This window comes from Palaemon carinicauda, chromosome 39, assembly GCF_036898095.1.
Source record: "Palaemon carinicauda isolate YSFRI2023 chromosome 39, ASM3689809v2, whole genome shotgun sequence".
Taxonomy (NCBI): domain Eukaryota; kingdom Metazoa; phylum Arthropoda; class Malacostraca; order Decapoda; family Palaemonidae; genus Palaemon; species Palaemon carinicauda.
The window spans coordinates 10998942-11071030 of record NC_090763.1 but is presented as its reverse complement, the minus strand read 5'-3'; the positions used below and the strand labels follow the sequence as shown (position 1 = coordinate 11071030).

At 41.5% G+C, this 72089-nt stretch overlaps 2 long non-coding RNA genes across 9 annotated transcripts in view; one reads left to right on the top strand and one right to left on the bottom strand.

Moving 5' to 3' along the window:
• Positions 1 to 13772: 13772 nt before the first annotated feature.
• Positions 13773 to 47268, top strand: LOC137631000 (uncharacterized). 3 transcript variants are annotated; one of them, XR_011041833.1, is made up of 4 exons: positions 13773 to 14013; positions 42563 to 42637; positions 44586 to 44889; positions 46091 to 47268. It is a non-coding gene; the product is annotated as an uncharacterized lncRNA (long non-coding RNA). The 3 variants fall into 3 exon arrangements; XR_011041834.1 differs by lacking the exon at positions 46091 to 47268 and having other exon boundaries at positions 13773 to 14001; positions 44586 to 45369; XR_011041835.1 differs by lacking the exons at positions 13773 to 14013; positions 46091 to 47268 and adding an exon at positions 30267 to 30381 and having other exon boundaries at positions 44586 to 45369.
• Positions 47269 to 49948: 2680 nt separating this feature from the next.
• LOC137631495 (uncharacterized) overlaps positions 49949 to 72089 on the bottom strand; it is a 150829-nt gene continuing 128688 nt past the window's right edge. For all 6 annotated transcript variants that reach the window (XR_011041898.1, XR_011041899.1, XR_011041900.1 and 3 more), the window contains 2 exons: positions 51022 to 51123; positions 49949 to 50675 (listed from right to left, as the gene is read on the bottom strand). This is a non-coding gene — a long non-coding RNA (uncharacterized lncRNA). The remainder of the gene's footprint in view (positions 50676 to 51021; positions 51124 to 72089) is intronic.

The window sequence follows — 72089 nt, the reverse complement described above, 5'->3', positions numbered from 1 at the left end:
TTATAACCAATTTATCATTATTAGTAAGCTATAAAGTTAGTTGGATAAGCAAATGCCATAAGGCCAAGGGCTCCAACGGGGGAAAATGGCCCAGTGAGGAACGGATACAAGAAAATAAGATGTAAGTAATGAAAAATTAATGAAATCTTAAAAACATTAACATTAAAACATCTCAAACTATAAAAAGACGATGTCAGCCTGTTCAACATAGTTGCTTCAAGTTTGATTTACTGAAGTTCTACTAATTCAACTACCCTATTAAAGTCATTCGCATTCAGTCTTAATTTTGGCAATGAGGAATGTTTAGTTTTCCTATAAATCTGCTTCAATGAGATTTAATTGCATTCGCCGGATTTTGATACTTGTATTAGGGTAAATTTATATTTGATTAAAAAACCAATCGACTGAATTTCATTAAATTTTGACGATTGGTCGTGTCAATATTAGATGATAATGGGAGTGGTTTGGGCGAAAGTCAAGGCAACGAATAGGTAAAAACAGAAAAAAGAAAAAAAAACACTTTGGCTATATCAAGGCTATTTTTCAATTCACTTGCATGAAACTAATGGAAAATGTACTCAATTCCATTGCTTATCTTATGTAGAACATTTTGCTATATCGTTGTTAATTATCAAATTTTCATGAAACTATTAAAAAAATTAGCAAGGCAGATTTTCAGACAAGCGAGGGTTCCATTTTCGGAAAAGTTTCCTAATAGCTGATTGGTCGGAAGAATTTTTGTCCGGCTGTAGTTTTCAAATTTATTAAATGATGACTCAAAATTTATTAAATGATGACTCAAAATTTATTAAATGATGACTCAAAATTTATTAAATGATGACTCAAAATTTATTAAATGATGACTCAAAATTTGTCCCTCGGATATAGGTATTGTCAATATTGTAAATTAATAAATATTGTGATGGAAAATCTAGATTTAATAGCAGCTTGTTTTCTAATGAAAGTTACATTTTGTAAATTTTCACATTTTAACAAATTTGGATAAGTTACACCAACCTTAAGTAAAATATATTGTAATTGAATACCAAAACCTACTAAAAACTTGGAAATATTTAATCTCTTGGTGAAATTCTTGTGTACACTTTTTTTTTTAACCCCAAAATAATTTCCACGAAATATTTTGTCAATCATACGTCAATGTATTTAAATACTTTGTGTGATCTTAACTATTGCCTAAAACTAAAGATGATGTATTTTTATACTTTGGATAGGAATATTTTTAGTTAACTGACATGTGGTAACACTTTTTGAAACTTATCAAATTTGTCAGTGCACATACATATATATGACTAATTAGACTGGATAATCTTATGGGCATTAAAGAATTCCTGCTTTATTGAACGAATTTGTGCAAATCCTTTTATATAAATACTTTATATTTTGAAAATATCCTTCAAGTTATCCACACCATGAGGCTAACGTGGTTAGATTTGCCGTCATATGGAACATTTTTATGAACAGCTTTAAAATATATTTTGTCCTAATGCTGCAATTTGGTAGGCACCAGATGCCTAGTTTTCACTAGTAGGTAGTAGGTTGGCCAGGGCACCAGCCACCCGTTGAGAAACTACCACTGGAGAGTTGTGGGGTTTGATTGGCCAAACAGTACTACACTGGATAGTTTTCTCTGGTTACAGTTCATTTTCCCTTTGCCCCCACAAACTCCGAATACTGGCTTATTCTTTGTCTATCCTGTCTTCATATACTTGACAACATAGATTATCAAAAATTCTTCACCCAAGGGGTTACAGCATTGTTCAGTGGCCACTTTCCTCTGGGCAAGGGTAGAAGACACTTTAGTTATGATAAGCAGCTCATCTAGGACGACACTCCAAAATCAAACCATTTTTTAGGCTTGGGTCGTGTCATAGCCTCTGTACCATGGTCTTCCAGTCTTGGGTTAGTTCTCTTGCTTGAGGGTACACTCGAGCACACTAATTCTCTTGTTTGTCTTCCTATTTTTTGTTTTTATAGTTTATATAGGAGATAATTTTGTTAGTTCTTAAAATATTTTTCCTCATTTCCTTTCCTCACTGGGCTACTTTTTCTGGAGCCCCAGGGCTTATACGCATCCTTCTTTTCCAACAACGGTTGTAGCTTAGCAATTAATTATAATAGTAAACAATTAGCTTTAGGAGATTTAAGTTTGTTTACTATGAAGATTACTACCCGGTGTCTTAGAGAAGCCCTAAACGTTTTGTGAAAGTTAGATACAAGTTTTTCAACGTTAAGAATGTGAAACTAGACATTCATCATTATTAGCCAAGCTGCATTCTTTGTTGGAGAAGTAGGATGTTCTAAACCCAAGGGCTTTAAGAAGTTTTATTAAATGTAATATTGCTCAATTTAATACTAAACTTGTTTGTCACTTTATGGTCAAATGGCTGTCTTGAGTCCTCGATAGATGTTGGTCAACTAGAAGCCAGTTAATGGAAAACCATTGAAAATAGGTGATTGGGGGTTGACTACCTTAGGCTAATTACACTGAACTTGAGAGCCTTTCGAATACCCTTTTCTTATGTAGAGTTATCTATAATTCTAAAGTTAGTAAGCTGCTGTTTAAAATGGCAGACATGCGCATGTAGCTAGTGACCAATATGTAGCAGTTTTATAATTTAGATATGTAGAAACTGTCCCAAAGCAAGATCACATTTAGTTCTCAACTAGTTCAGAAGTAGCATACTCTTAATTTAGGATCTTAGCAAACTGTTATGACGTAAATGTAACTTTGTTTTAGCCTTAACTCTTCAATTACCACAGTTGCCTTCTTTTGAAGGACTTTGCTTTGGGTTATACCGTAGTCCCAAATGGCTGCCCTAGCTGAAATCGCTTAGACACTGGTAGCGTATGTTTGTTGTACCAGTCACCAGCGTCCTTCCTCCCATCAGTGAGGAGTCCTAGCGCGGTTAGGTCGTCAGAGACGTTTGCGGTGTCATGTGAATGTGTTTTAGGTGTTGGGGTGACTTGTGAGTCTGCTTTAAGCAAACCTGTCAGTTTCTCTCATACATAATTGAGGTGTCTACACGATAGCAAAGTGTGCTCCTCTTGACTAAATCTCGCTGTCTAGATTATTATAGAAGGGGTGCTGACGTACATTGAACATACTCTCTCAATTATCAGATTTTTTTTTATTCCGGTTTTACAAATGAGTAGCTTTTAGTTATTACAATTTTATTGAAATTGGTATTCGTATAATTTTTTTAAATTTTCTTTATTGTATTTTCGAATTGTTGGAGCGTGTTGATTGTATCTTGCTGAACCACTGAAAAAAAAAAAAATTTGAAAAGCCTCAATTATACCGGTTGACTTTAAAGACTAGGAGCATTTTAAATTTGGTAGAAATTTAAGTTCTTAAGTTTTAATTTGAATGTTTAACCCTATAATTGTACCTTCAAGTCATGCAATTCAGCCCTTAACTGTCAGAAATTCTTATAACGCGCTTTGCGACAATAGGCGTAGGTTGAGATGATGAATTAAAATACTTAAGACTTGCTCTTGAAGGGTTGTTGAAACTGGGTCATTAGAGACTTGAACGCTGTGTCACTGTGTGAGGAGGCTTATTGCATTGTCTTCACGCAATCCTGTCATAACTTCGCCTATAGTAAGATTGTAAAAGATTTCTGTATGAATCAAGTAAAATTTATTTAAAATCTAGGAATTAGTATAACTGGTTGCATTAGGATTAGTTAGTTCAGCTAATTTGGATGTGTAATCACTACCAGACTCTGCTACCTTGAATTATCAAATGCGTAATTGGCGTAAATACAAAAGATTTTAATCGTGGGTGTGGATGACATTAAGTTTACAGTGCACTACATAAATTAATGGCTATATCTGAGGTGTAATGCTGATCAGTGTGATTTTAGTACAGTTTTAAACCCAAATAGAAAAGTTTGCATGGACAAATTTCCCTTAGGCATTCCCATACTTTATATGTGTTACTTGCTGAGCTACCTTAGTTGAAAAAAAGTGGGATGCTATAACCCGAAGGGCTCCAAGGAAAAATAGCTCAATGAGTAAAGGAAAGAAAATAAACTACTATAGAAGTAATGAACAATATAAAGTATTTCAAGTGACATCGAATATACAGTAATTTCATGTAAAACTATAAAAGCTTGAAAGAAAAGAGGAATGAGAAATTAAAAATTTGCCTGTACCCTCAAGCAAGAGAACAATAACTCAAGACAGTTAAAGACCATGGTACAAAGGCTATGGCACTACCAAAGACGAGAGAATAATAGTTTCATTTTGGTGTCCTTCAGACTCCTCCTCCTAGAAGAGCTGCCTACCTTAACTAAAGAGGAGAGAACCCACTGAAAAAATTGTGCTGTAGTTAACCTCTTGAGTGATAAGTATTGTTTGGTAAGGTTGTCAAGTGTATGAAGGCAGGAGAATATGGAAATATTATACTATTCAGTGTATGTCTAGGCAAAGGAAAAATTGGCTGCCACAAGAGATGGATCCAATGTGGTACTGTACTGTCTGGCCAGTCAAAGGACCCAATAACTAGCGATAGTATGTTAACGGGTGATAGGTGCCGTAGCCAACCTACTACCTTAAAACTACCATAGATATTGCTGTTCACACTTTTTGATCATCTTTTTTCAAGGTTCTGTTCGGCAACAACAATCTGTATTACCAAGTGTTTTATTACAAAATGAGAAAATAGATAAATACTGCATCAGTCACTAAAAAATCATATGGCCAACTGCTAGAATACACCATTGGCTGTGTTTGCACGTTTGTACAGAAGTTGCCAGTGATCAGCTGATCACGTAAACAAAAACAAATATCTTGCCCTCATTAATTGAAACTCTATAAAGATAAATTTTTATTACATAAGTGATAATTGTTATTTTATATTTTTTTCTGGTGAGTGCCAGTGCTTGTATGTCATTACTCTTGTGTTGCAATTGGGGTGTCAAAGCCCCCTATACAACTTTCATCTTTGTTTAGATGCAGGGCAATTTTGGGGGGCATTTTTTTTTTCAGGGAAAAAAGTGACTTGTAACATGGGGAATAGCACTATCATTAATTTTTCCAGGCCATGCGCTGTGCCAAGACTGTTACTTGGGTAGGGGAAGTAGTCATACTTTGGTGAGAGGGGTTGTTAGGAAAAGGGGAGGGTGAATTTGTATGTATATCTAAATATTTAGCAGTCATTTTTGATGGGTCACATGAACTATAAATTAAATAATTGGCTATAGCTTTAGATATAATAAAGCAGACAGAATGAACTTTTCTGTATCAAGCATTTGAAATTTGAAATATTTTATATTAATATCATAGTTGATATGGTAACAGTTGATATGGTTGCCCTTTTTCCAGTTTGCATGTCTTGGGCAGTAATTTTTGGAATGAGACTGGTAGGATTAATCCGTAGGGAAAGGGATTAGTGATTAACAGTCCCTCACCTTTTTTAGCAAGGAGGAGGCATTTGTTGCATAAGGGACCCAGTCACGGTGTAGCCCCAGGATTGGTAGATGTGATTTTGTAGTAAGTATAGACACTTAAAAAAAATAGCTTTTTTTTTTTTGACTGGTTCCAGGGTGATCCAATTTTGAAAATATCAACTTGGGACATCTGAACTGGAGAGGTGGTTGCTAAGTATAGTCGCACACAACTTGGGTGAAGTTACACACTGACACAGCCTTAAGTCGTCCTCAGCTGGGTCCAAATTGTCCAGGACCACCTTCATTTACTTTAGTTTTAAAGTGCATTCATTGTAATTTTGTTACACTTGTTCATTACCCGTCTTAAAGCATTACAATACTGTATTGCAATAAAGAATGTTTTGTGGCTTAAAAGGAGATTACAGTATACTGTACTAGCAACTTCAGTGACTTGCCTTAATACAGTATATTTAACAAATTGCACATTATATATGAAAGTCTTCCCATAATCCTTATAAAAATTTTTGTTTTTCAAATATTAAAAATATGGGACAAAAGGCATCCTGCGAAGGTCAGTATGGACACGGGACAAGTGTCAAGTGTGGGTTCTGGTCACCCTGTGCAGAAGGGATAAGTTTTCCTTTTAATATATTTTTAATATTTTATTTTATGCTTTTACCCTGCCTATTGCCTAAGATTAATACTAATTTAACCATATATTTTTTGAAAACTGCAGAAAAAATTTCTAGGTTTTGTTTTCAAATAGAATTTTTTATTCAAAATTCATGGAAATTTAATGCAATTAGAAAATTAATTTAGAATTCCGTAAAGATTTCGTTTGTACGATTTTACACATCATAATGGGGTCATACGTGTTTACTAGACTAAATCTTATGAAAGTTGTTTGAGACTGTTCCAGAGAGGTTTGCCATTATAGTTCACAAGTTTATAAGTCCTATTATCTTCAGATGTAGGCCTAAAGTTCACCATTGCAAAATTTTTAAGTTTGATATAGAAAAACTTTTGTAAGTATATAAAATAAACTTAATCTCTTGGTCTGTCCTATTTAGTTGTTAGTTTCAGTAGATTTTCTATGACTTTTGTTATAACAATACAGTATCCTAAATATAATTTTCCTTTGCAGATGTACTTGTTGCTGCATTTTCTTAAAATGGGTCTGTGGAATAGCTCAAAAAGCCTTCGCCAGCATTTTAGATTGGCCCTAGTGTTCAAGGAAGCTATTTAAATTAAGAAACCTTCATCGGAACATTACCTAAAGATAAGTGGATTTGTGTTATTGATAGTTATTTGATGCACTTGTTAAACTGTATCTCCCTAATGAAGCCCCACTTATGTACTGAGGCTTGGCTTTTATTAGGAATTGCAAAATCAAATTGCCTAAATAAAAGGGGTGGGGGGAGAACTAGTAAGATATATGTACTGTGTGTCCTTTAAAAAGTCACCAGGAGCAATTGTAATATGGGATTTTTACCATTCTTGCCACCTTTAACTATAATATTCTTGTTTGAGTTTTTGTTCATTGTTATTTGTACCATTTAAAGGAAAACGGGCCTATTGGCTTAACCTACATTTTGTCAATATAATTAGGCAAATGAAGATAGTAGAGATAATTTTTTTAATAAACCAGTATAGATCACATGTTTCAGCATAGTGAAGGTGGAGGCATTTTGAACGTAGAGCTTAGGTTAAGCAAATAACATTACTATGGCAGTTTAAACAGTTTTAATTTCTTATCTGCTTGTTTCATTTAAATCTGATCTCCCTAAGTAACCTAGATTTTCTGGGAAAATTAATCTCATCACTAATTCTTTATATAAGTAACAATATTTTAAATATAAAACTTACCCGCTGGTTATATAAGAATGGCCAAAGTCCTTAGACGCCCGGCAGAAAATTCAAAATCTCGCGGCTATTGCAGATATGCCAGGTGTACACTAGCGCCCTTGCGGTATTAAGGTAGAACTATACCAAACCCTTCAGATCTTCTCTGCCGCCATTGCTGGCTGGAACTATTGGAAATTATCTCGTTAACTTACTCTGTTTTGGACGGTTATTTGGATTTGTACTCCGTTTTTTTAGTTTGGGCTTTCGCTTAATTGATTTCCTTTTCATTTACTCTTGAAATCTTTGTTTGGGGTTATCTTAAATAATTTAACCTTTGTTTTATGTTTTCGGTATGGCCGACCCCTCTCCTGTAATTCGGAAGTGTTAAAGGTTGTCGTACTAGACTTCCTAAGGCTTCTGTGGACCCTCATAGTATTTGTATTAAATGTAGGGGAAAGTCTTGTTCTTTCGGGGATCGGTGTGATGAATACATTTTAACCGATAGAGAGTTGGTAACGTATGAACGTTACATTAAAAGATTAGAGGGGGACAGGGTTAGGCGCAGTTCATCTCGTTTTGTTGATTTGTCTTTACCTAATGTCATTGATCTTATTCCTTCCCTCGAAGTGGTAGATCAACAACCGAAGGAACCTTCTATGAAGGTTATGTTAACAGTGATTCAGGCTCTCTGTGAAAGAGTTGTCTTTAGCGGCGGACAAAAATCAGATTTTGTCCGAAATCATTGTGCTGAAAAAACAACCAAATGTGAAGTGTTTAAAATGTGTTTAGTGTTGTGGAGGGTGCGTCTGCACGATCCTGTCGTTCGCCCAGCCTACGACCTCTTTCAAGCTCCCGAACCCGTGGGAGAAGTAATGTCGAATGGCAAAAGGGAACGAGAGGCTTCATCACTTGAACAGACGTCCCCTCGAGCGTTTCTGCTGTCGTAACACAGGTCGCGCACCCTCATCAATGAAAAGATGAGGTTGGTGCGTTATCACCTTCATCGGATGAAGGTTCGTTTAGCGAGACCTTGCGTCACTCTTCTAGACCGCTCAAAAGGAAGTCTCACGCGATCGTTCAGCGTCACAAATCGCCTCCGCGTCAACCAGGCTGTAGTACCTGGGATACGCCTGAGCGTTTTCATTCTCCTGACGGTTGCACGCCTGCAAAACTCTTAACAGAGGTCTTGTTGTAGATGTCGATGTGTTCTCTGAACTTATGCCGGTTTCTGAAGTGACTGTTCATGCACTGCTGCTTCCGTCAGACTGGCTTTCGTCGCCGGAAAGTGGGAGGCGATTTGACAGCGAAGTAGAAGGCGATCTCCCATTAGAAAAGGAGTAATGTATCGCATAGCAGCGACCCTAAATGGTCTATGCTTTTGGGTATGAAACAGCAGCTCTCGTCGTTGATGCGGTCTTTTCAACCTGAACGTTTTTCGGCCAAAAGCGTTGACGTTCATCTTGGACAGGATGGTAACGAACATGATGCGGAACGGCGGCGGCGGCAAGTGGACGCAACGCGTCACCGTGATGGCTCTTGGCAGTCTCCTTATGATGCGACGGAGCGTCGGCGTCAACAGCAAGCGGACGCTAGGCGTCCATGCGATGGCTCACACCAGTTGACTCATGACGGCATAATGTGTCGGCGTCAACAGCAAGCGGACGCTAGGCGTCCACGCGACGGCTCACGTCAGTTGACCCGTGACGCCGAGCGTCGGTCCATTCATGGCGTCACACATCAGTCAACCTCGACCTCTCCACTTCAGTTGGATGCTGTTTCCCAGATTGAATGCGATTTTAAACGAAAGACTATTGATCGCCCAATAGAAGGAGATGTTGAACATCGCAAACGTTCCCATTTCGACTCTGACCCTTCAGTTCAGGCTGCAGCAACAGCTGCACTGCCAGAAGATGAACCGGAGGAGGTATCTGACCTGGACGACCGTTGGAAGCTGTTTTGGAAGAGGAGGAGAAACATTATCAACATTCAGTGGATCTTAAAAAATTGTTAATTTTCACAGAACACTTTCCAGACCACTTTTCTCCCCCATCTGAATTTACCTCGGGGAAGGCTACTAAAGTGCCATATTTTCACTAAGATGGTGCTCTGATGCTCTAATAAAAAAGCCTTAAAACTGATGGGAGCTTGGATGGAATCAGAGGCGACTCTTGGCAAAACGGGCTTTGCCTTTCCACCCGCAAGATTGGCTTATCCAGCATTTGGTATGAGACGGGAAGTTCTTGGCTTGGGAGTTCCTACCTCTGCCCAGTGAGATTTCTCGAGCCTTGTGGACTCCTCTCGTCGTCTGGCCTTGAGGAAAACGAAAGTGTGGTGGTCTATGACTGTTTGATCATTTACTTAAAGGCTTGTTCAGGGCCTTTGAAGTTTTTAACTATTTAAAATGGTCTTTGGGAGCCCTAGGGGAAAAGGTCTGAAATGAAAGGCGCAGACACTAGCAGTCTTATCCATTTGATGTCCTGTATGGACAAGGGAGTTGGGGATGGCTCTAACGAGTTGGCTGCTCTTTTCACAGCTGGAGTGATTAAGAAGAGGGCCACTTTGTTCCTTTCTCTGTGGTAGTTTCCCCTTACCAGAGATCGAAATTGCTATTCTCTCCACTGTCCTCTATTCTATTCCCTCAAGAGTTGGTAGGGGAAGCTACCACTGCTCTAACCCAAAAGGCTACGTATTATCTAGTGACCAATATGGCCAGGAAAGTTCTACCTTCTTTTCCGTCCCGTAAACCAAAAGAAGGTACTTCTGGGGTACGACCCTCTCAGCCCTTTCATGGTAAACCTACCGGAAGGGGTTTCTTCAGGTCTGACGGGAGGGAACCTAAGAAGAGAGGATCCAAGACTGGCCGAGGTAGTCTTTTGACTGTCCTATCCTTCAGACAGTAGGGGCCAGGCTGAATTACTTCTGGAAGGCCTGGGAGAAGAATGGGGCGGACCCTTGGTCCGTCCTAGTGTTGGAGGGATACAAAATGCCATTTTTATCAAATCTTCCGCTAGTCACAGATCCAGTGGATCTTTCGCCCAGATACAGGGAGGGGCCAAAGACGCAGGCCATGCGGCTTCAGATGTCTGTTACTGGAGAAGCGAGCAATAGAGAGGGTACAGGATTTAACATCTCCGTGGTTTTACAACCGGCTATTCTTAGTACCCAAGAGTTCAGGAGAATGGAGACCAGTTCTGGACGTAAGTGTTCTAAATGGCTATGTCCAGAACACGAAGTTTACCATGGAAACGCAGGTGGTGGTTCTGGCAGCAGTAAGGAAGGGCGATTGGATGGTCTCATTAGATCTTCAAGATGCCTACTTCCATATTCCAATACACCCCAGCTGCAAGCGTTATCTGAGGTTTATGTATGGAAACAGTCATCCAATTCAGATTCTTATGTTTCGGTCTCAGCACAGCTCCCCTATAGTTTACCAAGATCATGCTGAATGTTGCAAGCATGCTGCATTCAAGGAGAATCAGGGCCTCCCTGTATCTGGACGATTGGCTTATTAAGAGCCACCTCAGCCGATTGCTGTTTGAAGGACCTGAGAATGACATTGGAATTGACCAAGGAACTGGGACTCCTGGTGAGTACGAAGAAATCACAGCTGACTCCATCCCAGGAGATTATTTATTTGGGGATAGAGATTCAGACAGTGTTTTCAGGCTTTTCCGTCGCCTGTAAGGATCCAAGCAGCACTCCTAAAACTTCTAGCTTTTATAGAGAAGGACGTCAATTCAGTGAGGGAATGGATGAGTCTTCTGGGGGGGGACTCATCATTGGAGAAGTTGGTGTCTCTGGGGAGGTTACATTTACGCCCCTTTCAGTTTCACCTCAATTGGCATTGGAAGAAAGGGGACAGTCTCGACAGGGAAAGCATTCCCATCACGACTTCCATAAAGACGCATCTTCAGTGGTGGAACAACGAACACAGAAGGAAGGACTGTCGTTGGATCAGAAGAGCCCAGACCTAGTATTGTTTTCCAACGCCTCAAACTCGGGGTGGGGAGAAACATTAGGGAAGGAGGAGCTCTCGGGTCTGTGGACGATAGAGCAAAAGACACTCCACATAAACCAAAAGGAGCTTTTGGCAGTGCATCTGGCCCTCAAAGGCTTCGAGGAGCAGATCCTGGACAAAGTGGTCCAAATCAATGCGGACAGCACCACAGCTCTATCCTATATAACGAAACTAAGGCGGGACCCATTCATGGTCTCTGTAAGAAATAGCGAGACCTCTTCTCGTATGGGCAGAGCAAAGGAAAGTGACATTATTGACTTGTTTTATTCAGGAGGTCAAGAATGTAAGTGCACACACTCAGCAGGAGAGATCAGGTTCTCCCCACGGAATGGATGTTGCACCCAGAGGTCTGCAAGAGTCTGTGGCAGTTATAGGGTCGTCCTCGTGGATCTTTTTGCAACCGCAAAGTCAGAGACAGGAGTGCTACTGTTCACCGGTACCGGATCCCGAGGCCATGCACATAGACGCTTTCCTAACGAATTGGTCACACATGGAGGTGTATGCATTCCCACCGTTCAAGATTCTATACAAGGTGATGCAGTAGTTCATGTCGCACGAAGGAACCAGGATATGACTAATAGCTCCGTTCTGGCCATCAAGAAGCTGGTTTCCAGAGGTACTGGAATGGATGGTAGATGTTCCAAGAAGCCTTCCCTTAAGACTAGATCTTCTCAGACAATCTCACTTGGCACGAAACCACCTAAACCTCCGAGCTTTACGTCTGACTGCCTTCAGACTACCGAAAAACTCGCTAGATCTAGAGGCTTCTCAAAGAAGGCAGCAAGGCTATTGCGGGAGCAAGGTGGTCTTCTACCATCAAGGTGCATCAGTCCAAGTGGGAGTTGTTCAGAGAATGGTGTAGAGCTAATTCGGGTTTTTCATATAGTACCTCTATAACTCAGATGGCAGATTTCTTCCTAGACCTCAGAAATAAGCATAACTTCTCGTCCTCTACAATCAAAGGTTACAGAAGTATGATGACTACGGTCTTTAGACACAGGAACTTGGACCTTTCCAGCAATAAGGACTTGCAGGATCTGTTTAAGTCTTTTGATACCTCAAAGAAAAGACAACCAGAATCGCTTGCCTGGAACCTTGATGTGGTTCTTAAATATCTCATGAGTGACAGATTTGAGCCTTAACACACTGCCTCTTTTTAGGATCTGACCTTAAAAACTGTTTCTGGTTAGTTTAGCCACTGCTAAAAGGGTTAGTGAAGTTCACGCCTTAAGCAGGAACATTGGGTTCCGAGATGGGAAGCCATATGCTCCTTGCAGTTGGGATTTTTGGCCAAGAATGAAAAGCCTTCCCGTCTATGGCCGAAGTCTTTTGAGATCCCTAACCTTTATGATGTGGTGGAAGATGATTTGGAGAAAGTGCTCTGCCCTGTAAGAGCATTAAGGTTCTATTTGGACAGAACTCAGAGTTTGAGAGATGACTCAGATGCTCTGTGGTGTGCAGTTAGAAAACCTTCACTGCCCATGTCAAAGAACACCTTATCCTTTTTCATAAGGCTCTTAATTAAGAGGGGCTCACGCCCAGTGTGATGAGGCAGACCAGAGGCTTCTCAAGGTGAAGACGCATGAAGTCAGAGCGGTAGCGACTTCAGTGGCTTTTAAACAGAACAGTTCTCTGCAAAGTTTGATGGATACAACTTTCTGGAGAAGTCTGTATTTGCATCCCATTATTTAAAGCATGTTCAGACTCTCTGAGGACTGTTATACGTTGAGCCATTCGTTGCGGTGAATGCGATAGGTGAATGATCTACCACTACGCTCCCTTTTTCCCAATACCCTTTTCTCTCTCTTGGAACTTGTAAAGTTATGGTTGTATGTGGAGATCGGTCGTCAGTCTTCTGCAATCTGTTGTTTGGTCAGGTGGTCAATTTGTTCCTAGAGTGCGCTCGGAACAAAGGTATTAGTGGAGGTCCTGTCATGTTATAGGTGGTTGTACCGTTTGACAGCTCCTAGAGATAATCACCCCCCTGGGTGGACCGCTGGATCTCCTAAGGATAGCAGACAAAATGAGGCAGATAATCATTGCAGTCAGCTTCCTTAACAGGTGAGAACCTCTCAAGTTGTTTATGTAACTCTTTAAGTGAATTTCCTATCCTGTTGCTATCTCTGACCCACCACCAAGGGTGTCAATCAGCCATTCTTATATAACCAGCGGGTAAGTTTTATATTTAAAAATATTTTCATAATAAAAATTTTTTGAATACTGTATACTTACCCGCTGGTTATATAAGTTAAGAACCCACCCTCCTCCCCTTTAGAGACCATGGGGCATGGAAGATCTGAAGGGTTTGTTATAGTTCTACCTGAATACCGCGAGGGCGCTAGTGTACACCTGACATATCTGCGATAGCCGCGAGATTTTGAATTTTCTGCCGGGCGTCTAGGGACTTTAGCCATTCTTATATCACCAGCGGGCAAGTATATTCAAAAATTTATTTTATGAAAATATCATTTTTACTGGATTTAAATTTTTGCAGGAAAGGAAGAATCACAAACTGAGTAAAGGCAGTTGTGCTGAAATGGCATTTAAATTCATTGAAGAGGAAGTTAATAATAGGTAACGGGGCGAGCGTGGTTCAGTTGTCCCTGCGTTTTGTCACTCTTCAGTTTGGCTGCAACTTGTAGTCCTACTGATGTACATACTTTATCGACCTATCCAGAGGCTTTGAACTTTGATTGTTGGCTTTATGAAATGGATGTGAAAAAGGTTTGTAACAAGGTAGGTTCTGCTGTAGATCACAATTGAGGCTTTCTTGTAGGGGAACATGATTGCTCAAGATATCCCAGTCATGGCTTCTGTTCAGTGGTAGGCTTTTTGAAGAAAAGAAATTTGTACTCAACCCATAGATAATAGCATTTGATCACTTCAGAGTTTACCTAACAATGAGCTAGGTGTATGCCCCTGCTTTGTGTGAATTTTCTCAATATATTACAATCACTGGTTAATTAAATAGATTAAATTATCAATCTAGCTTTTTAAGGTATTAATCATAAGTTCAGGAATTTTACACTAATTTAATGTGTTTTCTTAGTGTAGAGCAGATTTAAACAAAAGCAGAAATGTTCTTAATTTTCAGTGCCTTTCAGTACTGCTAATGCTAAGATACTGTAACTCTAAATGATAAATTTCATGAATAGAAAAACTTGAGTTAGTATGGTATCAGTCCAAAGCATGTTATCTAACAAAGATCAAACTATTAAACATTTACGACTAGAGGTCTAGTATTGATATTTTAAAAAACTGTACTAAAATGCTTTGATATGAGTATCATACAATAGTTTGGTGACTAATATAATTTTTGAGTAATTAGACTTTCTTCAATCTTAATGTTTATTTGACAAACTTGCAATATGCCTGTATGTTGAATACCTTGGAATGTAAATGATACTAGTCTTGTAGGATCTATAGGTTAGGGAACAGGGTTCTCCTGTGCAGTAGGACCAGGCAAACAGCTATAAATTAAGGAGCTTTGTCTAAAGCTTTTTTCTGGGGCGAAAGTCCTTCTTTGTATCTTTTCTAATATAAATCTTCCAAATATACTAGAGAAAGATAAAAGCATGGAATGCAGAGGTTACAACCCTCGCTCGAACACCTTGTAGGTGTCGTGTATTTAACAAAGGCGTGCGAAAACCACTATAAACAGGCTGTCTTCCATTTAGATAATCCCTTCATCAATGGGGAGGGCCGTGACAGGCCCTAGAGAACACAGTTGGACTACCCCACCGACACCTACCACGCGCTCTCTAGGACATCCTTCTGTTTTGGACTTGCCCGCAAAGTTGATAATTTTTTTGCCCAGTGTTTTTCGAAGAGATTGTCGTTAATTCAACATGACTGACGTTGCTACTTCACCTTTACCAATGTTAAGTACCATAGTTTGTTTTGACAGTTTATTGCAGTACCGGGCATTTGTTCTGTTTCCAGTACAGTGGAACCTCTACATCCGATCGTATCTACATCCGAATTTTCCAACATCCGAAGTAAAATTCGAGCAAATTTTTGACTCTACACCCGAATTTTATTTCGACACGAAGCAGCAATTTTCGTCGTACCGGTTGTATCCGAATTTTTCGACACGCGAAGTACAATTCGAACACGTTCCGACTCTACACCCGAATGTTTTTTTCGACACCCGAAGTAAACAATACTCGTACGCGTAGTCGGTGCTCATAGCGCCTGAAGTGTTTTTTATTTCCGCCGATAGAAGGCAGCACATCGACCTCGGAGGGACGCTCAATTAGCGCGGCTTGGGTCAGTCCTCTGTTCTCGTCGGCTTCTTGCGGTTGTGCTCTTTGCGTTGTGATATTAACTGTGAATTAATCGTGATTTTTTACGTGCATCCATTAACGATAATTTACGTAAATCATGGGTCCAAAAAGGCTTAGTTTTGGTAGTGGTAGTGGTGAGAAAAGGAAGAAGGAAATGCTTTCTATAGAAATTAAGCAGGAAATTCTTGAAAAACATGAGCGTGGCATCCGCGTGAGTGAACTTGCTAAACAGTATGGCCGTAATGTCGACGATCTCGACAATCCTTAAACAGAAGGAAGCTATTAAAGCAGTGAAACCTTCTAAGGGGATCACTATAATTTCCAAACGCCGTACCCCTATCATAGAAGAGATGGAACGACTTCTACTAGTGTGGATTAAGGATAGAGAGATCGTTGGCGACACCATCACCGAAACCGTTATCTGCGAGAAGGCGCACGCCATATTTACGGACTTGAAGGAGGAGAGCTCTGTGGGTGATGCTGGGGAGAGTTCAACCGAGCCTTCCTCAGATGATTTCAAGGCATCTCGTGGCTGGTTCGAGAAATTTAAGAAACGGTCCGGGATTCATTCAGTTGTTCGCCACGGAGAGGCTGCTAGTGCGGACACAAAGGCTGCAACTGACTTTGTTAAGAAATTCGAAAATATCGTAAAGGAAGAAGGCTACGTAGAGCAGCAGGTGTTCAATTGTGATGAAACCGGGCTGTTTTGGAAGAAGATGCCGAGTCGAACCTACATCACTGCTGAAGAGAAGAAATTGCCTGGGCATAAGCCAATGAAGGATCGGTTGACTCTTGCTCTGTGCCAACGCTAGCGGGGACTTTAAAGTCAAGCCCTTGCTTGTTTACCATTCGGAGAACCCTAGGGCCTTTAAAGCACACAACGTCGATAAGGATCAGCTTCATGTTTTCTGGCGATCCAACTCGAAGGCCTGGGTCACTAGGCAATTCTTTGTGCAATGGGTAAACCAAGTTTTCGGTCCTTCTGTGAAGAAGTATCTTCATGAGCAGAAATTGCCTTTAAAGTGCCTGCTATGCCTTGACAATGCACCCGCTCACCCCCCCGGACTTGAAGATGATATCTTCGATGAATTCAAGTTCATAAAGGTGCTGTATCTTCCACCAAATACCACCTCTATCCTCCAGCCCATGGACCAGCAAGTCATCTCTAATTTTAAGAAGCTGTACACCAAGCACTTATTCAAGCAGTGCTTTAATGTCACGCAAAGCACCAACTTAACTTTGCGTGAATTTTGGAGGGGCCACTTCAATATCGTGCACTGCTTAAAGATCATTGATCAGGCTTGGGTGGGATTAACTCGACGGACCCTCAATTCTGCATGGAAGAAGCTGTGGCCTGATGCAGTTTCTCCCCGAGATTTCGAGGGTTTTGACCCCGAACCTGATCCCGTGGTCGGTGCAGCGGAAGCCGTAGAGGAAATAGTCTCCCTTGGCAAGTCCATGGGTCTGGAGGTCAACGCAGATGACGTTACGGAACTCGTCGCCGAACATCACGACGAACTGACGACGGATGAGCTCAAGGAACTCCATGCTATGTCGGAGCACATGAGTGATGACGAGGAAGAGAGCGAGGAGGTAGAACATGTGTTAGGTTCAGCGCAAATAAAAGAGGTGTTAGGAAAATATCAAGACGTGGTCGACTTCATCGACAAATACCATCCAAAGAAATTGCAGGTTTGTCGTGTAGTTTCTCAATTCGATGATGTTTGCCTAACGCACTTTCGAAACATTCTGAAAAGCCGTACGAAGCAATTATCTATCGATGCTTTCTTTAAAAAAACTGCGAAGCGAACTCGCGATGAAGAGGATGTAAGTGAACCGAAGAAAACGGCAAAGAGTGAAGAGGAAGAAAGTGAAACACAGAAAACGGAAAAGAGTGAAGCAAAAGAAATTCAGTCAATTTTAAATGTAAGTGATAGTGATTAAAATTACGTAATCATCAAAAAGAAAAAAAGAAAATGTAAAAAAAAATATAAAATATAAAAAAAAAAAAAAAAATAAAAATAAGCTAAGTTATGTTAAAGTTCACTTAGTGTAAGTTAGAATAAGTTACGGTAGTGTTACGTTTATCGTAGTTAACCTCTCTACCTCCTCGCCGTCCGTCCGTCTCCTCTCTCCTCTCTGCGTAGCGAAGACGAACAACACCTGCGCTGGAGTTTCTAAGGTAAAGTGACGCTAAAAACCCGTTTCTTATTTATAATTTTTTGCTAATTCTTCTTATTTACATGTCTATTCTTCTTATTTACATGTCTATTATCTAATTTAGTGTTCATTATTCTCATGGGAAAGTTGTGTAGTAGTTTATTAAGAAGTTATCATAGGTTTTTGGGCTCAACCACGGATTAATCCTATTTCAATGTATTCTTATGGGAAAATTCGTTTCGACATCCGATCAATTTCTACATCCGAAGTTGGTTCTGGAACGGATTAAATTCGTATGTAGAGGTTCCACTGTATTGTGGATTTTAGTTTTGGAAGCGATTGGCCTGCCTCGGTATTGGCAGCCATTTTGGGCTTTGTTCGCTTCGGTAAATTTTCAAGTTGTTATTGCTCTTCTGGTACTCTGTCATCTAGGTTATATCACTTACGTTTTATGACCAATTTTATTATCATTATTTATTATTAGTTTTTACTATGGTATTTATTTGCTAGCAAGTCCAATTTGGACCTACGAAGAATAGCGATTTAGTCTTTGTTATAGTTTTGTACTCGCCTCAGGTGGGTGCTCGTTTTAGACTACAGTGAACCCTCGTTTATCGCGGTAGATAGGTTCCAGACCCGGCCGCAATAGGTGAAATTCCGCGAAGTATTGACATCATATTTACCTATTTATTTAACATGTATATTCGGACTTTTAAAACCTTCCCTTGTACGTAGTACTGTTAACAAACTACCCTTTAATGTACAGAACACTTAATGCATGTACTACAGCACCCTAAACTAAAACAGGCACAAATATTAAAGGCGATTTTATATCATGCGTTTCCTAAACACCTAAAAAGCACGATAAAAAATGGCAACCAATGTTTTGTTTACGTTCATCTCTGATCATAATGAAGAAACAAACTCATTTAGTGTACACATATATGTATAGGTTAGTTTTTGCATCGATTATATTGATTATACAGTATGTTGATTTTTTTATTACCAATGTTTTACTTTATTTTTCTTAGGACTTCCAAATGAAATTTTTTTTGTTTGACGCCGCCTGAAACGACGGCGTCATAAAGTACTGTACACTCGGTAAACAATCATGCTCAGAACAAAGAAGGCATTTAACGCGCATGATGAAAGTGATAAATAATGATATTTACAGTAAAAGCATTTACAAAATGTTATTAGTACAAATATAATTTACCGTATCTATATAAAATCATACAGTACATACTGTACGTAGCAAAGCAGGAAAACAATTTACGAGAGAGAGATTGATTGATTGATTGATTGATTGATTGATTGATTGATTGATTGATTGATTGATTGATTGATTGATTGATTGATTGATTGATTGATTGATTTACGTAAATGTAAATTTTAAACAAAAAAAATGATAGGTTACAACATGTAGACTTTTAAAACCTTCCCTTTAACTTAATGCATACAGTACAGTACTAAACTATAAAGCAGGCACAAATACAGTATTAGAATGTGAGAATATTAAAGTAAAAAATGAAGATTGTTACTGTACTCACCACGAAAGAAGTTAAAGAAAAACTTGAATGATGATGGCGATGAATTTGCTGCACAGTAGAAATGATGATGATGAAGCTGATGATGTGTTCTACTGTGCAGCCAGGTAGTATTTTAAGTCTCTTCAGACGGAGGTGTCTTTTCCCGGGACACCTCTTCAACTTCTTCAATTTCTTCCGAAGGCGTAGTAGCAGGAGGAACTGGCTCTTTTGTGCGAGGCTGGAAGAACATTGTGATCGTTAGTTGTTGCCGCTGCTTCTTTTTTCGATCTAAGAGCATCTTGTAGGGAGTCATTATGTCATCAACCTTGTTGCAGAATTGCATCGACCGAACCATATCCTTGTCCCACTCTTGCAACATTTCTTTCACCTCCTTTATATGGTTGCAGACCATGGCAAGCCGTTCTAGTGTTAAGCCCGTTTCTTCGACATTTTCTTGGGTCTCTTCCTGGGTTTCACTCTCTTCTTCGCTTGCCGATTTCGTCAGGTCTTCGAGGTCTGCGTCAGTTAGGGGCTGGGAATGGCAGCCCAACAACTCGTCGACGTCTTCAGTCGTCATGTCACCAAACCCGTCGCCTCCAATTATGGCAGCCAACTGCACAGATTTGCGTACTGCAGAGTGTTGGATTTCAGCAGGTGTAAATCCCTCGTCGTCGTAAACAATCTCGGGCCACAACTTCTTCCAGCTCGCATTCACAGTTGCAGGTTTCATCTCTTGAAGTGCCTTCTGAATATTCTTCAGGCACGTGGCTATGGTGTACTGCCACCAGTACGCCTTCAAGTTACAATCTTCATCCTCATCATCTTGGGCAGCATCCACACACGCAACGAGGTCCGCCAAGGTATTCTTCGTGTAGAGGGCCTTGAACGCCCTGATAACCCCCTGGTCCATCGGTTGAATTAATGACGTGGTGTTGGGTGGCAGGAACTCAACCTGAACGCCCTCACGCGACAGGTCAGTTGCGTGTCCACCAGCGTTATCCATAAGGAGAAGGATCTTGAATGGCAAGCCCTTCTCTAAGAGATATTCATTGACTTGCGGGATGAAACACTGGTGGAACCAGTTGGAGGTCAGCATCTTTGTAATCCATGCTTTTGAATTATGCATCCAGTACACGGGAAGGAGATTCTTATTCTTATTTTTCAAAGCGCGAGGATTTTTCGACTTATAAATAAGCCCCGGCTTTAGCAAAAATCCAGCAGCATTGCCACACATCACGAGGGTAACGCGATCCTTGAATGCTTTAAAGCCAGAGGCTTTGGCTTCCTCTTTGAGCAGGAAAGTTCGCGACAGCATTCTCTTCCAAAACAAGCCGGTCTCATCCATATTAAAGACTTGTTCCGGCTTGTATCCACCTTCGGCGATAATATTCTTGAACGTCTGGTTCACGTAAGTTTCAGCAGCGGCAGTGTCAGCCGAAGCAGCCTCGCCATGCAGGGAAACGCTTTTCAGGGCGAAGCGTTTCTGAAACTAAGCGAACCATCCATTGCTGGCGGAAAAACGTTGTTTCTGAGGCTGGGAATCAGTGGATGTCCCTGGTTGAGGATCATCTGCATCATCATCATCAGCATGGTTGCCATCGTCGTCTTGAGGTTCCTTTGCAGCAAAATTCTGATAAAAGCTCAAAGCCTTTGTTCGGATGGTGTTTGTATCCAAGGCTATGTTCTTCTTCCGGCAGTCTGCAATCCACACAGCTAAAGCACTTCCATGCGTACGATAGTTTTATTACGCGTTGTAACGACTCGCTTCGCTGATCTGCTAAAGGTGATTGCAGCCGTCTTTCTAATGTTCGCCTCGTCCTTCTTGATATAGCGAACAGTAGATTCGTTGATCCCAAAATGGCGCGCCGCGGACGCGTAATTTCTACAGTCTTTTTAACATCGAGAAGCGTAACCTTCTCGGCAATCGTCATCATCCTTCGGTGGCGTTTAGGCTCACTACCAGCCTTAGTAGAAGCAGAACGCTTGGGAGGCATTGTACAGTAGGATTTGACAAAAAGTTCAACTTAAAAAGGTCGCACACAGCACAGATTAAACTTCACAAACTTAAGAACGTCTACTCAGCGATACGCGGTAACAGAAAGTGGACGACCTGGGCCCGCGAGAACCTAGATGCTGGAAGCTGGAGATGCGGGCAAAACACAAATCACAGGCTAGATAACAAAACTTGAGTTCTGATTCATCTATCAGCGCTTGAACCAATCACAACCCGACTTACAGTATATGATGTGTAGGTTACCAACTCATACAAGATACCCCGCGCATACCGTACGTACAGTATTAATAATAATAATAAATAATGATAATACAGTACAGTACTGTAATAATAATAATAATAATGATAATAATAATAACAATCATAATTTTATTAACAACAACAATAATAATAATAACAATAATAATAATAACAATAATAATAGCTTTACGTATGCTATTTTATTCTTTTGTAGGATGTGTCTCTCTCTCTCTCTCTCTCTCTCTCTCTCTCTCTCTCTCTCTCTCGTACGCTTATTCGAAATGTGATTTTTGCAACAAAGAATATTATTGGATGCAGTACTACGTACATATACATACAAAAGATTCATGGAAAAGAAGCACATCCATTACATTTGTAGTATAGTAGTAGCCATCAGCAGCCTTACACCATTCTAATATTGTATGACTGCATCTGATTTGCGTTTCATGTTCGATTTAATTTTACTATGTACTGTATACAGTACTGAATTATCGTATGATAATAATACAGTAATAATAATAATAATAATGATAATAATAATAGTAATTTTATTAACAACAATAATAATAATAACAATAATAATACACGTAATAGCTTTACGTATGCTATTTTATTCTTTTGTAGGATCTCTCTCTCTCTCTCTCTCTCTCTCTCTCTCTCTCTCTCTCTCTCTCTCTCTCTCTCTCTCTCTCTCTCTCTCTCTCTCTCGTACGCTTATTCGAAATGTGATTTTTGCAACAAAGAATATTATTGGATGCAGTACAGTACTACGTACGTATACATACAAAAGAATCATGGAAAAGATGCACATCCATTACATTTGTAGTATAGTAGCCATCAGCAGCCTTACACCATTCTAATATGGTATGACTGCTTCTGATTTGCGTTTCATGTTCGATTTAATTTTACTACGTACTGTATACAGTACTGTATTATCGTATGATCACATTCTCTTTTCGTGTTTTATTTCTTTCTGTGCTGAATTATATATCATATGTAATGCAATGAACAATCAGTAAGAGCAGATATTACTAATTACAGTATTAATGGAATTACAGGTAACAAAATATCGTATTTGGGGGTCTTCAGATTGCGCGGTATTTTCGAAATTTCCGGAAAATCCGCGATATGTATATATATATGGGTTATGGAAAAAACCCGCGAAGTGGTCGAACCGCGAAGTAGCGAGGGTTCACTGTATATCTTTGTTTATTTGTTACGTTGTCGTTATTCTTCGTTCTTGGTTATTACAATTACTAAGAAAAAAGCAATCAATTTTATTTTTCTTATCATATTATTGTGTGATGTTGGTTTTTGTTATGTAACCTTGAGAGCGCGAGCATAGAGTGCTAGTTTTCTGTTCTACAGATAAGAGTTACCCCTTCTCTCGTTTTCTTTATTAGCTCGAGTAAGAGAGGTGGATTTCCCGTTTTCCGTTTTTTTTACGATCACGAGTTATTCCTGCCTCCCCTTATTCTCTGAGTTGATGATATTACGTTTAATGATATACAAGTTTTATTGATGTGGTTACTGTTAATATAGCTAGCACTATTAATAGGTTAGGTTAGTGTAAGAGTCATTAATTGGGGTCGCTTTATGCCGACACCCTTAGCTCCGCCTTGAGTTATACTCTGCTATAATGGATACTCATTGGGTGAGAACTAGTCAGATATTTGGAGTGCAACGGTGAAATCCGGCACTCAGACTCCGGCTGAGGCCTTTTGCACACGAACCTTTGTCATGTTTGATCACAATTACACTATTACGGCCCCTTTTTTCATCGAATCTCCGGCTTCACTGGAGATATCACACATTCAGAATTGAGGTTAATGTTATCGTACCGCTGACGGTCACGATATCACGATGACGGGCCTTTGTCACTGGATCTCCGGTACAAACTGAGATCAATCGGACGATCAGAACCGGAGTTAACAATGTGATACCGATGAAGTTTATAGTTTCATGTTACGTGGTTACTGGTTATTAATATAATTTCTTAATATATTAAGTTGTTAGCTAATACCGTACTCACACATAATCAAAATTTAATTGTTTTCTGTGGATTCATATGTCACTGACCAGAATCTCAAGGAACATCCAGACTTTGTCTTCTTTCTGTTACAGAAAGTCCGCTGCGCTGCCTTTACTGATCCCATGGGCCATGATCTGTGCCGGTCCCATGCACATTGCGCCATATCCTTCTCTCGGGAACCGGGACAAGCCCCCTACATGGTATGGTTCCCGGAGTCATGCATGCTCTGCTATGAGCTGTCATCCCTACTCCTGAGCGAGGAAGTAAGTTGGTTCTAGTTTGTTCCTGTTAATATCCTTTGCGAGGAATTAATTGGTCTTTATATATTTACATCGATTTTTGCTTCATCATTAATCCCCCCTCTTTCAGGCTGATGATGAATCTCTCCGGGAGGCAAGAGCTACTCTCCGTCCTTGGGTGTCAGGTTTTGGGAGGAATGCGCCGTCTGGCGCACCCTATCTCCTTCCTTGATGAAGACATGGCTTCTCGCCTATTCCCAGGCTCTACTACTGCAGCAGTTCCACCGGAGACAGCGGCCCCGTTAATTGAGGCGGTTAGAGCAACCATTCTAACGGAGGAAGAGGTTTTATTGACGGAGGACGCACCCTTTCTAGATCTGGACGACGAACCCATGGATGAGCAGGTAGGTGGTGATGAGTTGGTGGACCCCCTTTCACCCCACACTCCTTCCTCTACTGCTTCCTTTCACGGCTTTGATAAACCTACGGCTTCTCCTAGAGGTCCCTCCGTTCCTGTACGACCCAAGGTGAAGCCACTACGTACCTTTAAGCCTTCAGCTTTGCCATTATCAGTGTCACCGGTCCCGGGACCCTCAAAGGATCCTGATGTTCATATTACTGTACCTAAAACCATGACTCCTAAAAAGTCGAAGTCCGGCAAGTCCAGGGCTTCGTTGGCGGATCGGGCTCGGGAGCCCGCTTTATCCGCCACCATGGTCAGGGATATTGTGAAAGAGCAGATACATCATCATCTACAACAACAGTCTAGGACAGACCAAGGAGCTATGACGGAGCTCAAAGATATGGTGGCAAGTCTGATCAGTTCTGGAACTCGGATGCCTCGAAGCTACCCCCCTTCGATAAAAACAACCCTTGGAGGTTTCTTACATGCTCCATATATAGATGGTGCCATAACGCTGGAGGGCATAGGCACCCGCCCTCTAGAGGACCTAGAATTTTACCCTCCGGAACTAGAATTCCCATTCAACGGCTTCATCCGATTGAAAGAACATGCCTTGGTTAGGTTAGACAAGGTACCGAAGGAAACGGTAATATTTCCTAAAGAGCAGGCCCAAGCTCTCTGGGCCAGGACGTTGTCGGACTGGGGGTGCACTAATTCCAAGCTCACCCCACACAAAGGAGCCTACACCATATTTACATCTTCTCCAGATATTACCTTGCCTATTACAGATAAAATGGCAGTTCTTACTTTTCAAGCTATCAAAGAAGGTTCTGCCATACCGGCTCTTAAAGAGACGGACCCCACCTCCATGCTCATCCCGAGCTGGGATGATGCCCCCTCTACTTTCACAGTAGGGAAGTTAGACCCAGACTGCGCCTCTAATCTGTTTTCCGAGAAGCTTCCCAAATTACCAGAAAATCTTCTCAAGACTGAGTTTGAAGCACGGAATAGGTTAGCTAGGTCTCTCCACTCCATTACCTCCGTGGAGTCTCTAGCCTCGCTTTATCCGACTGAGACCTTGTTCCGGGTATTCACAAAGAACCTTTCTCAGTCCTTCCAAATAGACTTACACGAGTTTTGTTCGGCTCGGGTTAGTTGCAGGAAACACGTTCTGTCTGAGGCCTCGATCAGGCATGAACCGAACAGACTGATAGCTTCCCCCTGCTGGGGTAAGAAACTTTTTCCTCAGGTGGTGGTGAACAAGGTTCTACAAGACTCTGCGAGAGCAAACCAAAATTTGCAAGCGAGGTGGGGCCTCACTGCCAAAAGGAGGGTTGAAGTTCAAAAGCAAACCACCTTCAGGAAGAAACAGAGGTTTGCCCCTTACAAGACGAGCCGAGGTCACTACCATCAATCGTCTGTTACCCACTCGTCTTCAGTCTCCCGCTGCTTCGTCGACTCTACAACCGAAGCACCCTCAACAGGTGGTCTACCTCACCGCTCCCCCAGGTACCCAACCCAACCCCGTTTGGATGCCCTCACCCGCATACAACCCTAGCTACGAACCCTCAGGTCCCTTTCGTGGACACCAGAGGGGTAGCTACAGGGGTAGAGGACAGTTCCGTCAACAAGGCGGACCTAGGACTAGGGGTTCTCGAGGAGGGAAGGGACCTAGATTCACTCCCTCGCAATGATATAGTCCCGGTAGGGGGAAGACTTTACCACTTTCGAGACCATTGGACCTTCAGTCCGTGGGCTCACAGCATAGTCTCCAAAGGCTTGGGGTGGAAATGGTCACAAGGTTCTCCTCCACCAGTGGCCTTCTTCCAGAAACCCACTACCATTCTGAGAGAGTACACCACTGAGTTACTAAAGAAAAAAGCAATCAAACGGGTTCGATCGCTGAAGTTCCAAGGCCACCTGTTCACAGTTCCGAAGAAAGGCTCGTCGGCATTGAGAGTGGTCCTGGACTTGTCAAAGCTAAATTCTTACATCCTCTGCGACAGGTTCCGGATGCTGACCATCTCTCAGGTACGGACCCTGCTTCCCCGTGGGGCCGTCGCCACCTCTCTCGATCTTGCCGACGCCTGTTATCACGTACCAATAGCTCGAAACTTCTCTCCTTACCTAGGTTTCAGTCTAGGCAGGAAAGACTTTGCGTTCAAAGTCATGCCCTTCGGCCTCAACATTGCACCCAGGATATTCACGAAACTGGGAGAGACAGTGTTAGAACAACTCAGGAACCAAGGGATTCAGATCGTTGCTTATCTGGACGATTGGCTCATTTGGGCTCGGTCGGCCCTGGAATGCAACAGAGCTACGAAGAAAGTACTTCGCTTTCTCGCCAACCTGGGATTTCGGGTCAATCTCCAAAAATCCCGCCTACTACCATCAGACCGCTTCGAATGGTTAGGCATACAGTGGGACCTTGCACGGCACAAGCTCTCTACCTCCCAAAAAGGCAAGATAAATAGCTTCCAAAATCAAGAATTTTCTCAAGCACAAACAGGTGTCCAGAAGAGCCTTAGAAAGAATCCTCGGCCTTCTTCAATTCGCTTCAGTAACAGATCGACTATTGAAAGCCAAACTCAAGACATCAATAGAGTTTGGAGAAAGAGAGCCACAGTACCTTTGAGACAAGGTCTCGAAGATCCCGTCTTGAAAATGACACTACAGCCATGGTCCGAACCGCAGAACCTCTCCAAATCGGTTCTCTTCAATTCCCACCCCCACAAGTGACAATTCATACAGACGCATCTGAGTGGATGGGGGGGTTACTACGAACATCAGATGTTTCAGGGCTCTTGGTCACCCGCCATGAAACACTTCCATATCAATGTTCTCGAAGCCATGGCAGTGTTCTTGACCCTGAAGAGACACTCTCCTCTGAGGTCGACCCACATCAGAGTAGTGTCAGACAGCACAGCCGTAGTACACTGCATCCAAGTCGCCCAACCTGAATCAGATCCTGGTCACTATCTTCGCCTTGGCAACAGAAAAGAACTGGTTCCTGTCAGCAACCCACCTAGCGGGAATCCAGAATGTGATAGCGGACTCACTATCCAGGACGAAACCACTGGAATCAGAATGGTCTCTGGACATAATTTCATTCCGGTGGATACTCAGGCTGGTTCCGGGCCTTCAGGTAGATCTATTCGCAACTCAGATGAATCTCTAACTTCCGTGTTATGTGACACCAAACATGGACCCTCAGGCTTATGCCATAGACGCATTAACCCTGGATTGGAACCATTGGAGGAAGATTTACCTACTGTATTTCCACCAGTGAATCTTCTAATGAAAGTATTGCACAAACTACGCTCCTTCCGGGGGGCAGTGGCCTTAGTAGCACCTCACTGGCCAAAGAGCAGTTGGTTTCCTCTCCTCCTCGAGTTGAAACTCAGACCGTTCCGGATTCCATTCCCCAAACTTACCCAAGTAATCCAAACACAGACTGTGTCAGATTCCTCAAGGATAGCCAAAACCCTAACTTTGTGGACTTCATGAAGTTTGCAGCTCATAAAGACTCAAACATTGACCCGGAAAACGTTCTCTTCATCGAAGCGGACAAAAGGGACTCGACAATTCGTCATATGATTCGGCTGTTAAGAAATTAGCAAGTTTCCTAAAGAATTCAGACCATACTCGTATGACTCCGAATTTAGCCATCTCGTTTTTTAGGTTCCTATTTGACAAGGGCCTGGCAGCTAGCACTATAACTACCATCAAGTCAGCTTTGAAGAAGATCTTCCTTGTTGGGTTTAACATTAACCTGGCGGATTCCTATTTCTCATCTATTCCAAAAGCATGTGCTAGGCTTCGGCCTTTGGATCGGCCACAAAAAGTCTCTTGGTCTCTGAACAATGTCCTCAAACTTGCGTCAGACACGGACAATGAGACCTGCTCTTATATCATTCTGCTTAGGAAGACTCTATTTCTAACAGCTATGGCCTCAGGTGCTAGAATCAAAGAACTAGCAGCTCTCACGTAACCCGGAAAACATAGATTTCCTCCCTACAGGCGAAGTACTGCTTTCTCCAGACAGCTTTCCTAGCTAAAAATGAGGACCCGCAAAATAGGTGGTCCCCTTGGAAGATTATCTCTTCCCCAGGATCCTTCGCTGTGTCCAGTCACTACTCTCAGGACCTTTTTAGCTAGATCTGCCACCCGCTCGTCTGGCCCCTTATTTATCAGAGAACAAGGGGGTACTATGACCATTCAAGGTATCAGACAAATCCTCTACTTCATTAAACATGCTAACCCGGAATCATTTCCCCATGCTCATGATATACGGTCAATAGCTACCTCCATCAATTACTTCCAGAACATGGACTTTGATGACCTTAAAAAATATACGGGTTGGAAATTTCCTATGGTTTTCAAACGCCACTATCTAAAGAACTTACAGGCCCTTAAATACCCTACGGTTGCAGCGGGGAGTCTTATCTCTCCCCATTAAACTCTGATTATTTCTTTATTCCATCTCTTCTCTCCTCCCTCCTAACCACCTCTCGCACCACGTCGCCACTCTCCTAACCACCTCTCGCACCACTCTCCAAGGTGGTTCGTTAGCCCTAAGTTATTTACCATGTTTAATTGCTATGATTTAACTGTTATTATAATTACCATTCCTTTAATGTTTAGATATGCTCAGTCATGTAAGATTGATACCTTTTGTGACTGGACACTCGGGTGATTCCTTGTCTTCATATTATTTTAGCCTTACGTCCCCTATGTCTTTGGCTGGTTTGTGATTTTATGTTTACTTACAGTATTATATTATTGGCTTACATTTTGTTTTTCTCCTTATGTTATTATTGTATTGGGCTTGGAAGGCATTCTCTGGTACATTTTCACAGGCCGCCCCAGAAAAGGGATTTTGACGAAGGAAAAATCTATTTCTGGGAAGAGGCCTGTGACGCCCGGTGAAACCCTTCCCGGTTGTTTGCTACGGACCCACCCCCTTTTTTCCTTGCCAAGCCATATATATGTTCTTGCAGAAGGATGTCCTAGAGAGTGCGCGTGGTAGGTGTCGGTGGGGTAGTCCAACTGTGTTCTCTAGGGCCTGTCACGGCCCTCCCCATTGATGAAGGGATTATCTAAATGGAAGACAGCCTGTGAATAGTGGTTTTCGCACGCCTTTGTTAAATACACGACACCTACAAGGTGTTCGCGCGAGGGTTGTAACCTCTGCATTCCATGCTTTTATCTTTCTCTAGTATATTTGGAAGATTTATATTAGAAAAGGTACAAAGAAGGACTTTTCACCGGGCGTCACAGGCCTCTTCCCAGAAATAGATTTTTCCTTCGTCAAAATCCCTTAAGACAATTACATTGGTATAAATTAGGTTTTCTTTCAATTAAGTGGGAGGCTTTATGGTTTTAATTACAGGATTGGCAAACCTATACATCTGGTCATAATTTAAACCTATAATAGAATTGCATAGCTCATTATGCTATTTTTTCCATTATAAAACTAGCCTGCTTTGGATAATTTATAATACTGTTTCTGGGGTAAGGTTAGGTAGTTTAAAATAAAGGGCCTTAGCTTAGTGAGATCCACCTACAGTATTTTTTCATGCAATAAGAATCTTATACTATGCAGTTTTTCCCTGTACTGTAGATAAAATGGGTTATAAGTTTGGAATGTGTAAAGTTTGCTTATTATTTGCCTTCTTGAAACTTGTAGATTTCTGGGAATTTTTTTCACACCTTAGGTTGAAGTAATAATTTATTTAGGGGAGGGCAAGCCCAAGAAAATAATGGGCAAGTATGTGTGTGACAAACTTAAGGTAGATCCTGCAGGGCACATGACTTTTCACTGTGATACAGGACCAGTATAACGGCCCTTGAAGTAAGATACCGAAAAGGGGGAAAAAAAATAAAGTATTGAACATATTGACAGGATGGTAAGGTAAAAGATTAACTGGAAATATGGAGACTTGCTTCAACCTCTTATCTAAGTATTAACGAAGGCACTTCCCCCAATTTTGAGGGGTAGCTGCCAAAGTAAACAAAAGAGGACTTCTCTTCTCTTTTAGCTCCTCCGAGAGCCTGCCGAGAAACTCAGCAGTTTGGTTGTACTGCTAGGGTGCCACAGCCCACCCTGCCCAGCCCACCCTGCCCCGCTATCCACCACCAATTAAGCTTCATATGCTGAATCCCCTACTTCTCCTACCTTGATCACCAAGGCGACCGAAGGTAGATGCAGCAACTACTAGAAATCTAGTCGCTCGCTTGCCTTTTATTACTATTTCTAGCACGCTCTGCTACTTCTCGCACCTATCCTATCACTTAGAGCTTTCTTCATTCTATCCATCCACCCAAACATTGGCCTTTCTTTTGTACTTCTCCCATCAACTCTTGCATTGATCACATTCTTAAGCAGACAGCCATTTTCCATTCTCGACATGGCCAAACCACCTCAACACAGCCACTCTAGTTGCTAAATCATTTGTTACACCCGTTCTCACCTTCGTTAGTTCATTCCTAACGTGATTTTCCTCATTCTTGTCTTCCTGGGGCTGAACTAACTAGTTTAGCTTTTTGATCTTGTGAAATTAAAGATCTTGATGCTTTGGAGGTGTAGACCCAAATAGTATTTTCTCTTTATTATAGTAATCACTGCAGATTTCTTAGCCATAGCCAAAGTTATTTTGCGCAAATTTAGCAAGAGCAGTAGCTTTTAGAACTTGAGGGAGAATGGTAATGTTACTGCACTATGTAAATGTTTGTGGTAGCTCGTCAGATTACTGCCCAATTTCCATAACTCCCTTATCTCTCAAACATCTTTTGGCAAAACATCTTAATAGGTTTGCTGAAGGTAGTCTACTGTTGCCTAGTTTGCAATTTGATTTTTGTAAAGGCCTTGGAGCTTGTAATGCCCTTCTTACAGTCTCCAATACTATACAGAAATCCCTTGATTGTGGTCGGGAAGTTTTTATGATAGGCTTTTTAGTACTGCCTTTGAGTGTTGTGTCCCTTGTTTTCAAACTCAGTTGGGAGTGGGTGGGTCTTAGCATATAATTATTAAATTTTGATGGATCATAAAGATTTGTTGATGGGCACCATAGTGAGTATAGGAATATATTTGGTGTTTCTCATGGTAGTTTTTGGTCCTTTACTTCTCATATTATATGCACAAGACACGTGGTTTGGCCTAGAAAGTTTATTTCACCTACAGATGATGCTACTATCCACCGCCTGAATGTAGATCTGGGGTTACTGAATCCCTTAATAGAATATCTAGCAAAAATCAGTGTTGTAAATTATGGGGCATGAAGTTGATTCCTAACAGAACTCTGTATGATTGTAAGTAGTTAAAGGACAGTGGCTCTGCAACATCCAGATCTCAGCCTTTATAATGTTTATTTAACTGTGCATGACTTAAGATTTCAGGCGTTATTCTCATCGGCAAATTTTCTCTTGAGAAACATCGGGTCTGTCTTCAATTTCACAAAAATTGCTTGAGATTATCTTGTGATATTTGGTGATCAATCTATTTTGAAGGGTTTTAATTCTTTTATTCTACCTTTTGAGTATTTTTCTGTCTGGTCTTCAGCTGCTGATTTTTCTTAATTTGTTGGACAGGACCTTAAGTGTGTTGACTTTCTTATTCCTGATTTAGCTATTAATCTCTGGCTTTGTTGTTCAGAACATTAGTTCGTTATGCATGTTGCATAAGATATTATCATTCTGACCATCCTTTACATTCTGAACTAACCAGGCAGTTCCATCTTGTTCTAAATACTAGGCATATTACTGTACCAGGTCTTTTCAGTCATGAGGCTCAGTACTGCAGTGTTTAGATGTTTTATTCCAGCTGTGACAAAGTTGTGGAATGATCTTCCTTATCGAGTAGTTGAATCGAGGTGACATAAGTCTTTTTATAGTTTATATATAAAATACATGCTTTAATGTTTGACATGTTTAATTGTTTATTACATCTGTTTATTTAATTTTCCTTAACTCACTGGGCTATTTTTTGCTGTTTGGAACCCTTTCGGTTAAAAAATCTTGCTTTTCCAGCTAGGGTTGTAGCTTAGCTAGTATTAACCTTATCTACCAGATACAACAGGCATACTCGCTTCATTTCAAATAAATTAAATTTGTCACTTTCATTCCCCACAACATGGATACATAAATCAGTTGATACAATCACTTTCTCATGCAGAATTTACATTCCCAACCCAATATTCTTTACCACTCCCTTCACTGCCCCCAACACTTTACACCCTTCATTCACATTGACGTACATCTGCTTCCACTCGACCATTTGCAGCAGTAACAGACCCCAAGAACTTAAACTTTTATACTCAAAGTAACTCCATTTAACATATTCAACCTAGCATAACCCTCCCTTCTAGTGCATCTTGTAATCTTACTTCTACCCATGTTAATTCAAGAAATAATCGCACATCGTGCCAACCTCTCGCTAATAGACTTAGCTTAGTCCACAACCAATACAATATCAACAAACCACAACTGATTTTCCTCCCACTCATTACTCTAGTCTGTTTCAATCCTTGATTAAGCACTCGCAGTCACCTCAACACCACCAACAAATTTAACCATAGCAACATCATACATTCTTGACTTGCTCCCTTCTAACTAGAAACCACTCACTCGCTTCATTTCCTATACTAACACATTTTGCTGTCTATGTTTACACTCTTCACTGCTTGAAACAATCTTCTACCAATTCCAAAAACCTAATCACATTCCACATTGCCTCCCTATAAACACTCTAAGCTTTCTCCACATCCATAAAACGGATTTTGAGCGAAGCGAAAAATCTATTTTTGGGTGAGATAGCCATGGCGTCCTGATGGAAGGATACTATTTGGTAGCTTCCTTGGGTAATCACTACTAGGATTTTCCCAGAGAATTAAACCACAGGTTATCACAGAATTCTAACTTCTGGAGCGAGTATCCTAAGGGTTTCCCCTTAAGACATCGTGTATCAACAGGGGACACGCATGTATTAACGTGCCACATAGCTATCTACACCCCATATAGAGTTAACGCTTCAATATGGCGGACAGAGAGCGGCTGGGAGCTGGGCCGCAGCCAATCTAGATGTGGCGATATCGGTACTCGCGATGTAAACAGACGGACGCCATTGCTTTTGATGACGTCACGTCCGTCCTCATCCGTAAGTCTGGAGCTCGCTCATCACCATGATACAGCGGCGCAGGGCGGGACCTGATAACAGACAGGGCGGGTCCATCAGGACGCCATGGCTATCTCACCCAAAAATAGATTTTTCGCTTCGCTCAAAATCCGTTTTTTGGGCTCAAGCCATGGCGTCCTGATGGAAGAGTACCAGAGAATTAGTGTATCGTGGTAGACTTTTTCCCCTTTATTAGTGAGTGCTAAAACATTGAGCCGAAAGCATAGTGGTCTATACTAGAGCTACCGTGAGGCAGTTGCCTTCCTGCCCCCCTGGCATGGAAGTCCCCACGGGCTATGCCGAGATCAAAGTGGTCATGGGAAGGCTATTCATATAGGCTGAAGGAACAATGAGATCCAGAAGATAAGTCAGAGCGTATTTGGTATTCGCGTCGAAACAAACTTGAAGAAGTGGTGGTTGTACACTTCGTGCATGGAGTTGACTCATCTTCATAACTGAGTAAGTATTCGCTAAGGAAACTTACTTGCTCTATATAAATAAATGCCCGGAGTAAATCCTGGCATTTTCCTTAACCAAGAATAAAGGGTAATAAAACTATGACAATTAGTATATTTCATAGTAAGAAAGGAGCAAGGGAGACGCACAAGTAATAAAATAGACATTTTATTAGATAATTGCAGGTAAATCAATACATGTCATGCAATAAATAGTAAAAAACATTTACATTGATAAAAATGTACATAGTCATAAAGGCATGCTCTTGAGTCTGAAAGGGAAGAATCAAGTATTAGTAGGCACTCGTTCTACGGAACGTTAGTCTTTATGTAACACACGTCATGCACGTGGCATGTAGCACTCATGTGGTAATCTACTATGACATTTCACCTGAGGTAAGAACAGTTAAAGAAAGCACAAGGTGGTTTCTGCTTCACTACGTATCACTTGAGGGTCAACATAGGCACCCGACGAGTTAGTCCCTAATAACTCTGTTCTAAGCAGAGTTCAGAGCAGGTTTCATAACACTACCTGCGGCTACCACAAAATGTTTCACTTCGTGCACTTGTTTCGCATAATGTTTAAAGAAAACACGCGAGGATTTCCAGCCTGTATAGTTCTTGAGGCTTTCGAAATCCATACTCTGAAAGAAATTCAGAGACGAAGCGACTTTCCTAGGATCATGACCAGCGGGTGTACTGTCTGGATCCGCTCTGCGAATGAAGTAGGTGATTTTAGCTCTCCATTGTTTCTGTGACAGGTCGCTGCCCGATGTTTCTCCTTTGAAGAGTTGGCCTCCACCAAAGTTTGAAGTTCTATGAAGATAGACCTTAAGGCTCTCTACTGGACATAGAGAGGCATCTTCCTTCAAGGGGCATATCCTCCACGGGCCCCATCGTTTGGTAGGTAATTCGTTCTTTGCGAGAAACGTCGGATCAGGGAAGAGGGAGAGGTCTCCTGAATCGTTGAAAACGATATGTCCCTCTTCTCTAGATAGTGCCACTATTTCGCTGACTCGGGCTCCCGAAGCTAGAGCGAAGAGAAATATAACTTTCTGAGTCAGGTCCTTAAGAGGGCATGAATCATTGTCCAAGTTGGAGGCGAAGTGGAGAACTTTGTCTAGAGACCAAGTGATTGGTTTCGGAGGGGGTGCCGGTCGTAAACGGGCACAGGCCTTCGGTAGTTTGTTGAAGATGTCGCTAGACAGATCTATTTGGAAGGCGTATGACAAAGGTCTAGTCAAGGCCGATTTGCAAGTAGAAATCGTGTTGGCTGCCAAGCCTTGTCCATGAAGGTGAATGAAGAAGGACATGCAAAAATCTATGGTGATTTTCGAGGGGTTCTTTGCCTTGACGAAGGAGACCCATTTCCTCCAAGACAATTCGTATTGCCTTCTCGTGGATTCGGTCTTGTATTCCTCGAGGAAGTCTAGACTCTCCTTCGAAATCCCAAACCTTTTCTTAGCGGCTAGGGTGAGAAAATCATGAGATGAAGGTCCTTGATTTTCGATGATGAAGCGAAGACAGTCGACTTCTGTATTTGCTGGGAGAGAACTGGGTCCGGGAGGGGGATCAGCGTTGGCTGCATCTCCAGGATCAAGGGGTACCAGTTGCTGCGGGGCCACTTGGGAGCCACTAGAGCTGCTGTCCCTTTGAAGGTTCTCAATTTGGAGAGGACTTTCAGCAGAAGATTGGTGGGAGGGAACAGGTAAATCTTGGCCCATCTGTTCCAATCCAAGGTCATGGCGTCCACCGCTTCCGCTTTGGGGTCCTCGTACGGGGCTACATATCGAGGAAGTTGATGGTTGTCGCTCGTTGCGAAGAGGTCGATCTGGAGTTCTGGGACTCGGTGAGAGATGAAGGAGAATGATCTTGCGTCTAGAGACCATTCCGACTCTATCGGGTTTGTCCGAGATAGAGCGTCCGCTGTCACATTGCGGAATCCTTGTAGGTGAACTGCAGACAGGTGCCATTTCTTCCTTTCTGCCAGACGGAAGATTGTCAGGAGCACCTGATTTATCTTGGGCGATCTTGAGCCCTGGCGATTGAGACAACGCACTACCACAGAGCTGTCCAGGGTCAGGCGAATGTGTATCGACGGGGGCGGGGAGAGTTTCTTCAGCGTCAGAAGAACCGCCATGGCCTCCAAGATGTTGATGTGAAACGTCTTGAATAGGGGAGACCAAGTGCCTTGAGCCTGTTTTTGGTGGGAGTGACCTCCCCAACCCTCCAACGAAGCGTCCGTATGGATGTTGGAGAGATGGAGGTGGGTGTTGGAGAGGAAGGGACCTTTTTAGGGCCCTCGCTTCTGACCACGGCTTTAGAAGAAGTCGAAGTCTGCTTGGGAGCCGTCTCTTTAGGTCTCTTCGAGAGATGGATGCGGAACGTCTCCAGACTCCCGCTGCATCCTTTAGCTGTGCACGAAGCACTGGGTTTGTGATCGAGGCGAACTGTAGAGAGCCTAGAACTTGTTCCTGCTGGCGTCTTGAGATCCGTTTGGATTTTAACAGTCGCTTGACAGACCCTGCTATTTCCTTCCTTTTCTTTGCTGGAATGGAAAGGCGGTGTGACTGAAGATTCCAGTGGATGCCTAACCATTGGAACTTCTGAGCTGGAGATAGGCGAGACTTTTTCGCGTTTATCTGGAATCCCAGGTGTTCGAGAAACTGGGTAACTTTTCTGCAGGATTCTATAAAATCCTCGGGCGAGGGCGCCCACACTAGCCAGTCGTCGAGGTAGGCCATCACCTGGACGTTTCGGATGAGGAGCTGTTGTACTACTGCGTCCGCTAGCTTTGTGAATATCCGAGGGGCCACGTTGAGTCCGAAGGGCATGGCCCGGAAGGCATAGCTTTTCCGTTGGAGTCGGAATCCTAGGTAGGAGGAAGCGTGATGGTTCATTGGTATGTGCCAGTATGCGTCCGCCAGGTCTATCGAGACCGTGAAAGACCCTCGAGGCAGGAGGGTTCTGATCTGTTGAAGAGTCAGCATCTTGAACTTGTTGTTCGATATGAATACGTTGAGGGGGGATAAGTCCAGAATGACTCTGAGTCTGTCTGAGTCTTTCTTGGGGACACAAAACAGTCTCCCTTGGAACCTTGTGGACTTCACCCTTCTTATCACCTTCTTGTTCAAGAGGTCTAGCACATATTCTTCCAGGAGGGGGGTTGAACGTTGGAAGAATTGCTGGAAGGTTGGGGGTGGTTGCGCCCAGCTCCAGCCCAGACCTTTCTTGATGATGCTGTGTGCCCAGGAGTCGAAGGTCCAACGATCCTGGAAGTGGCGGAGTCTTCCTCCCACCGGAAGCACTTCATTGCTTCTGGGGTCCCGAGGACTTGCTGCCTCGGCCGCTAGCTCCCTGTCCTCCTCTGCCTCTGGAGGGCCGGCGAGAGGAATCTCTGCCGGAACCCCTGCCTGAGCTTCTACCTTTGGGACGAAAGGTAGTGGAGTGCTGCTCGAAGGCGGGGTTGAAGGCCGGTGATGAGGACAAAACCGGCTGTGGGACCAACTGAAAGGTCTGTGGCGGCTGAGCGGCCACTTGGGGAGTAGCGGGTGCCGGAAACTGACGTCTGTGCTGACGTTGCTGGGGTCTATGCTTCGACTGCTTCCTCTTAGGCTGAGGACCGTCATCCTGAGAGGGCTTTCTCTTCCTAGACATGCCCCATTTGTTGAGAAGGTTCCTGTTCTCAGATGCGGCCTTGTCTGTGATCTCTTTCACTAGATCAGACGGGAAGAGGTACTTGCCCCAGATGTTGGAGGAAATCAGTTTCCGGGGTTCGTGTCTGACAGTGGCACTGGAGAACACGAATTCTCTGCAGGCTCTACGAGCTCGCATGAAGTGGTACAGATCCTTGACTAAGGTTGCCATATGAGATTTGGCAAGGACCATGTAATGGTCAGGGACTCTGGTGTCGCCAGCCATTACGTCCATCTGGACCTGGAGAGTGAGAGATGCTGCCAGCCTCTCCTTCGTTTCCTGTTCCCTACGAAGGAGGTGATCGTTTAGCTTGGGGAGGTCCTCATTAAACTGACGTCCAGCAACGTCAGGATCTAGTTTGCCCACCACGAAGGTGTGTTGCACATCCTTCCAGTGTTTGGTGTCGGGCGGGGTGACTGCGGAGAAAGGTCTGCCTTCCTCCAATGCAGGGCAGGATTTCCCTTCTTCTACAGCCTTAAAGCAGGCAGCGAAGGCCTTTTCCGTGAAGGGTATCACCACTTCATCGGGCGCAATGTAGGTGGGGTACTTCTTGCTCAGAGCCGGAAGTCCAGAGCAGGTAAAGCCTCTGCTCTTAAGCGCTTTGGCAAGCATAGCCTGGGCCTTCGAGAGATCGAACACTATTTTCTCCTTTGGTTCGGTCTCTTCCTTTGAGGATGGTTCTGAACGTAGACGGACGTAACAGTCCGGATACGCCTCAAAGCGGGGGAAGAACTCTACTTCTTCCAGGGGTATGGAACCGATCTTATCGCTGACGAAGATCTTGTCGTCAGCGATGACCATATGCTCGGCGAATCGCCACGGATTGTTGCTCGAGCATGCGGGGAGGTCCTTGATGGAGATTTTGCGAGATTCCTTGGAACCTCCCATCGACCGAATGATCTGTTGAGTTTCTTGGAGCTTCTGCTCCATCACGGATTCAATGAGCCGAATCATATCCTGTGCCGTAGGTAGAGGAGTCGTGGTGGAGGACGTAGACGGGAGAGACACTTCCGTCGGTGTAGGAGTAGAAGGGGGGATGGAGGGAGGGGCATCCTCCTTATCGGACTCGGTATACACTACCCGGTCCTCTTCTTCATCATCCTCCCCTTCACCCTGGGCCATAAGGGTTTTCTCGGTGTCCTCCGAGATCTGACATGCGTTCATCATGTTCTGAATCCAGGTGACAATCATTCATGGACTGAGCCATGACAACATCAGGTTCCACTGTAATCTGGACTACGGGGATCTGTTCGACTGGGACCACTGAGTCTGGAGAGGCCTTTGGGAACAGCAAAGACCTCATTTCTTCTGTAGCTAGGTATGGTCCAGTGGCGTTCTTCTGAAAGCCACGTACCCACTTGCGTAGGTTGTCCCGAGCAGTGTCCCGAATCTCCGCTGAGGGAGAATCATAGAATGCTTTCTGTAAGCATTCTTGGCAGACCGAACAGGTGGTGGGGCCCCAGTACTTGAGATCCCCTCTTGTGAGCACAAGGGGCGTGCGTCCTACACGCCGTGTGTCCATAGAAGTGTGGCCGACGGACCGCGCAGAAGTCGTGGTCACACATGACGTACTCCTCCTGTAAAAGAAAGAGACGATGAGTATTGTAGAGTCATAATATGGCTCGTATATAAAGTTAATTATTAACAAGTTAATAACTTAAATTAATTGTGATGCACAGAAGGGTGAGTGAAAGGAGACAGACGCATGCCTCGTGTAACCCGCCCGGCTGGTTGCCGTAGCATCGGACAGTCCCAGGTGGCCGTAGGCCTCCATGGAAGGTGTCTTGATAATGGGAATTCCATCTAGAATAACCATATTATAGACTAGGCTTGAAATCTTATCAAGAATGTCTGGGGATCATGAGATCCTAGTAAGGTTCCGGCAACCAGACGTGCCAATTACACGTAGCGTGCTGGAAAGATGAAACACGCAAGAAGACAGAGTGAAAACTGAACAAAATGTACGATTCCGTACCAGTTTGTCTGCGTTAACAAGCCGTCTAGGTGCGGTTTTTAGGAGCTATCGCTAGTAAAGATAGCTGAGAGAAGGGGTGCAAGGCATCTTGCCGCCTCCGGACGGGTCCGGCATACCCCCGGCACGCCGGAAGCCGCTCGAGCAAAGTTTCTGGCATTCAAGAATGATCATTCTATGGTCAAAAGAAGCCAGGGTGGCGGCAGCCGGTAGCGGCGGCCGCCGGCAAGGAGCGGCGGTTCCGGCAGCCGGAGGCAGTCGGAGGGTGACGGGTAAGGATAAAGGAGCATAGCCGGGGCCGGGGGCCGGCTGCTAGTGCCGGCACTCCGGGAGGGGTCGGCAGTGTGCCGAGGCTATGAGGGAATGGAGAGGCCACGGCGGTAAGCCGGCGGCCGGCGGCGATCCCCCGGCACTCGGGGGAAGGCGGCAAGGATAAGGAAGTCACCCGTAGCGGCGGTAATGCCGGGGTAGAGGCGGCAAGGGACAAGCACCAAAGATGGAGGTGGGATGGCAAGGCTGTACTAGCCTAGTCAAGACACCTCTGGAAAAGGTACCACCATGATAGAGGTGAATCTATCATCCTAAGCAGGGGCCGCAAGGGCCGGGGGCTAAGGCAGTCCAAGAGAGGACAGGGTGTACCCAAAGAAGGGGTGGAGACTCTTCATGTCGACCAAATGATAACTGACTCCATAGCACTATGGAGGGTATGTATCAGAGCGGACAACGCTGGGAGCACCACGGGGTCCAGCACTCCAGCCTAGGGTGGAGTGTAGGACAGGGGACATATGAAGCCTAACCTACTGGTAGGTTAGGCTAGGCAAGAGATAGGTTGGGGGGGGGAAAGGGTCTTCTTATAAGAAAGGATGGGTTATGCACCAGAGCGGCCACCTAGGAAGGGAGATGCTCACCCTAACCTATAGTAGGTGGACCAACTGAAAAACGGTGCACGCGTATATTTCAGCAAGGTACATAAACCAGCCCTCCCAACCTAACCTGGATTAGGGTTGTTAGACCCTAATCAAGGAAGGGAGAAGACGTATCGCAAGGAAAAGGTCAAGGACCGATTCAGCTTAAAGGAGGTGATCCTACCTTTAAGGTCCGCAACACTAAGGGAGGGTCATTCCCTTAGGTGGGGAGGCGATACAGTACTCTGAGGAGTCTTGTCCTATCACATGTAATAGGGTACAAGATTACCAGAGGGAAGCCCTAGGGCTAGGGATGAAGAGAGCATATAGGGGTCCTATCATAAGGTTAGGTTAGCAAGGCACTCAAGATAACCTACCCCCTATATGGTCCCTGAAGGCGAAAAACACTTGCATCACTGTCAATGGTATTGTAAAATAATGCCAAAATCTTCATAACTAACACTAGGATCACTGAAATATCATGCATTAACACTGGTATAGGCTCACTGGCCTAGGGGCTAATCAAAGCCTACTGGTATGGGGTCAGCGAAGACCCTAACTAATGCGTCAAAAACACGATATAAAGTTCCTAGCTATGAAGACTAAATAACTAATAGCGCTGATTAGTAATTTATATACCGGTAAGGCTGTTGCGGCTAACTAAATAAGGCATGCAAGCAACAGCAGCGTCACAAAATGGCGCTGACCGGTCTGGCAAAGCTCTGCCACAATTATGCAAAAATCTCGAAAAGTAAGATTTACTTTACGGTCAGAGCTTATTTAAACAATACTTTAACCTTTGTACTCAACTTTCCAGAAGAAGGTGAATTTGATGATTTGAGACACTATAACATTATTCTGATCATGGGATGCTAAGTTACTCCTGTCGGTCCCTTGATTTTTATCCTTGTGATTTACTCGGTCAGTGACAACTTCATTTCTTTGACTTTTTTTTTTTTTTCTCACTAATGTAAATCCATCCTCCTTATAATTACTGTTTTCACATCCTTCACTGTCTTCAATTTCACACTTGGATGACTGAAGGCTACCATTTTCAAAGTCCTATGTTTCCCTCTTTACATCACTGGTGGCCACTGGCTTGTCAGTTGATAGCTGGTAGGCTAAGGAGCTTGGCTGCGAACGTCTGCCAATGTCAGATGTCATAACATGAGTGCGGTGTAGTGGAGGGTTAATGCAAAAGCCTGAATAACTAGCTTTCTCAGAGTGGGTAAATCTTTGTTTTGGGCCAAGTGGGGAAAAAAAAATTTGGAAGAGAAGTGAAGAGAAGTGCCTCCATCTGAAATGTCTGGTGTTTAATACCCTTGCTCTCACACTCCTGGCCTCGAAGATGATGATGTAGTAATTTTCATTCATCAAGGTTCACTATCTTTTGCGTAACACCACCACCCTCTCCTCCAGCCCATGGACCAGAAAGAGATTTCAAACTTTAAGTGGCTCTAAACAAAATCTCGCTCACTGATGGCACCAACCTCACTGCTTGAATTTTGGAGGGACGATTTTGATTTTGATATGCCTCGCTCATCAGTAGAGCTTGGTGTGAGGTTCAAGGCATACCTTGAACTCTTTGTGGAAGAAGCTGTGGCCTGATGCAGTCTGCAAACAAGATTGAGTTATGTAAGCCAAGCTAAAGCTGGAAGTCTCAGGACGACATAATCAGCTGCTTTAGGAGCACCGAGGAACCTACAATGGACGAGGTGAAGGAGTTGGAGGCCTTGCTACCGAGTCATTCAGAAATGGCTCTCTAGCGGCGTGAGGATAACACGCTGAAAATAGCAGAAATTACGGAGGGCCCAGCTGCCTATCCCAAAATGGCGGCTCTTGCAGAAAAGACACCAAGAAAAGGTTTACACAGGTCGTTGTCTTGAGCAGTTTAATGACGTTTGAGTCATATCACACATTTTGAGAAGCAAGAAGAAACAAGCTTCCATGGATGGTTATTTATTAAAGAGGCTTTCGATACTAGTAGACAAAGATGAAATTGAAAGTGATCCAAATATAAGTGGCAGTGATGAAAAAATAACTTGAAGATACAAAATGTAAACTTAAAAAAAAATTTGTTAGAAAAAGGCAAAAATAAATTAGTTTATCATAAAGATAAATTTTAAAATTTTCTGCCATTTATTGATATCTTTTGTAAAGTTTAGAATTTTTCTACCACTAGGTCATGTTTTGTGCATTTTGTCGTCTTCATCTGCCGTCCTGCCATTTCACTCTTGGACATTGCCTCACTCCAAAGGTAAGGTTCCACCTTTTTGTTACTGTATTTTCAATTTATTATTGCATTTCTGTAGTTCTAATTAAACATTTAATTTACAGATTATATGATTCTAAATGGTTGTATTTCATATTGTTTAATGGAATTTAGCCTTATTATAAAAATTTAATGTATTTTTGTAGGGTATGGAACATTAGGCTATTCACATGTAAGACGACGACTATTAGAAAAAACACTGTACGAAAGCCACTACAAAACCATTTCATTTTTTGTGAGGCATTCTGTACTATAAGATAGAAATTTTCATTATTAATTTTTTGGTGACTAATGAACCTGGGAAGGATCATTTTAAGCTTATATAACTTCCTTTTTCTTGTAGGAACAGTTCAGTTAAAAAAATAGATTTACCAAGGATATTTTGCATGAAATTTCTATCAACAAGTAGTAGGTGTCGGTGGGGTAGTCCAACTGTGTTCTCTAGGGCCTGTCACGGCCCTCCCCTTTGATGAAGGGATTATCTAAATGGAAGACAGCCTGTGAATAGTGGTTTTCACACGCCCGCTGTTGTATACACGACACCCACAAGGTGATCGCGCGAGGGTAGTAACCTCTGCATTCCATGCTTTTATCTTTCTCTAGTATATTTGGAAGATTTATATTAGAAAAGTGTAAAGAAGGACTTCTTTCACTGGGCGTCACAAGTCTCTTCCCAGAAATAGATTTTTCCTTCGTCAAAATCCCTTTTTTGCAATTCTACATCAAATAGCTATCCTGTAGATGAAGTACTATATAAATCTCTTTACTTTAAGAGTGTTAGATTTTATATTAGTATGGCACAGATTTGCTGTAAGATATGCATAGCATAAAATTAATTGCATTAGTATGGACAAGAAAAAATTAAAACCAGTTAAAAATATGGAGTATGAAGTGCAAGTTAAGGCTTTGGTCTAGGTTAATATTTTTATTAGGGGAAGAAAATTTTACATTGAGCCACAAGATGGCCGGATGGTAAGGTATATGACTATGGAAATGTGGAAACTTATTGCAGCAATGGAAAGACTCGATTAGCACCTATCCATAGTTACACACGCACTAAGTGTCCAGTCTGTTTCAGCTTTTGAGATTCGAGAGGAGATTATGGAACCAGGAAGGAAGCATGCTGGTACCTTTTTGAGTTATTCATTACCAGAATTTATTGCAGTGTTTTGGCTGGGCATTGAAACTTTCAAGTTCAACGTTAGTATTTTACATTAGTTGCTAGTAAGATAGCTATCTATTGTGGTTATTAGGTGTTGTCGAAATCTGTAGCGATACTAGAACAATTTTTGTCAGCTTAGTGTCTGATAGTTCTTTTGATATACTTCATATTTTTTTTATACTGTGGCCGGCAGGATATTAAAGACCTACAATATCAACTTCAAGTTATAACTCCAGCTACCTCGCTTGACGAGATTACCATGAGTCCCGACTAGTTTCGTAATATTTCTTCAGAGGACTGATTTATTGAACAAGGTTTCTTTAAGTTTTATCTCTAGTGGTTCGCAGTACTCTAGAAATAGAATTAAATTTCTTGACTAATAAAAAAAATTTGCCATAAATATAAAACAATTTAGAAAGGCAACTAGCTCACTCTTTTCCATACATGTATCCTCTCTGTTTCCATTTTGTGCCACCCTTCTCCAAACATTAGTTAACTACCCCATGTTACATAGGCAAATGGAGCGTTCTTTTGATGTGCATGCATTTTTAAATACTGAAGTTCACTGCACCCATGTAACTTCATGCTATTTCTAAAGCTGAATGAGCATTTCAATAGGGATTTTAATTCAATGTGCGACATCTAGTTGTGGTTTAAAACTTTTAAAATGTGATATATGCTAAAGATTGTCATGTTCTTGAAGTAAACACTTGATGAGTGACTGAAGTATAAATGTGAACTCTTATAATTAATGTAATTCCTTTTTTCTAGCAATGGAAAGAAAATGGCTTCATCGTGACCCTTGGAGGGAGGAGAAAAGCTTTCTCAGGAGGAGGCAACCAACCGGATTTTCTATGAAAGAGTAGCGTGGTATTTTTGAGATGAGGTGCGAGTTCCACAATGTTTACGCTCTTGATGTCTAACCCTCTGGTGCATTGCCCCCTTCAAACCTACTTGCTACCCTCTTCCACTTTAAAAGGAGTGTTGTTACTGTGCTTCACTTTTATAATTTAAGCATTTAGTACACAGTAGGCCATACAGTCCTGCTGGCGCTCTTCCATAACCTTGTGAACTGGTAAGAATTGTTATCTAGATTTTTAAGTTTTTTTTTGGTAATGTCAGGGCTAAAGTGATAGTTTGCATCTTAAAACTTATGATTTTCTAATATAACAACCTAAAACTCTCAATACCCCAATGTGTCGGCAGGAAAGTTGGCTGCACGGTCCCTTCATATTAGTTTTGATAAATTCTAATACTTCTGAATAACACTAGGGAATTAGCATTTATAATTGATATTTGGTATGCTTTGTATTATTGACTTCCTTGAAAGGCTTCAAAATCAGAGCAACAAACCCTGGTCAAAAATCTTTTATTATGAATATTGGTAATTGCCATAAGTCTGTTTGTATTGCAACTAAAACAGGTGAAATTATTTGAAAGTTAGATATTTTTATAGCATACTAATTCTTTTAGGTCTAAATCAAAATTGCCTTTCAAGTTTTTATAAATGTTTTTGCCAAATGTCTTAAGTACGTATATTCAAATTTTCAACACTTTAATATTATTATTATTATTATTAAATGCTAAGCTACAACCCTAGTTGGAAAAGCAGGATGCTATAAGCCCAGGGGCCCCAACAGGGAAAATAGCCCAGTGAGGAAAGGAAATAAGGAAAATAGAACATTTTAGGAATAGTAACATTAAAATAAATACTTCCCATTTAAACCATAAAAACTTCAACAGAACAAGAAGAGGAGAAACTAGGTAGAAAAGTGTGCCCAAGTGTACCCTCAAGCAAGAGAACTCTAACCCAAGGCAGTGTAAGACCATGGTACAGAGGCTATGGCACTACCCAAGAATAGAGAACAATGGTTTGATTTTGGAGTGTCCTTCTCCTAGAAGAGCTGCTTACCATAGCTAAAGAGTCTCTTCTACCCTTACCAAGAGGAAAGTAGCCACTGAACAATTACAGTGCAGTAGTTAACCCCTTGGGTGAAGAAGAATTGTCTAGTAATCACAGTGTTGTCAGGTGTATGAGGACAGAGGAGAATCTGTAAAGGATAGGCCAGACTATTCGGTGTCTGTGTAGGCAAAGGGAAAGAACCGTAACCAGAGAGAAGGGTCCTATGTAGTACTGTCTGGCCAATCAAAGGACCCCATAACTCTCTAGCGGTAGTATCTCAACGGGCGGCTGGTGCCCAGGCCAACCTACTACCTTATATAACACCAAAAATTTAGTTTTGATAACTTATACAGTTTCACATTGGTCTTGCCAGATTCTTTCAACCATGAAGATTTCCTTTACCTTTCATAAAGAATTACTTGTTGCATGGCGTTAACTCAAGGTGGTAACAGCCTTTGGCACAAATGCTTCTAGTCTTTAATTGTTTGTATACTTAAATTAAAAGGGATATACCACTTTAGAATTGACACTTCTAAGGATTTGTGATGAGTCTTGATCTGATTGCGTGGTGGTACATTTAGAGTATTAGAGATATTTTCAGCAGTTGACTTTAGGTGACTGACTGAACTTGGGAATTTAGGTTAGGTTCTTTTAAGGATGTTAAAATTTTCACTTGTAGGAACAGTGTAGTAAAGTATAAAAATTTTGCATTAATTGTATTAACAAATGGGGCTTAGCAATCTACATCAAATGGCTATCCTGTAGATTAAATTACATTATGCAGATTTTTTTCTTGATAGAATAATGCAAATCCTCTTGGATAGTACATGTAATATAAAATTACTTGCATCAGCAGGTACACTAGGAAAGAATATTTAAATCAGTTGACTGTACAGAGTACAAAGTGCGAGTTAGGTTTAAAGTTTGGTTCTGATTATTTTATAACCTAGGAAAATTTATTTCCACTAAATTTATATCTATGGTCCTGCTTGCTTGCTTTCATCTGACGGGCTAACCTATCTACATTTTCATTTCATAATACCACTTGGGAACTCTCCCCCCTACTTATGACTTGAATACCATCAGTCCCCAGTGCTAGTCCTTCAGGCCTATAATCAAACAAGTCTTGAAATTGTCATGATTTCAGTAGTAACTAATATTTGATAAACTATTTAGATATAGCTAAGGCATCTAAAAGTTCTGTATCCTTTAGATTTATCGGACCAATAAAATTTGTGCTGAAGTACCAGAGTATTGCCTTGAATAAGTTTTATCAAACTACAGTAATTTGTGCTACAAAAAGTTAAATTTGCTATAATTTCCTTAAATTAAAGCTTTGAAAAGTGAAAATTTATGCTTAAGTATATTGTACATTGAAGATGAAGCTACATTTGTAATTATGGTTTTATACTGTAACTTGCATTTGTTTATAGCAAGTTTTTTGGTAAATAGGTTATTTTAAATATTTTTAGTTGGTCCCATGAACCAACAAGCTAATAATGATGTAATGTCAAGCATAGGAGCTAATAAAGTATTTAAGAAAAAAGAAAATGCTAGTTCTACTTGTCCTTTTACTATTGATATTGTTAGCATTAATGAATATTGAATTTGTTTAAAAAAAAGACTGAGTTTTGCATTTGTAAATATCTTGAAATCTGTTATATTTTATCTTGATTATAAAGCCTATTAGTTTTAATGCAATTTGAGTTGTAATAGTCATATAAGTTGCAATGTTTATTAATGTTTATTAAAGGAATACTTGATTAGATGTACTTTGTAATTATCGAAAATGGGGCTTAACATTTTTAAAGTAATACTTAATTTAATTACTGTATGATTAAAATTACATTGTTTACCTTTTTTATTTAATGCTAATAACTATAAAGCATTGTTTTATTTGAAACATGGCACTCATGGGCAGAAAGGTTAAAGAATTTATTTGAACTTGCAGGTAAAGCATTCTTAATTTTATTACAATTTGTATGTATATAAAAGTGTGCCATTTTACTTAAAATTAGGCATGTAATTTATTATAGGCTACAATTTTTAGTTGTAGATGGTGAGGCACTAAAATTAATTCAGTTATCTAGCTTCATTATCAATACATTGAAGTTTGTAGAGGTGGGTTCTCCATTGAAAATTTAGAATATATTGTATATAATTATATTTAATATATATAATTATGAAAGTATCTTAGTTTTCTAATATAGTGATTTTATCTGTAACGTTTGAAATATAGTACACAGAATTTTAAAACATTCCAGTTAAATGAAAAAAATTAGCGAAAATGATTTAGCAAAAACCTCAACTCAGGGTCTTGCATAATCTAATAAAATCCTTTCAAGCCCAATAACTTATAGGAAATTAGATAAATTACAAAGGACAATGGAACTAGTATACTAAATCGTAAAATATGAAATTTTAAAGCCAAATAAAGATGATAGAATTATTTATACCGTAACTACACTGAAGCAATTATCCCTTCAAAAGATTGATAGAAGATTAAGTCTGTAAATAAACCTTTAAAGGACTACAATATACAATAATAATTAGATGCCAAAGTAATGTTGAAAAATTTGGTCACAGACCAAATTGTTTTTAGTTGACCGCTTCAATATGAGGTAGCGTAAATTATACATTACAATACTTTTATTAGGGTTAGTCAGTGCAAATGTAGGTTTTATTACCTGAATGCCTTGCCAGTCCAGCCATATGGCCTCACTTCTGCAAAGAGAAATTCTCTCTCTCTCTTTCTTTCTTTCTTTCTTTTTGCTGTGGGCCATATTAGATCTATAGGTGGCCTGAATATTAAAAAATTTACTCTTAACATTAGCATCCTATTACAGTTGAATGGTTGCTTAATATCCTGTCTGCTTCTACACAACTAGTATAACATTGTGTATCTGAAAAAATAAGGCTCTTGTGCAGAAAGATTAAATGATTATTCTAGGGTAAATATTCCTTTTTGGAGGGTTTGTATCGCAAAATCTAAAATCCTGAGGCACTCGGTCTAAGTGGTGATAATTTGTGCTCTTAAATTTTCATCCTATAAATATCCGATTAAAAAGACATTTGGTGATAACATTTTAAACTTTTGATGGAAATTTATTCAAAGCTAGACTTTAGAGACTTTATGAAAAGAGGAAAATGCTATAAGGTAAGAAAGAATATTTTATGTAGTTTGATATTGTTTTTGGATTTTGTTTCAAACGACGACGGTATAAAGAAAATTTAAGCTTTTTATATGAAAACATTCTTTGCCAGCGTTTATCAGGTAAAAAGTTTTACTGCAGTTTTAAGATTTCTGAACTATGAAGGGAATTATAAATTGTATGTGTTAATTTCAGTTTCTAAAAATTCTTTAGCATTTGAATTTGAGAAGAATTATTTGAAGTAGACAAAATTCAAAGATTTTAGTTTTAGAAGTTTTGATCAACCCATCAAAGAATATCTGGCAGGAATAAGAATTAACAATTGCAGCAGATTGGAATACTGTATAGTTTTCTTTTTTAAAGATAGACACAGCTAGCTAGATAACTTGGTAGCCATGCAAGCTCAATTTTTTGTTTGTTAACTGTGAGAAATATTTGTTTTTACTTCTAATTATAACTGCATTTTTTGTCATAGGTTATTTACAAATCTCAAGCTGGAGATTTCTATCTAAATTGGGTTTATTGTATGATATATAATTTATATTCCTCATTAGCATGATGGTACCCACCCTTTATGACAATTTATCACTAGGTTATTTTCTGCAGTTTGAGACAAGTTAACCCCCAAAAGTTTTGTTCAATTTCAGGAATTGGGTTGTTGATCCAGGAAGCTGTTGACCAAAAGAAGCTGCTTTTGAAATTCGCTTTGAGGATTGTTGGAGTAATGTGTTCTCTGCTGGCGTTTAACATCTGAAAACAATGGGCACAAAAATGCTAATGGCATAGAAAACTCTTTGATACACACGCTAGCTTCAGAGAAAAAGGGATAAGTCCTTTTACAATAGAAAGAGGTGGAGTGGAGCACACAAGAAAGAAGAAAGGTGGAGCGTACAATTAAGAAAAATGCTTAGCAGAGCATGTAAGAAGGAAAGAAAAAAGATGGAGCGCAGCACAGAAGAAAGAAACAGGGTGGAGTGCGGAGTGCATTTATGAAAGAAAAAAGATAACTATATATAACAATAAAAGAAATGTTATAATTCATGTGGAAAATATATGAAGGAAAATAAAAATTTTAAGTATTATTAAATTTTACTCTTGCCATTCAGGTTTTACCTATAAATTTAATTACTGTATAGGAAACCAACATGAAATGCAGAAGGGAACTGTCACATGAAATATATAGGGAGAAAAAAAAGTAACTTACCCAATTACTGTGCAGAACATGAATAGAAAGAAAAAAATTTCCCTCCATCCTCTGCAAAATTTTCCTCCATCCTTTGCAGGGGAAGGAGGGTATAGTTCTATTCTTTCATGTCCTGCACAGTTTACTATTTCCCTCCATCCTCTGCAAAGGAAGACGACATCTTTTCTTTGCAGGGGAAGAAGGGTATAGTTCTATTCTTTCATGTCCTGCACAGTTTTCTTTCATGTCCTGCACAGTTTATATATGTTACAGTACTTTCTCCCTTCACTTCACGTGACAGTTCCCTTCTGCATTTCACGTTGGTTTTTCCTCTTGCATAGTGGTTATTACAATCCTCTCTCTCTACATCTCATAATGAAGTTAATTTCCCCCTCTCGTATGGGTTTTTTTTTTTTCCATCAGCTGGTGAAGCAGGTGGTACTTTTTTCCTTCTTTCCCTCTGGTGTGGTAGTTTACTCTCTCCCTCTCTGCCTTTCCATGTTGGAAGATCTCTCGAGATTGATATTATTTTCCATGTTTTTCATACTTTCTTCCCATTTTTCTTTCACTTGATTACAGTTATATTTGATCTGTTGTCTCTTGATTGTGTGTAACTATTCTACCTGAAAAATATAAAAAGTAACTTGAAATAGGAGGATATTTTTAAAAATAATTTACTATTTTTCAAAGGGGGGCTTCATGCTAGTCTTTGATATAATTATTTTCGGGAGTTACAGAGTAGTAACAATATCAATACACTTGGTTATCAAATCCTAAGCTATAAGGTCTGATATACAAAAAGAAGCTTAATGTACAGTACACAGACAGTCAAGTGAAAACTAAGGGATACACAAAAACTAAAAAAAAATGCTTCAATAAAAATAGTGAAGGCTTAATATGAAATGGCAAGGAAAAATTTTATAGCTCAAATAAAAACTTTATAACAATAATTACAGGTACAGTATTTACCTCCTGGATTGATTGATTCATGAAATTAGCCCAGTGCTGGCGACATCTTTCATAATCTGAGTATCCTTAGTGTCTTCTTTGCTTTAGTGTACAGTGTCCAACCTTGAAAAAATAATTAGATTTAAATACAGTTTAAGAAAATGGTTTATAATTTCATTAATAATAATAAAAAAAAAAAGACATCTGTTAAGAACAAAGTTTTCAAACTATCTAATTTATGCAAATGACGTAGGATCTCTTATCAAACCTCGTCTTTGTACTAACTATTCTTGTGTTTAAAGTCTTAATGCTTTACAAATTAACTTGCCTAGAACCCAGGCAATCTCATCATCATCTCCTCCTCCTACACCTATTGATGCAAAGGGCCTCTTGTTAGATTTTGCCAGTCATATCTACAGCTTATTAATTGTAGAAAATAATTCTTGAGCCCAGTAATCTAAATTTTATCAAAACACATCAATACAGTTCAGTTCTTTACAGCGAGTCATACAGTATACCTTTATTCTATGAAGAGCAAACTTTTCAACCCTAAAACAATCTGAACATTTCTCCCAACCACTACACTGTATTCCTCCCCTACAAGGAATCAGTACAGCACTGTATTCTATTCATGAAGAAGGGTATAAAACCATGGCCTGTCATACAAATGCCATTGTATCAGATATCAAGACCTGTATTAAATCAAATATATCAAAGTGGAGACTAAGCATTATGAGACTAACACAATCAAAATTTGTGTTTTATAATGAACTTTACCCATAAGGTACTGCTGAAAACTGCAAGTGGGAATTTTTTGGGAAAGGGATTGTATTACATCAAAAAAAAATTCTTTATAAACTTGGCCTCATTCAGATTATTGCATACCTTCACATGGAGGGAAAGAAACCGTGCCTTTCCTTGACAATACAAATCTTTGAAAACACATGCAAGTAAATTCAACACACTATTGGAAAATTATACATGTTACACACATCCTATCAACAGTGTTATTTACTAACCATTCCCAAATAGAGCTTCAAAGCCTGAGAAAAAGGCTTCGGCCGCTTCCGTGTCTGAGCTTGCAGCCTCCCCCTGACGCACCACCAAATGAATGCCTGAGCGTCTCAAATTTTTCAAACCACCCTCGAGAAGCCTTGAACTCTGAAGGTTCCTGCTTCGATGTTCCTTCTCCTGCGTCGGCTTGAGCAAGAACAAGATCACCGAAAATGGCACTGGGTTTCTGGCAGATTATCACTTCGGTGATAGTCTCCCCAGCCATTTCTGTCCTTTATCCAGACAAGCAGCAGTCTCTCCATCTCATTGTGGACATGGCTCCTCTTGCTGGAGAAAACAGTCACACCCTTAGAAGGTGCTACTGCTTTGATAGCTTCCTTCTGCTTCAGGATCATTCCTATCGTGGACGTATTTCGGCCATATTCCTTTGCGAGCATACTTCATGGCATACCAGCCTTGTATTTCTTGATTATTTCAATCTTCATCTCCATGGAAAGCATCATCCCCTTCTTTCCCTTGACATCCCATTGCTAATGATGTAACGTAACATCACACACGATACAGTACAGTACTGTACAATTGTTACGAAAGCTAAATCACAAACACTAAGTCAATGCGTACGATACCGCTGCCTAAACGAAAAGACATAAGAATGCCAATGCGTAGATGCACAATGGGATACAGTACAGTAGATGCTGACCAATAGGAGAGCAGGATCTCCTAGCATCCAAGTAGGGAGATAAACAATGGAAAGGCATGAGGATGGTAGCGAGTTTATGGGTTGGCGGGGTGCAAATTTTAAAATCCGACTGACACGGTCGGGCTCTCGCACCGTACCTCTTTTAATTGTACGAAACATTTTTCGTAATGCGAGTCCTAAAATTATTGGCATCTCGTTTCGCAGAGTGAAAATTTTGTAAGCCAATTCTTTTGTTCTAAGAGGTTTGACTATAAGTGATTGCTACTGACCCTTGATTGAGCAGGATCAGCATGAAAAGAGGCCAAGGCTGATCCTTCTAGCCAAGACCAAACCTCCACTTGACCCCTAAAAGGCAGAGCTACGGTCACCTCCCGGGAGCAGGCTGTTGTACTCTCGATTAAATGCAAGCACCTTCACCACAGACTAATATGGCCAAGTGCTCTAGACTGCCTTCCGAAGTAGGAGAAAGATTGCCCGAGAAGCCATTCCATCCCAAAGACCTTAGGCGAGGCAGCAGACTAGGGAGACTCCTCCCCCACTGACGAGTCTGACATTTACGCCAATGGTTAAACTGGGAATGTAATTGGGAACTGATGAAGACTAAGCACCCTAACAGCAACAGGAGGAGAACTCTTAGCATGAGACCAAGTAGCAGTGGGAGAAGCACAGCTGCTTCTCCTGAGGGTCTGAACAGAGAATCATGGCTCTATACTCTTGAGGCATGGAAAAAGAGCACATTCTTGGCCTATCAAAGCACTCAAGCAATAAGAGTACAGCCTCAAAAGAGGCCATCCCATCTAAACAGTCAAGGAGCTTGACGGTACATGGCAATGAGGAAGTCCTGTAACCAGGAAAGAAGGGAGATGAAGATTATAGTCCTGTTACTTGGAAAGAAGGGAGATGAAGATTGTAGTCTTGTAACCTATTAGGGAGGTGGAGATTGAAGCAGCTACTTAAACCTTGGAGCAGCAAGTATACGGGGCCATACACTTCTGTCCTGGTCGGTCACTAGTAGCTGTTGGGAACCTGGATGCCAGCAATGGCACAGGGCAGGGATCCTTCAAGGGCCTGGACCTAAGGTCCCAGCCACAGCCCTGGGAGCCCATGGCATGGGGACCAGGAGAGAGACTGTGATCCGAATGGAAATGTCCTCCACCACTGAAAAAGGGTGGTGGTGTCCCTGGGATGCCAATCTGACTACAGTTGTCCATCCTTGATACTTCAGTCTCCCTCATCTTCCAAGAGTTTGTCTGAAATAAGAGAAGGATAACAAGGAGGAAGAGAAACAGCATTAATAAATGCTTCTACTCTCTCCTGGCTCTCGCTCTTGGCTTTACAGGCAGAGCGGTTCAAGGAAGCAGCTTGACAGTCGTTGACAACATTACTTCAAAGAGGAGAATCCCCGGGGTTGCTCCAACAGGAACCACAACAGTGGGGCACACTCTCACAAAGGTAGGGGTTAGATACACTTTCAACGGCCCACAATCTGGCAACTTGCAGGGCTGGAGGCACAACGACTAAAACTGAGGGAGGACAACAGGCACGGATGCCCTGGCGCATGGATCAGGGCAACTGACACGGGAAGGGGTGGGGATCACCAAGACAGGAATCGGGAACTTTGGGGACAAGGGTAGCACTTAACCAAATATGCACCCTGGACCCAGCAGGGGCCCAGCCTCCCAATATTAGCCCCTTGCCTACCAATAAACTCTTCAGTCTTTTAGTGCTTAGGGGGGAACCAGCAGCCTTTCTGACTCTTGAAGAATTGCTATGTCCTTCACCATTGGGATCACCAGGGAACACTTTAGACAAGTGAACACAGGGAAGAGTGGGAGAGAAGTAGCTTAAACTACCAACTCTCTCAGTTAATGGACAGCCTACATGAAAGCCTTACTTAGGTCAACAGGTCATCTGCAGAGTGGCCAACATTCAAGAGTGAGGATTTCAGCCTCTGAAGGCTACCGTTTCATACAAAGCGGCTAACATTAAGGGTTCCCCATACAAGAAAACCTGAAAACTCGCTTATGTACATCCGAAGATTTTGAACCCTTGCAGCATACTCCCCTGGGAACCATTCATGGGCATATGCTCAAGGGTAACAGTAGAAACATATCCCTCTAGAAGAACAGTAGCAACGAAGACCCAGCCGGAGTTTTTTTGGGAGTTACCCAGTCCAACTCCCACAAATGCCTCCCTCACTTTCTTCCCTTAGGGTGAAGGACAACCACTGCACCAAAGGCCACAACTTACACTCAGTACACAGTAATGGCTGCAAAGTCATGTCCCTAAGCACAGAGGGTGTGTACACCTACACACTGTTAGACCAACCGACTGTCAATTCCACTCCTCAAATGCAACAAGCTACTCGTTTCTGTGCCACACTCAACAGACCAACATTCACTTCCTGAGAAAATGTTGGAATGAACTACTACAAGCTGAAGATATAACTTCAGGAAACTTCAGAAACTGCAGTGAATATTCTATATATGTTGGGGGTTCATTGGTCATATAAGGCAGCAATGACCATTCTATTAGGTGTACCCAGTATCACTGTTATATCCCTCCCCTTCCATGGCACCAAATATCACAGCTTTCCATCAACACTTCAGAATCCATTGTTCTCGTCAATTAATGGTTAATTACTAACCAATGACTGGGAGAATCATCCTGTCTACTGCAAAGATTTCTGTAAACTTTGAAAATCCATCATTCTTCAATTAACCATTAATTCTTAATTAAGATCAAAATCATTCAATTAAGTGCACCAATGTAATTTCCTGTCCCTTCTATTTTACTTGACACCAAATGCTGTCATTTTCTGTGAACTTTGTTTTTTGATTAATTACTAATCAAATAAAAAATTGGTCTGTCTCTTAACGCGGGTAACCTAGTTTACACACGCCAAATTTCAGACAGATTCGCCGAGTATTGACAGAGGAGTAGGCTCTCTAAATTAGTATTTCAAAAACGATTTACCCAATGAATTAATTAATGGTCTGACAACTTTCTATTCAACAGAGTTAGATATTTTGTTTGTTTTCCCTCTTATTAATTAATAAATAGCAAGATAGAAAGTTTTGGAGAAAAACACAAATAATCAATAGATACTGACCAAGTTTCAAAATTATTGGGTCAGGAATAATGGAGTAGGCAAAAAATAAGTAAACAACAGGTGCACAGACAAAAGTAGCGACTTTACAGGTCCTCAGCCTATAAAATTTAATAAGTTTGACAGGAACGGTTTATACATATAAACAAGACATTACCGAAGTAACAGCGAAGGCTTTCTCTGCCTGGAGATGGCGCAGGGCTCTTCACGCTCACCATTTTGATAACCATCACCTTTTGATAACCACTTGTGATCCAATTTTTGACCAATTCCAGCTTGTGATGAAGTAATCTCCCTAATCTGAGTATTCTTATGATGCAAAAGTAAGTATTTTCATGATGTGTAGGAACAAACTGCAATATCAACTTTGATAGGTATAAAATACATTCATAATACAGTGCTTTAATGCTATTCAAATCAAATGGCAAGATTTTTATATCCTCCACTAACATCTTATCATGAATTTCTTTCCAAGGTTCAGTACCTACCCCTTCTTTCATAAGGCAAAATCTTTTTAATTAGTAATCAAAACCATTATTCACTTTAAATAGCTATTTTTTTATAATAAAATATACGGTATTAAAACCTACTCCAATCACTAGCCTTGTTATTATTTTTTACCGTTTTACTGAATTTGAGAACCACACAACTTTTAATCTAAATATAATGCATAACAGCTTTTCTTTAATAGGCACAGGTAGCCATTTCATCAAGTATTTTTACTTTAAATTCTATGTAATAAATATGCCCGTAACTGCAAATTTTCAATATTAAACTTACCCGATAATCATGTAGCTGTCAACTCCGTTGCCCGACAGAATTCTATGGAGGGATACGCCAGCTATCACAATACTAGAAGGGGGTGTACTTACCAGCGCCACCTGTGGCCAGGTACTCAAGTACTTCTTGTTGACACCTCCTCAATTATTCCTCTGTCGTGCTTCCGGCAAGACGTTCTGGGATACGCTATGTTCTTGGAGTATTTTCACGACTTTGGTGAAGTATTTCTCTTTGATTTCGGCTGTCGCTTTACTGGAAACTTCTATATTAGCTTAGTTAGCTTTTGGAATTTATTTGATTAATTATGGTGACGAAGAGAGTATGAACTCTCTTTCACCTTTAAATGGCCGACCCTTCCCTTAGACGGAAGTGTTGGTGTCTAAGAGAGTATAGACTCTCTTTCTTAATTTTGCTTAACAAAAGTTATAGATTTATTTTATATCTCTCCGCCTCTTATAGGCCTCTTCGATTAACTTCCTTTTTTTATAAACTTATTAAAATTAATTTTTATATTTGTTTATATTCGACCTTCCTAATAGTAGGCGGTCTTTTCTTGGTACCGAAGTTAATTAACATTGAGCCCGTCATTTCGGTTTTACCTGTTAACATATTATGCTATTTTAATGTCTTTGAAAGAATTTCTTTGATAGTCTAGTACTGTTTTCAAAGTTGAACTAACGTTTTGTTTTGTCTCTGCAGTTGTTGACGTTCAGAACGTTCAACTTGCGCTCTATCGTTACGATAGAGAAAGAATTTTCACGGTTTCACGTTGCAGTAAGAGTAACCGTGTCTAGCGTTTTGTTCATTCTTTCTTAACTTAATGGTTTTAATTCTAATAAAGGAACTTTTCATTTTGGGAAATATTTCAGTTTTTTCCTTTAACAATAATATGTTTTAACGATATATATGATTGGGCTCTTCTCTCAGGTTCTAAGTCAAGAGAGAGAGAGAGAGAGAGAGAGAGATAGAGACGGAGGGAGAAAGAGGAGGATAAACGTTTCATTCAATCGAGTAACGTTGTTATCGTTTTTGCTCTTCTCCCTAGTCTCTTTAGGGGAAGAAGGTAAACGTTTCTAGAGTGATCTAGTGTTTAGTCTCTTTCCAGCCACTGAATTATTTATCTTTCATTAGATTTTTCTGTTACATTGTAATTCTGTTTTCGCAATTACTAACTTTTGAGAAAGGATAGAATTGCGTGTTTCAGGTACAAACCACTTAAAGTTTCGAGTTCAGTGAAATAAGTGCAAACAGAAAATCAAAGTGATAAGTGATTAGCGCAAAGTGTGTCAGTGTTGTGCGTGAGGGTACTTCTGTGCGCGCCAGTCGTCCTCCCAGTCCGGGACCTCTTGCAAGCTCCCAAGCCCAGGGGAGAAGCAATGTCGAAGGACAAAAGGGTTCAGCAGGCCTTGATCGGCGCACAGAAGTATCCTCGGTGGTTGTGGGCGTGTCTTACCGAGACCGTCACTCCCACCCGCAGACGATTGAGCCCTTATTTTGCTCGTCTGCAGAAGAAATATAGGGGAGAAAACGCTGGTCTCAGGTCTCAAGACCTCTTAAACGTAAATTCCAGACCTATGCCAGACGTACGAAGTTAGAGTTCAACAACCCGGATGCAGTCATTGGGTTAGCTCTGACTCTCCTCAGTCATCAGTTGAATGCACTCCGCCTAAGAGGAGTAAGGTTCTGCCGCAACAGATCCTGCTGTTAAGGCTTTACCTCAGCAGACCTTAGTGTCTGCCGACCCCAAGTGGACTCTACTACAGTCCATGCAAGCACAGCTTTCGGACTTGATGCGTGAGTGTCGGGCTGAGAGTGTTGCGCCTCCGCCTCCGCCTACACTCCCTCCGCCTGCGCTCGCTCCGCCTGATCGCAGTACCACCTGCCAGGCGTACGATGTTGAGCCACGTTCTGAGTTTGCTGTTCCCAGTGGTGTTCAGCCTCCGCCTTCCTTAAGGCAACCTTTCCAATGGGATCAGGAGGATTATACCTCTCTTCCTCCGCCTCCACTTGCTGCTCCACCAGTGATGCAACACTCGGTTGAGGTACAACAACCTCTCCCGTCCATGAGTCAGTCTCCTCAGCTCTCGCTGCAGCGAGCTCAACCCTCCACTAGGCAAGCACCACAACACCTTAGCCTTGCGCCTCAGGAGCCTCAGCTTGCGAGACATTACCTTGTTCTGCGCAGCCTCTACCTCATCGCGCTCCGCTCACACCACAGGAACTGGAACTTGCTACTCCGCTTCCGCCAACCGCTCAGCAAGCGCAACCCTTGGGTTCAACCACTCATGCTAGGAGTCAGCCTCCTCCACCCATGCGCCTTCCTTCTGCTTGTCTTTTATTCAGCCTTTGCAGACTGAGCCTCAGGTGTTCCCTCAACAGAGTCTTGAAGAGGAAACCACAACTATTGTTGTTCCAGCTCGTTCTGACTCTGCTGTTCAGCATACCTTACCTCCATTTTCAAACCTTATGATAATGGAGGTTATTTGTATTACTTATAAAAATATATTTGTATTCCTTGCAATATATCTTTAACAATATCGCAAAATATGGCAAAAATATGAATCATGAGTTATGAATGTAAGGTAAATATTATGTTGATATTAAAACCCCATGCAAGCATGCATAAAGCACTCTAGCACTGGTCATGGAATTTCTGAGAAATGTTAAACGCCATGCACACGCTCTGCTTACCTTACAGCATGCTCTACATACAGCATGCTCTGCTTACAGCATGCTCTGCTTACTACATGCTCTGCATACAGCATGCTCTGCATTCAGCATGCTCTGCATACTACATGCTCTACATTCAGCATGCTCTGCATACAGCATGCTCTGCATACAACATGCTCTGCATACAGCATGCTCTGCATTCAGCATGCTCTGCATACAACATGCTCTGCATACAGCATGCTCTGCATTCAGCATGCTCTGCATACAACATGCTCTACATACAGCATGCTCTGCATACAGCATTCTCTGCATACAACATGCTCTGCATACCTTACCGCATGCTTCTCAGTCACACATCTTTGGTTGTTGCCAACTCACTAGACTGTCAAGCAGTTTCATAACGTTGCCTTCTAGTCTGCTGCTTTTGCACCAGTGAACCCTCACTGAGAGAACTTAGCTTTTCTAGGATATGGTCCCTGTAGATGAGAAAGTTCTTTTCTCCCTCCTTCTGATATTCCCTTGAGGACTCTGTCATTTGGAGGGAGCCTTTAGCTGCATAGCCTCTTATGGACTTTTATTTAAGCATAACATGCTTCCAGGGAAGGTAATGGTTCCACTTCAGTCGCTAATCCCGTCTGTTACCACACCTGCTCCCATAGACCTTGAGCTGTGTTGCAAGACATGCAGTCCAAGCTTAGTCCTTGTTAGAGGATTTTTTGTTTACGGAGTCAATGTGTCACGGGGAAGACGTTCAACAACCAACAGAAGTGACTTGTTGTGACGCAGTGCGGCAACCTCAGCAACCCGATAAGGAGTTGTCTGTACGACCCAGACAGTCTAGACAGATTCGGGTTGTCACTGTACTTCCTCGCTTGCCCATGATTGACAGTTCACAGACTGTGCAGCAGTACCATGATCTTGTGTCCGGCTCCGTCAGACGACTGGCTTTTAAGAGCTCCCACAAGTCGTCGCTGTCTGGAGATTTTCAAATGGACTATGGATCTGACCAAGGAACTGGGCCTCCTGGTCAATTTTGAGGAGTCTCAGCTCGTCCCATCCCAGACCATTGTCTCCTTGGGTATGGATCTTCAGAGTCGAGCTTTTCGGACTTTTCCGTCGGCCCCAAGGATCTTCCAAGCCCTAGAATGCATCCAGAGCATGCTGAGAAGGAACCGATGCTCAGTCAGGTAGTGGATGAGTCTAACAGGGACACTTTCATCGCTGGCCCTGTTCATCGTGTTAGGGAGACTCCACCTCCCCCCCCTTCAGTATCATCTAGCTGCTCACTGGATAAAGGACATGACGCTAGAGACGGTCTCAGTTCCTGTTTCCGAAGAGAGGAGGTCTTCTCTCGCGTGGTGTAAGAACAGCTTTCTTCTCAAGGAAGTCTATTTGGCTGTTCAGAAACACGACCGCCGTCTCCTCTCGGACGCATCAGACACGGGCTGGGGTGCGACTTTGGACGGACAAGAATGCTCGGGAACATGGAATCAGGAGCAAAGGACACTTCACATCAATTGCAAGGAGTTGTTGGCGGTTATTCTGGCCTTGATAAACTTCAAGTCCCTCCAGCTTAACAAAGTGGTGGAGGTGGACTCTGACAACACCACAGCCCTGGCTTACATCTTCAAGCAGGGAGGGACTCTTTCGTGGAAGTTGTTCTAGATCGCAAGGGACCTACTCATCTGGTCTAAAGATCGAAAGCTAACTGGTAACGAGGTTCATTCAGGGCGGTATGAATGTCATGGCAGATCACCTCAGACGGAAGGGTCAGGTCATCCCCACAGAGTGGACCCTTCTCAAGAATGTTTGCAGCAGACTTTGGGCCCTGTGGGGTCAGCCAACCATAGATCTGTTCACTACCTCGATAACCTAGAGACTCCTGTTGTATTGTTCTCCGATTCCAGACCCAGCAGCAGTTCACGTGGATGCTTTTCTGCTGGATTGGTTCCATCTCGACCTGTATGCATTCCCGCCGTTCAAGATTGTCAACAGGGTACTTCAGAAGTTCTCCTCTCACAAAGGGACACGGCTGACGTTGGTTGGCTCCGCTCTGGCCCGCGAGAGAATGGTTCTTAGAGGTACTGCAATGGCTGGTCGACATTCCCAGGACTCTTCCTCTAGGAGTGAACCTTCTTAGTCTACCTCACGTAAAGAAGGTACACCCAATCCTCCACGCTCTTCGTCTGACTGCCTTCAGACTTTCGAAAGACTCTCAAGAGCTAGGGGCTTTTCGAAGGAGGCAGCCAGAGCGATTGCCAAAGCAAGGAGAACATCCACTCTCAGTATCTATCAGTCTCAAGGGGAAGTCTTCCGTAGCTGGTACAAGACCAATGCAGTTTCCTCAACCAGTACCACTGTAACCCAGATTGCTGACTTCCTGTTATATCTAAGGAAAGTAAGATCCCTTTCAGCTCCTACGATCAAGGGTTACAGAAGTATGTTGGCAGCGGTTTTCCGCCACAGAGGCTTGGATCTTTCCACCAACAAAGATCTACAGGACCTCCCTAGGTCTTTTGAGACCTCAAAGGAACGTCGGTTGTCCACTCCAGGCTGGAATCTAGACGTGGTCCTAAGGTTCCTTATGTCATCAAGATTTGAACCTCTCCAATCAGCCTCTTTTTAGGACCTCACATTAAAAACTCTTTTCCTCGTGTGCTTGACAACAGCTAAAAGAGTAAGTGAGATCCACGCCTTCAGCAGGATCATTGTTTTCACATCTGAAACGGCTACATGTTCCTTGCAGCTCGGTTTTTGCTAAACGAGCTTCCTTCACGTCCTTGGCCTAAGTCGTTCGAGATCCCAAGCCTGTCCAACTTGGTGGGGAATGATCTGAAGAGAGTACTTTGCCCAGTTAGAGCTCTTAGGTACTATCTAAAAAGGTCTTAACCTTTACAAGGACAATCAGAAGCCTTATAGTGTGCTATTAAGAAACCTTCTTTTCCAAGTTCTAAGAACTCAGTTTCTTACTATTCAGGCTTCTGATTAGAGAAACACATTCTCATCTGAAGGAAGAAGACCTTGCTTTGCTGAAGGTAAGGACACATGAAGTGGGAGCTGTGGCTACTTCAGTGGCCTTCAAACAGAGCCATTCTCTGCAGAGTGTTATGGATGCAACCTATTGGAGAAGCAAGTCAGTGTTCGCATCATTCTATCTCAAAGATGTCCAGTCTCTTTACGAGAACTGCTACACCCTGGGACCATTCGTAGCAACGAATGCAGTAGTAGGCGAGGGCTCAGCCACTACATTCCCATAATCCCATAACCTTTTAACCTTTCTCTTGAATACTTTTTATGGGTTGTACGGTCGGCTAAGAAGCCTTCCACATCCTTGTTGATTTGGCGGGTGGTCAATTCTTTCTTGAGAAGCGCCGAGGTTAAAGGTTGTGATGAGGTCCTTTAGTATGGGTTGCAGCCCTGTATACTTTAGCACCTTCGAGTTGATTCAGCCTCCCAAGAGGAACGCTGCGCTAAGTAAGGAAGACGAACTTAAAAAAGAGGCAGAGTAACGGTTCAATTCGACTTCCTTACCAGGTACTTATTATTTCATTGTTATTTGAGATAACTGTTATATGAAATATGGGATACTTAGCTATCCTTTAATCTTGTACACTGGTTTTCACCCACCCCCCTGGGTGTGAATCAGCTACATGATTATCGGGTAAGTTTAATATTGGAAAATGTTATTTTTATTAGTAAAATAAATTTTTGAATATACTTACCCGATAATCATGATTTAATCGACCCTCCCTTCCTCCCCATAGAGAACCAGTGGACCGAGGAATAATTGAGGAGGTGTCAACAAGAAGTACTTGAGTACCTGGCCACAGGTGGCGCTGGTAAGTACACCCCCTTCTAGTATTGTGATAGCTGGCGTATCCCTCCATAGAATTCTGTCGGGCAACGGAGTTGACAGCTACATGATTATCGGGTAAGTATATTCAAAAATTTATTTTACTAATAAAAATAACATATTACCTAACTTTTTCTTTGGTACAGCCCTCTTTACATAATTCTTATTTCATTAGAGTAGCCTTCAAGCTAAAATTATCAACAACTTTGCATTAATTATTTTTATATACTGTACAATACTTATCTAAGGTGTCCTTTGGGGTCTTGGGGTCTACTACACAGATTTCCATCTACTTTTATGGCTGAAACAACAATTTTCACTTTTCACTATACTTTATTTAAATTTTCAATATACCTAAATTTTTCAAGTGAGAATTATCATTTATAACCACTACCTACTTTCTAGCAGTACTTCACAGGATTTCACAATTCAAAAGAACTTGATTTTTAACTGTATACCAAAATTCCAGTGCAAATTTTACAAACAATATTCCACATTGTTAATATCAAAATTCAACAGTACATGATTGAAGCAAAAACAAGAATGCATATGTGGTAAATTTCAAAAGAGCTTAATCATCCTAAGGAAGATTATTACATCCAATGGATGGTTTTCAAAATGTTAGCCCCAGACAACATATAGAGGTTGGTATGGTAACTATCTTTGCTCAACTCTTTAAGAATGACAGTATAATTACATGTATACAAATTTTCATTTATGCTCAACAGCAGGTATATAAGATACAAAATTATTCATTAAGTAAATTTTTATGGAAAATTTTCAGCCAGAATTATACTAAACCAAATTTAAAATCGGCCTTATTTCTTGTCAGTAATTAATACACTAAAAAATAATTATCGTAATAAATAATCCATGAGCAAGAGTGTTTATAAATTCCTTAAGCCAAATAATTTTGTTTACCCTTTAACACAGTGTGTTATGCAATGCATACAACAGTTGCAATATTTTTTTGGAAGTAAAATTTCATTAAAGATGATTAAATATGATGAATTCGGAGATAATTTGTATTTTTCCTAACCATACAAACCTTAGCTATTTACATTGGGTTTACTTTCGGCGTAGCTGAAATTGACGAGCCAATAGAAGGGGTAGCTTGCTACCCCTCCCCCCACACGCCGGTGATTTGTCTCACTTCACTTAGAGGTAGGACTTGACTTGGGGGACAGGGCTGGCAGGCAAATATGTGTAAATAGCTAAGGTTTGTATGGTTAGGAAAAATACAAATTATCTCCGAATTTGTCATTTGTTCCGTAACCGAAATACAAACCACGCTATTTACATTGGGTGACTTACCCCTTAGGAAGGGTGGAAAGTCCCCAGCATTACTGGCTTTGGCTTTCCCCGGGGACTCCGACTCCAAGTGAGTAGCACTCGAGAAAAGGAGTCCCTGCACCTCACAAGTTCCTTGCTCCGCAAGGAACGTGTGGCCTACGTAAGTTGTGTGTGGAGGAAAGAGAGTGACTCGTCCTAGGAAGTTGACCTTGAGTCCTTTAGATAGGAATCTAGGCTAGGACGTTCCCAATACCACCTCGTCAGGGTATGGGGGACGCGACAGTATTAAGCTTAATACTAGGAACACAAGGGAGCATGGTTTACCTGCAGAGGTTGAGGTCAGCTATGCGGAGACCAGGATGCTGCTTTCCCCAAGAGAGGGGAGGATGAAGAAAGAAGGGCCAGACATACTCTTTCATTCACGCAGACTAAACCGGGTAACAACGCCCTCAACCTACTGCTACTTGTCCATCAAGGAGCCTGAGGTTAGACCAGCTGTTGTGCAGCCACCATGGGGCCGATAGAAAATGTATCGAGGCTCCTGTGGGTCACGTCCTGCAAGTAGTGGGCTGTGAAGGTTGTTTGACGCTTCCAGACCCCAGCTTGAAGCACCTGCGTCACAGAGATTGATTGATTGATTGATTTAAAGTTTTCAGGCATCCTGACATCTGAGGTCATTGACGCCGGTAACATTTAATTTATGTATACAAAAATAAAAAATAAAATAAAATAAAAAATAAAAGAGTATTCAATTAAAATCATAAAAGTTGAATGTCATAAAAATTGAATATTTTTCAGAAGACCTGCTTCTGAAATAAATCTAAAAATGCCACTTGCATGGTAGGACACATCATTTCCAAGAATCTTGGCAAGGATGAACCTGCCACCCTCACCTCGAGCATCAAACAAATATCTATTCCGCAAGTTGTTATAATTGGGGCATTCAGTCAACAAATGCCTTACTGTTAGAGGTACTAAACAGTCGTCACAATACGGTTGGTGTTGGCCCTTCAGCAGAAACTCGTGTGTCAACCGAGTGTGACCAATACGGAGACGACAAAGAGACTTCTCCCATTTTCGGGGCATCATATTATACCTCCAAGGAGATATGTCATTTGTTATCACTCGCATTTTATTGCCATCTTGACTATCCCATTGCTGTTGCCATTTATTGCAAACCAATTTCTTGATGTCAGGTAAGAAATCATTACAAGGAATGGGATACCTTCTTGGCAGCAACTCGGATGCAGCCTCCTTAGCCAGTGAATCTGCCTTCTCATTCCCAGACACACCTACATGGGCTGGAACCCAACAAAATTGAACTGTTATACCTCTCCGTCCAATAATGAAAAGCCATTCTAAAATCTTTAAAACTAGAGGGTTATTAGAATTAAAAACTTCCATAGCTTGAAGGACACTCCTTGCATCACTAAAAATTGTAAAATTACCCTCCTTCTCCAACGCTATTTTCTCAATAGCGGTTAATATGCCATACAGTTCGGCAGTAAATATGGAAGCGGTCAGAGGAAGTGCACCTCTACAATTAAAACCATTACTATGTACTCCAAATCCAACGCCAGCATCAGATTTGGAGCCATCAGTATATATAAAAGTTGATCCTCTATGTTTTTTAACATGTTCATTAAAAAGAGACCTGGCTTCTAGGTCTGGCATATTCTTCTTATCTCCAATAAAATATTTACAAAAAGATATCTCTGGTAACTTCCATGGAGGCGTTGATGATACCTTGAATGGAAGTACCTTATTTCTAATTATATCCAGACTATTTAATAATCGTTTCACCCGAAAGCCATAAGGTTGAGGAGATTTTGGGTGCAACTCAAAGTATGATGCGTGTCTTACAAGGCTTGCAGTCTGAAAGGCTAGAGAGTTAGGGAGTCTTTGCAATCTAAACCAATACCGAAGAATGGAAGACATTCGGTAAAGGTCTAGAGGTAACTCTCCAGCATCAACAAGGAGACTTGGGATAGGCGAGGTTTTAAAAGCTCCAGTAGACAATCTAATACCTGCATGATGTATCGAGTCTAATATTTATACCGGCTTGGGGTGGCTGAAGAATATACCTCACAACCATAACTAATTTTGGAAAAAATCAAGGCCTTGTATAATTTTAAAATAGTATTGCGGTCTGCCCCCCCACGATGTATGGGACAATACTTTAAGATATTCAGAGCTTCAACACATTTAGCTTTTAATGCTTTTAAGTGAGAAACCCAAGTAAGCCTACAATCAAATATCAAACCTAAAACTTTAGCTTCTCTTGCACATGGTATCTGTTGACCTTTAATGTATATATCCGGGTCTGGATGTACTCCCCGGATACGACAAAAATGGACAATGGTAGTTTTACTTGTCGAGAACTTAAATCCATTCATGTCAGCCCACTGGATAATTTTATCAATAGAGTGTTGGATTTTTCTCTCAACCATTGCCATTCTAGTGCCAGCAAATGATATTGAGAGATCATCCACAAATAATGTTGAGAGAACCTCCTGGGGAATGGCTGAGGATATCCCATTAATTGCTAGTGCAAAAAGGGTTACACTCAGCCCACTACCCTGAGGAACTCCTCCTTCCTGGCAATTACTCTCTGATAGTGTTTCCCCCACTCTCACTTGAAAAACTCTACGTGAAAGAAATGCCTGAATAAATAGTGGCAGCTCTCCTCTCAATCCCAATTCATGAATGGTTTTAAGAATACCATATCTCCATGTGGTATCATATGCCTTTTCAAGGTCAAAAAATACTGTAACATGGTGCTGTTTGGAAGCAAAGGCTTCACAAATAGAAGACTCAAGTCGTATCAACACATCAGTCGAGTGCATTTTTCGGAATCCACATTGAATCGGTGATAAAATACCTTTCTTTTCAAGGTACCATATCAGCCTTGCATTGACCATCTTCTCCATGATTTTACATAAACAAGAAGTCAATGCAATAGGACGATAGTTTGCTGCTAAAAACTTGTCTTTACCGGGTTTTAAAAAGGCTAAAATAATGGCTAGTTCCCAAACACTTGGGTAACTATGATCATGCCATATTCTATTAATAATGCTTAAAATAAATAGCTTTGTATTAAAATGTACATGTTTAATCATTGCATATGGAATTCCATCGGGTCCAGGGGCTGTATCATTGCAATGAGCAAGTGCGGAATCAAATTCTCTTTCAGTGAAAGGAGAATTATACGACTCTTCCCTTGTTGCAAAATTTAAAATTTTCTTTTCTTCAGTGCTCCTATACTGGTGACCAGGGGCTCCTTCACACTTGCTGGATACATTTGAAAAATGATTAGCCAGGGCATTGCTAACTTCATTTGCTTCAGTTACATACTGGCCATTCACCTTCAACACTGGTGGTGGGTTGGGGGTGAATTTGCCAGCTATCTTTTTTACTTTCCTCCACACAGAAGATGGTGGTGTTCTACTGTTAATGGAGGAAACAAAAGACATCCATGACTGGCACCTTGCTTCTTTCATGGCATGACGGAACTGTGCTCTACATTTCTTATACATAATTAAATTCTCATCAGTTCTGCGTCTACGCAATAGTGTTAAGAGATCTTCTTCTTGTGGCTCTGTGGAGGGCAGTTAGTTCTGAAGACCACCACGGGACTGGTCGTCGTTTGAATAACCCTGTTGTTTTTGGGAATTGAATTGACTCCTGCTGTATGAAGAGTTCCATTCAGTAGGTCTATGGCATCATCAATACTTTCAAACTGTTCTGCTCTCCCTTCGATTTCACTTAGCTCAGAAAATTTAACCCAGTCTGCCTTGTCTAGATTCCAACGTGGCGATCTTTACAAAGGCGGACCCTTGTTGGAGTTTATAATGATTGGTGCATGATCACTAGTATGCCAATCATCTAATGTCCTCCAATCAAAATCAAGAAGGCAGTTAGAGCTTGCAATTGAAAGGTCAATGCATGACAAAGTACCTGTCTGAACATGGAAGTGTGTGGGCTCTCCTGTATTAAGGAGTCCCACATCCTCATTCTCCACAATTGATGAGATAATATTGCCCCTTGTGTTGGCCAAAACATCACCCCATAAAGGATGTCTACCATTCATATCTCCCAGTAAGAGAAAACGTTGAGGGAGTTGTTGAATGACCTCTGCTAAATCATCATATAAAATATTATCATTTGGAGGTAAGTACAGAGAGCATATTGTATATTTTCTCCCTATATCAATTTGTACAACAACTGCCTGCAGGGTTGTACGTATAGACATGGGTATTTGGGGAACATCGACGAATGTACATGAGACTTCCGCCATGGCTCCCTGCTTGTTGATTATATGGTGTTCTATAGCTAACATACTCTCGAGGACTAGGAGTGTTAGAATCAAGCATACTTTCCTGTAGACATACAATTATGGGGGAATGCTCATGAATTAGGAGCTTAAGTTCTTCATATTTCGCCCTCAAACCCTGACAGTTCCATTGCAAAATGGAGGAGAAAACTATGGATTATTTCTGGAAGACATCTTGGATGAGGTCTTCCCATTAGCAGTTTTCAATTTAACATCATTACCAGTAGGTTTCTTCAGAGGTGGTCTTGTTATGTTGGGTTTTACATTTGTGTTTTTCTTTGTATTCTTTTTACCTATTTGTTGAGGTGGATGGTGGACCTCAACTTGAATTTCTGATTTATTCAGTCCATCTTCTGGTTCATTAGAAACATCAACAGACAAAACATCAAATTTATTTGATGTCATAACCTTAACGTTTCTAATGGAGGGTGGAGAGAGAGATGGAGGTCTCTCTCTTTTGCGATTAATAGATGGTGGGATTCGAGGTTTTTGCACCTTTCCCACAACAGGTGTATCAGGTAAGTTAGTCTTAAGTGGAACCTCCATCAGATCAGGCAAGGACATGGCCTGAGAGAGGTTTGTATTACTTTTTGTAATGGCGGCTGAAGGCTGTACAGCAATGGGCAATGACCTAATGTTAATACACCGTGGTAAAGCCTCAGGAGGTAATATGGTTACCTCGTTATTTGACATTTTGTCAGATAGTATACTTTTTTTTTTAGCTATTGGCAGCGCTAGGTTGGTTTGATTTTAATGCCTTAGCATATGTATTTGATTTATTTAATAGTCTTTTGGCATGGGTCACACTTATGTGTTCTAAGTTTGATTTGTTGAGGGCAGCTTCCTCCAACTTATATAGCTCGCAGCTCTCGTCTGTGGATTTGTGATTCTAGCGGCAATTTAAACACCTGGCTCCAAGTGCACTCTCTCCATGGTAAGATTTGGAGCAAATACCACACATCTTCTCATTTTTGCAAACTTTGGACGGGTGTCCAAATTTAAAACAATTAAAGCATTGCAATGGCTTCTGCTTGAAGGGTCTTACTTTAATCCTTTCGTTCTCGATAATAATATGAAAAGGTACATTAGCATCCTGGAACGTAAGGATTATCAGTGATGTACCTGGGACTTTATGAACTTTCCATACATTTAATGGACACATGGCCAGTATCTCCTCCTCTTTAAAATCATATAGATCTCTGTTAAAAACTACGCCCCTTCCGTAACTAAAATTTAGGTGGGGTTTGACATCTAACTTAATGTCATCATTACTTATTTTCATATTGGACAATATTACCGACTGTGTACTGGATTTGGCATGGATAAGGAAACTTTTTTCCGAAACGAGATATATCGCCTGGTGCAATAGTTCCTACTTTTTTTCTGAATCAATTTGCATATTTTAAAATAATTCCCTGTAACCCCCTTTGATTCAGCTATAAGCCACATCAGTGGTTTTGGATTTCTCTGGGAGGGCATAACTAAATCTGCATCTTTTTCCAACCAATCGGCAGGCCTGTACACATCCAAATCTTTTGGTACCTTATCGCAGAGAGCAGCCGCGACATTCAAGTTATTAATTTTAATATTATTCAAGTTACTTATTGCACTAAATGCTTCGTCATAACTACTATAAGATATCCATGAATCCCAAGTTTCAGCTTCAAGTTTCATCCTTATTTCTTTTATGCATCCATAGCATTCAAATACTTTACATAGATCATCATAATTTGTCTCTATTGAAATTTGTGTAACATGGAGGATTCGAAGTTTCCTCGTGTTACCCAAATTACTTGATTTAGAAATGTCAGTAGAATGGTCCTTTCCCGTTCCGAGGTCATCAACAGAGCTTTCCCTTATCACATTAGCAGAGGTCGTCAACAGTGCCGGGGGAGAATCAGCGTATCCAGGGGATGGGGGTTCGTTCCTTAAAGAATCCATTAGACGAGAGAGAGAGAAAAGGGTAAGTTTCATGTACCTGCTCGAGAATGTTAGGCCATCACACATTGGAAAGGAAATTTGCACTCTCCACTATCGGCACAATGAGAGTATACATCCCAGATGGTCCACTCCATACCCTACCCGAAGGATAGCATCAAAACAGATATAGAGGCACAGGTGTAAGCTGAACCCGCCTGTTAGGACTGAGACCAAGAAATTATGGAATCATCCTCCCCATATCTATAATGACGGGCTTCCGGCCAAAAGCCGAGAGTCCTACCCCAAGCATTGGATCCCCCTGGATTCCAAAGACCCAACACTTTGAGAATAGTTCCGCCAAAAAGGTCCAAACCATCTTCGGGATGGCTGAAATCATCCAATACTCTCACATATAGCTTTGAATGCAAACACCTCCCAACCGTGATACCTCCTCCCACTCATCAAAGCAGGCAGCAATAAAGGATGTATGAACATCCCCGCCGGGGCTACAATGGATGTAAAAACATCCAAGCCATAGGAGAAAAAAAAAAAAAATAATAATAATAATAAATATATATGTACATAATATATACACACATATAATGAGGGAAATTTTTCTCATAGAGTTAGGAAAGCAAGACTAAAGAAAGTTTATGAAATTAGGATAAGGTCTAAGTAATATTGAGAAAAAGAAAAAGGTGAAAGAGAGAAATTTAGATTCAAACTGGGGGAGCAATTTCCCCAAGTTCGAGAGCCCTCTTGCCCGTCACCAAGTTTCAGCACGGGAATGAAATGCCGTGCTGAAGCTCAATGACTTCATCAAGGCATTCTCTCATTAAGAGGGCGTCACAGAGAAGTTTCTCTTGAAGGCCAGGGACGTAGCGATGCCCCTGATGTCGTGTTCCCTAGGGCGACGTGACGGAGGAGGGTCTGGATTCAAGGCGTGGTGGATCGCAGGACTTTGTTGGCTATCTGGGGATCCAAAGACCACTCGGTACTCACTATCTGCGAAGCCCAACTCAGACTGTCGGCGAGCACATTCCTCTTGCCAGGAATGAAGCAAGCTGATAGTGTTATCGAGTGGACTTCGGTCCACCTCAGAATCTCTACTGCAAGATGGGATAGCTGATGTGAAAAAGTACCTCCCTGCTTGTTGATATAAGCCCCTACCGTGGTGTTGTCGCTCATCACCACCACGGAGTGACCCGCCAGTGTTCGTTGGAACTGTTGAAGAGCCAGGAATACGGCCTTCATCTCTAGCAGGTTGATGTGCAGGTACTTTTCTGATTCTGACCAAAGGCCTGAGGTCCTCTGGTTCAGAATGTGAGCCCCCCACCCTTCTTTTAACGCATCCGAAAACAGCGTCAATTCCGGGGGGAGGACGAGAAGATCCACTCCCTTTCGCAGGTTCTCGTCG